Source organism: Pistacia vera, unplaced genomic scaffold (genome assembly GCF_008641045.1).
Source record: "Pistacia vera cultivar Batoury unplaced genomic scaffold, PisVer_v2 Contig338, whole genome shotgun sequence".
Lineage (NCBI taxonomy): Eukaryota > Viridiplantae > Streptophyta > Magnoliopsida > Sapindales > Anacardiaceae > Pistacia > Pistacia vera.
The window spans coordinates 1,538,406-1,610,494 of record NW_022196155.1 but is presented as its reverse complement, the minus strand read 5'-3'; the positions used below and the strand labels follow the sequence as shown (position 1 = coordinate 1,610,494).

The 72,089-nt window shown below is 36.1% G+C and overlaps 4 protein-coding genes and 1 pseudogene across 6 annotated transcripts; 2 read left to right on the top strand and 3 right to left on the bottom strand.

The window, feature by feature from the left end:
• The first annotated feature begins 19,886 nt into the window (after positions 1-19,886).
• Positions 19,887-27,014, top strand: LOC116138072 (RNA-binding protein 2-like). Of its 2 annotated transcripts, XM_031423790.1 has the most exons (7): positions 19,887-20,172; positions 23,274-23,395; positions 23,489-23,726; positions 23,813-23,874; positions 23,957-24,038; positions 25,399-25,519; positions 25,638-26,009. In XM_031423790.1, exons 1-6 carry the CDS (start codon positions 20,079-20,081, stop codon positions 25,500-25,502), a joined length of 702 nt encoding a protein of 233 aa, XP_031279650.1. In that variant the 5' UTR covers positions 19,887-20,078; the 3' UTR covers positions 25,503-25,519; positions 25,638-26,009. The 2 variants fall into 2 exon arrangements, with proteins under 2 accessions (XP_031279650.1, XP_031279651.1); XM_031423791.1 differs by lacking the exons at positions 25,399-25,519; positions 25,638-26,009 and adding an exon at positions 26,875-27,014.
• A 6,847-nt stretch (positions 27,015-33,861) lies between these two features.
• Positions 33,862-37,212, top strand: LOC116138109 (oligopeptide transporter 6-like). Of its 2 annotated transcripts, none has more exons than XM_031423846.1 (6): positions 33,862-34,497; positions 35,016-35,113; positions 35,207-35,776; positions 35,857-36,115; positions 36,236-36,418; positions 36,508-37,212. In XM_031423846.1, the coding sequence occupies exons 1-6, from the start codon at positions 34,012-34,014 to the stop codon at positions 37,123-37,125; spliced, it is 2,214 nt and encodes a 737-aa protein (XP_031279706.1). In that variant the 5' UTR covers positions 33,862-34,011; the 3' UTR covers positions 37,126-37,212. The 2 variants fall into 2 exon arrangements, with proteins under 2 accessions (XP_031279706.1, XP_031279707.1); XM_031423847.1 differs by having other exon boundaries at positions 34,440-34,497; positions 35,048-35,113.
• Positions 37,213-37,713: 501 nt separating this feature from the next.
• On the bottom strand, positions 37,714-39,294 carry LOC116138198 (U-box domain-containing protein 44-like). The gene is made up of 2 exons (XM_031423924.1): positions 39,187-39,294; positions 37,714-38,712 (listed from the first exon to the last, which is right to left on the bottom strand). The coding sequence occupies exons 1-2, from the start codon at positions 39,292-39,294 to the stop codon at positions 37,714-37,716; spliced, it is 1,107 nt and encodes a 368-aa protein (XP_031279784.1).
• A 1,477-nt stretch (positions 39,295-40,771) lies between these two features.
• On the bottom strand, positions 40,772-48,359 carry LOC116138197 (annotated as a pseudogene).
• A 916-nt stretch (positions 48,360-49,275) lies between these two features.
• On the bottom strand, positions 49,276-62,020 carry LOC116138195. The gene is given in 8 exon segments (XM_031423922.1): positions 49,276-50,611; positions 51,770-51,934; positions 52,083-52,954; positions 56,222-56,229; positions 59,378-60,462; positions 60,924-61,094; positions 61,166-61,210; positions 61,213-62,020. Coding segments are annotated over 8 exon segments (4,362 nt in total). The 3' UTR covers positions 49,276-49,403.
• Positions 62,021-72,089: the final 10,069 nt, after the last annotated feature.

Genomic DNA, 72,089 nt, shown 5'->3' with positions numbered 1-72,089 from the left:
TTAGGGACGGGCGTCCTTTAAATGGGGACGCCCGTCCCTTGTGTATGGACGCCCGTCCATATAATTATGACGGCGCATGTGAGTGAACGGCCGTTCAAATTGATGGACGGCCATTCACTAGAAAAAAATTGTAAAAAAATTCAGATGTGTTTATCGTAGGCCGGTACAAAATTTCGTGTGTAATTTTTTCGGTGTCCGTAGTATTATTGTTTTTACATTCATAACATAATTTTACAGTATATTTTATAGAACACGTCACCTTTCATATTCCCAAACATAATTTCGTAAACAATTTTCAACATATTGTTTATTGTGATGCGTTTTAGAAATCTAGTTTACTAACCTTGTTGTCGGCAACCAACGACGACATTAGCAACATAGTAACCCTGTAATCACGTAGATCACCAGAATCATAATCACGGAACGTGATTCAAAACAAAATATGACAAGTCATATTGGTCTAGTTCTATATTAAATATGAAATTACGCATTTTCCTTATTTTGTCACATTAATCTTTAACTCCTTAACTATTCTTCTTGCTAACCAAACTTGTCCGAATCCCATAAAAATTAAACCAAAAAAAAAAAAAAAAAAAAAATATCAATCTTTTGTGGTGATATGGCACTTGATTTGTGCTTACGTGGAAGTCAAACTTAATCTGTGTATGGTCAAAGGAATTTGACAAAAGAAAAGGGACATTACGGGAATTTCCTATTTGGATATTTGTTTGGTGACCTAAATTGGTTTTGACCTGAAATCTTCTATTCTCTTTCTCGATTGTTCTCTCTTGGTAATAGAGAGAGAGTTTGTTGCAAGATGATCGAGGTGGAAGCTTGAAAAGCATGAGATGGAATCAAACGGCATTGGTAAATCTTGTTGTTACAGATTTATTCCTTTCTTTCATGTATAAATCATATGTTAATTCCATTGTTTTGATGTTTGAAAGGTATAGATGCAAAAAATCTACCGTTGCGGAAATAGGGTCTGATCCCGTGACGTTGAGGCCACTGATAATCCGTTGGATCTGCACACATGAAAACACAAGCATGAAGCTTACAGAAAACACCAGGGTGGTGTTTGCCATCGGCACTCCAACACTCAAGTCAACAAGGCTAGAAGAGATGATTTAATAAGAATTAAGGAGAAAAAGGATTACCAAGAGTCTTGTTGGAGGCTAGGAATACGGCGGAGGCATCGGGTTCTTGGGAGCAAGAACTTAGGAGCAAATAGATGGTTTTGAGTTGTGTAGACTGACTATGGGAGATTCCTTCCTTTATGAGAGGGCAGACCTTCGTTTATACAGTGAACCCAAAGGGCTGGAATCCTAGTAGGACACTGAGTCCTATTTTGGAAGATAATCCCTATCAGGAAAGAAATATGATTTCTTGCCTTTATCAGATTAAGTCTAATAGTTTGAGGAAGATTCAAAATCTCAGTAGAAGGGGAAATAGAGTATGATTCTGATTTCCTATTTATAGACTATTGTAGCTAATGGGCCAGAACTCAGTTCAACTTAACTTGTAGGATAGCTAAACTCATAGAGTGGGCAATTCACAAGGTATTTTAAGCATAAGCCCAATCGGGATTGGGCTAAGGCCTTGGGCCGTGACATGTTTATTTTGTTATTGGGCCTTGTTAGGCCCAAGATGATTTTTTGCCCATACAGTTAGCCCCCCACTCTCTAAGTTAAAGGGTATTTAGCTTAGAGAGTATACTTAATTGAATGAGTGCAGATTCAGCGGATCAGTGCCAGCAGCTCGTTAGGTCGGATGGACCGTTGTTTGGAGAAAGTTTGCTCGACCACCTTGAGTTGGGAGAAGTTTGCTCGACCAACTTGAGTTGGGAGGTGAATGCATGACCAACTGAGGTTGGGAGAAATATAGAAGCTCAATCCCGACGCAAAGAGGGACACAACCAAGTGGTGAAAATTTCATGGCAACCATGGTCACAACACCGCCGATTGCATTGCCTTAAGATTGGAAGTAGCAGCGCTATTGAAGAGGGGACATCTCCATGACCTATTGACAAATAAAGGGAAGAATACAGTCAACTAGAGAAGCTCAGAAGAAGCATCTCCCCCTCCTCGGGAACCAACTCCGAAGGGCTTTTGCTCCATTATCTCCAGAGGGTCAGAAATTAGCAAAGTTAGTTATTCCTTGGCCAAGCGGCACGCTCGAGCTAGCCATCACCTAGAAGTCTGGTCTGTCCACCTATCTTCTCGGGCACATACCAACCAGATCATTCAGTTTGAAGACGATGAGCCAGCCACCTTAGCTACCCCTCATCATGATGCTCTAGTCATCTCCCTCTAGATTGCCAACATCCTCGTCAAGAGAATATTCGTAGATGGGGGATCCTCAACAAACATCCTCTTCCTTGAAGCGATGAAAGTCATAAGACTGGATGAGTCAAATATCAACAAACGCCCAACCATTCTGGTTAGGTTCATCTCTGAATAGAAGTACACCATCGGAGAAATCGCCCTGCCTGTCTATGCCAGCAGAGTTAACAAGCAAACTACATTCCTGGTGCTTGACTGCCCCTCACCCTACAATGTCATCTTGGGTCGACCTTGGATCCATGACATGCGAGTTGTCTCATCCACCTTCCATCAGACTATTAGGTTTCCAATGAAGTGGGGAGTAAGAGAAATTAAGGCGACCTTAAGCCCTCGAGAGACTGCTACAAAAACGTCTTCAAAGGAAAGAGTCACGCTTCATAGCAACAATAGAGCCATCCAACCCTTCTAATCGAGCCAGATCAACCATCAATGTAAGAGTTGGATGAAGTACAGATACACTCAGACTATCCCAACTGAAAGACCTAGATAGGTTTTGCCTCAAGCTCGAGATAAGAGAGCGACTTATAAACTTCCTTAAACAGAATCAGGATTGCTTCGCCTGGTCCCATGTTGACATGATAGGCGTCAACCCCGAAGCGATTGTCCACCACCTTCACGTAAATCCAGATCACCCTCAAGTGAAGCAGAAACGAAGGAAATTCACACCAGAACGTAACCAGGTCATCAATGAGGAAGTTAAAAAGCTGCTAAGTAACATATTGATCAGAAAAGTCCATTATCTCGACTGGCTAGCAAACATGGTGGTCGTGAAGAAAAAAAGCGAAAAATGGAGGGTCTGTATAGACTTTACAGATCTGAATAGGGCATGCCCCTAAGGATTCCTTCCAACTCCCACACATCGACATGATGGTCGACGTGACTGCTAGCCATAAGCTCCTAAGTTTTATGGATGCCTTCTCGGGGTACAACCAGATTTTAATGCACCTGGATGACCAAGAAAAGACAACTTTCATCACAAAGAGGGGAACCTATTGCTACAAAGTAATGTCCTTAGGAAATACAACATGAAGTTCAACCTAGCCAAGTGTTCATTCGGTGTCTTATCAGGTAAATTCTTGGGATACATGGTGACTCAACATGAGATAGAAGCCAATCCTAACCAGATTCAGGCAGTCATAAACATACCATCACCGACTTGCATCAAGGATGTCCAACGCCTTGCAGGACGGGTGGCTGCTTTGAGCCATTTCATCTCCAAATCCATCAACAAGTGCCACCTCTTCTTCGCCGCACTTAGGAAATCCAAGAAGTATGAGTGGACCTCCGCCTACAAAAAAGCCCTCCAGCAACTGAAGAGGTACCTGCCTTCTCCCCCATTTCTTTCCAAGCCTTTGGTTAGGGAAAAACTCTACTCCTATCTGTCAGCCTCGAAAACAGTCATCTCAGCAGTGTTAGTTCGAAAAGACAATGCAAAACAGCAACCAGTTTACTATATAAGTAAATCACTCGTTGATGCTGAGACGCGATACAGCTAGTTGGAGAAGCTAGCGCTCGCCCTTGTCCATGCATCAACGAAGCTTAGACCATATTTCCAATGTCACTTTATAGTCGTCCTCACCTTCTTCCCCCCCAAGAAGATACTTCATAAGCTAGAGTTGTCAGGTTGCCTCACCCAATGGAGAGTAGAGCTTAGTGAGTTTGATGTATCCTTCCAACCGCGCATCGCCATCAAATCCCAAGCATTGGCAGACTTCGTTGTAGATTTTGCCCCCAACACTACCGTCTAGGCAGAAAATGAGCTGTTGTACATGAACAGTAGGACATCCTCAAAGTGGACTCTCTCAGTGGACGGGTTAAGCAATGTGAATGAAAACGGGCTCGACATCATACTTATTACAGTAGAAGGGGATATCATCCAGTGGGCCATACAGTGTGGGTTCAAATGCACGAACAACGAAGCCGAATACGAAGCCTTGATCGCCGGACTCTCTCTTGCTAAACAGATTGGAGTAAGGAGGTTAGAGGTAAAATCCGATTCCCAACTTGTAGTCAACCAGCTGTAAGGGACTTACCAGACCCGAGATTCGAAGATAACAACTTACTTGTACTTAGTAAAAGAACTTCAGTTTGCCTTCGAGGAATTCTCTATCACCCAAGTGCCAAGAGTAGAGAACACCCATGCTGATGCACTTGCCAACCTAGGCTCAGCTCTTCAAGGCTTCTCCCAGTCATCCATCCCGCTACTATTCCTCCAATGGCCAGCTGACTGGAAAGAACATCCAACGAACGAGTCGCCCAACTTGAAAGTGCCTAAAGAGATAATGGATGTCGAACCAACCGACTCCTGGATGACCCCCATAATTAGATACTTGGAACATGATAAGCTTCCAGCTAACAAGAATGAAACATGCCACCTAAGAGCCAAAGCTGCAAGATTCACCATCTACGAGGGCCAACTCCTTAAGAAGTCATTCTCCGGCCCCTACCTCAAATGTATAAGCTCTGAGGAAGCCAAATATATCCTCGCTAAACTCCATGAAGGCGAATGTGGGAACCATGCAGGAGGACGAAACGTTGCCCACCGAGTGATCACTGTTGGCTACTATTAGCCAACTATGCTCACCGACTCAGCATCTTATGTGAAGAAATGTGATTGCTGCCAATGGTTCGCCCATGTCTCAAACCTCCCACCCTCGCGACTTAACTCCACCCTCACACCTTGGCCGTTCATGAAGTGGGGGATAGACATAGTTGAAAAACTTTCGACCGCACTCGGGCAATGAGTCTTCATGTTAGCGGTCACCGACTATTTTACTAAATGGATCGAAGCCGAAACACTCGCCCAAGGCTAAGACCGAGAGGTAAAAGTCTTCATCTAGAAACATGTCATCTGCAGATTCGGAATACCGAAGGAAATAGTCATCAACAATGGGTCCTAGTTCATAAGCTCAGGCTTCAGAGACTTTTACGACATGTGAGGGATCAAGCTCAGCTTCTCTACCTCTCGCAATCCCTAGTCGAATGGACAGGATGAATTATCAAATAAAACAATCATGTAGACTTTAAAGAAGCGCTTCTAGAAAGCCAAGGGTGTATGGGTGGATGAACTTCCAAGGGTGTTCTGGTCTTATCGAACAACAACGCCCTCATCTACCGATAAAACCCCTTTCTCCCTTACATATGGGTTCAAGGCAGTCATCCCAACCAAAGTGTCGGTCCCCTCAACTAGACTCCAATGGTCAGAGGAAGAAGCCAACAGCCAGAACCTTTGTCATAACTTGGACACAGTTGATGAACTATGTAAGCAAGCAAATATCCACAATACAACCTACCAGCAGCAGGCTGCTCAACATTAAAACCTTAGTGTTAGAATAAGAACTTTTAAAGAAGGCAACTGGGTCCTCCGCAAGGTATTTCAAAACACTAAGGAGATCAACTCTAGCAAGCTCGACCCTACTTGGGAGGGACCCTACAAGATCACCAAAAAAGTAAGAAATGGTGCCTACAAACTCCAAACCCCCGAGGGCAAGGACATCAGCAATAGTTGGAATGCAATCCACCTGAAACGTTACTATTTTTAGTAAGATTTACCCCCGTGTCAATTCTTTATTTTCGTTTATGTTTTAAAAAGGATGGATGGGCCTGTCCACCTCCTTCATCTTCGATCAGTGTCATGGCCGGGATCCAATAAAAGAACTATTCAGTGACATAGTTGCATTCACCTTTAGTTTACATTGATTCAGCCACACTGTAACTTAATTCACCATCTATTGGCCTCGTGGCCTAGATTCAATGAAAAACTCGACTTTCACCTTTGCTCAGCCTCATGGCCTGAACAAATAAATTATGATCTGCAAAATTACACCATCAGTTGGTTCAAACTGACACAGCTATATACTGGCTTACAACTTTAGTCGGCTTAAACTGACTCACAGGCTTATACCTTCAGTCAGCTCAGACTGACTCACTGGCCTACACCTTCAGTCGGCTTAGACCGACTCGCTAGCTTACACCTTCAGTCGACTCAGACCGACTCACTGGCTTACACCTTTAATCGGCTTAGACCGACCCACTGGTTTACACCTTCAGTCGACTCAAACTGACTCACTGGCTTACACCTTCAGTCGGCTCAAACTGACTTATTTATTCACACTTTCAGTCAGTTCAGATTGACTTATCAGTTCCCACCTTCAGTCTGCCCAGACAGACTTATTGGCTTACACCGTTAGCCGGTTCAAACCTTCACATCAATTCATAGACTTAAACATTTGATCGGTCCGCACCGACTTAATATTTCACACAAATATACACATCTGGTCGGCTTAGACCAACTCAACAATTCGACGGCTTGTAACTCCAATCAGCACATACCAACACGACGCTACAAAATCACACTCAAATGACACTAGGGACTCAGCTACTTGGCTTTGCCTATATCACACATCTGTAATCAACTAATCCATATATCCACATATCCACAAAGAATGTAGTAAACAGGAAACATAAGCAGAATCATAAAAGCCCCAAAAAAGGTTAAGCGTCTAATATAAAGAAAGACACATAAGCCATGAAGAGGCAACTCAGGCCCCAAAAATACATAGAGAAAAATAAACATAAGTCTAAGACACATCATGCCCCATACCATCAGTGCGAGTCATCTCACCCATCTCCAGCTCAGTCGCCTTGTCTCCAGACCCAACAGTCATCCCCGTAGCCTGGACACCGACATCATCTATAGTTGATTGCCCTGGCTGACTAGCGAGGTCAATATCTGATCATCGACCTGCTCATCCATATAATCTACCCTGCCCGTGGCCTCCTCCTCTATCTGCCGCAAGAGCTAGATGTCTTTATCTAGGTTTCAATGAGCAGTGTTCCTGGCCTTGTAATCCAACATCAGCTCCCCTCTAGCCCTAGTGATGGCATCGTCCGCAATGGTGAGACATTGCTCCCTAAGTGACTCAACCTCCGCGTTCTTCTTACCCAGCTCTTTCTTCAATCATTCCAATTCGGCCTCGACCTCCCTCACTCGTTGCTGGCTTTCCTGCTTGACCTTCTAGGCCGTCGCCTCTTTATGCTGTAGATTGGTGTTAGACTTAGAGATGTCCTGTATTTTCTTCTCCTACAACACGATGGACTTCCGGAGGTGTAAGCTACTTATGAAAGCTTGTATAAAATCATTCGGTCAATGTCAAATCACAACAAGTACCATAAGATAAGAGCCCAGTTTATACCTGAAAAGCGCGAGAAACCCCCCAATCAGCAGTTACGATAACGCCCATCTGATTCAGTCGGCTCTCATCCGCTAGAAACAGGAATGAATCGGCTAACTTGCTCATGGAAGCGGCGTCCGAATAAGTTGATGTAGAGGTTGGGATGCTAAAAGTAAGCATCTCGTTCTCCTCATCCAAGACCACCACCTTGGATGACCTAACCCCGAGTGTAGGTGGAGTCGTAACCACATCCTCCGCCCTCTTCTCCTCTCTAGTTAGAGAGTCTTTCTTTCTCTTTTCGCGACCCCTCACGATGTACTCAATCATGCTCGAAACGATTAACTTCTTCATAAGCCTCTTTGCAATCCTAAATTCCTCAATAGTTAGTGGGTTCAGGCTCGACTTACCAGACAAAATATGATTACAGTAACGAATGAGCAGTACACTCTAAGTCTGCTTCAGTGAAGAGAAGGGGATACCTTACTGAATCACACCAACTCCAACCCACAAGTGACTCGTCCTCAAATTTGTCTCTTCCAACACTACTCGCCAATCCTTCTACGCCCTAGGAATGGCAAGAACCTTTCTAGTTTGCACGTCTAAGCCGTCCCCACTCTGCCCAGCACGATTGAAATCAAGATCTGCAAAGAAAAAACAAAATAAGACTTTAGTAATCAAATCACGAATAAAGACCAAGTTCCTCACCAGTCGCTCACCAACTAAACAGGATCTTGCCCTAGCCTCTCTCTCCAAAGAGTGTTTCACCCTTCATGAAGAAGAAGCATTCCTTCTAGTTTTTGTCACTCGACCGGAGGTCAATCACAAGATGAGCACGGTCGTGCCTAAGCGTGATCGTGTACCGGCCCTTGTCCTTATCACTCTCCTTTAGGAAATATGAGTATAGTAACTCATGTAGCTCAAACATCACCTGATTTCGTACACAATGGTCCTCTAGAGCCATCAACAATCTCCACCCATTCGGCATAACCTGAGTCGACATAATCATAAAATAGTTCAGGATCTCCCAGACAAGACAGGGTATAAAAAGCCTTAGCCCATCATGGAACCACTTCTCGTAGGCACTCACCCAACATTTTGCCTCCCAGTCGACCCTTTCATACGACTTGGTCACCCTAATCTCGACAGACTCCAGAATGTGGTACATCGTCCTAATCTGCCACACATCGCTCTCTTTCAGTAAGGGCAGATAGTCCTTGTTCAATGTCCCACTACCAAGCTTACTCAATTCTTCCTCACAACCACTATTGGTGGAGGGTAAACTTTTGGAACCGTCGGTTTCATCGGAGTCTTCCCCACTCGTCCTTTGCCCATCTGAATCATCATTACTCGACGTAGAATCACTCGACCTAGGAGCAGTCACATTCACCCCCTTCGGTATGCCGATCGGAACGTCTCCACCCTCAAGCAACACTACCATCATTGGGGCCCCCTCGTATTCATTCCCAACTTTCATCTCTACCCCACTTGAGTCCCCTGACTCTGACTGTGACATTCGACCCCTTATCCACTCGACTCGTGCAATCGATCTTTACCTCTATGAAGTTGCTAGGTTCGGTTAAGACGATTGAATGCCTACAACCTTAGGTTTCCTCAACTCAAATCCTCCTCCACTCAGTCTGGGAGACCGAGTGGCTTACCTGACTTAACCCTCACTCAAAAACCAACTTCTCCTCACTCGAACCACCTCACTCATCTCGGTTAAGTAGACCGAGACGAGTCGAATGGGAATCCCACATAAACTGACTTCTTCTTTTGTCCTCCATAAACCCAGAAAACCCAAAACCTTTAAACTTAGACAAAAAAACTTTGTTCACTCCAAATCTCAAACCAAACACCAAGCAAACCACACCAAATAGACCCTAAACACGCAGAACCTCCCAAACACCAAACCAAAGAACCAAGTCACCATTGAATCTGCCACACTCAAAACAAATGAACACGACACCTCCTATATTTCAAACCCTTCTAAAAAATAAAAAAAATCTCTGCCAAACTCCACTCAAATCTCTCCAAAAATGCCACAAAAACAAAGAAAATAAGAAAGGACATGGAAAGTAACGCAAGGAACCAGTATTTACCGTGAAAATGGCAAAAATCCCCGAAAGTATCTCCACCACCACTGAAAAAAGTCAAAAAGGGGAAGAAAATGTGAAGACAGAGAATGGAATGCAAGAGCAAATTAAGATGAACAGTCGCCTCATCGATTTTATAGACAAAAGCTGGCAAATGATACACGTGGTGACCTTCCATTAGTGACGGGACAAACCAACTTTTCATTTTTCTGCCCAAACAGAGTGATCTCCACCGCACATGTGTTGCTAACTCACGTGCACCGGGAGAAAATGATTGGATGTACGCGTCTAACACAATCGTTCGGCCAACCAGACCGAGTAGGCATTCCTTACATATGAACTATTCATCTCCCATGGTCAAACAAACACCTTTATAACACTTCACATCCAGTTAGTTGGTCTTCCCGACCAAACAGAATGATCACCAGATGTATTATTTAACCCCAACCCTTCGGCCTTGTAGCAAACTCTGCCAGGAAATGACAGACCACCCAATCACTCGGTCAGCCCGATCGAGTGGGCCAACCACTTGCTAGGGAGTGCGCATGTGCCTACTCATTCGGATTCAACCAATCAGCCGAAGGCACCACCACCAGAATGACCTTAACGTATTCCACTTAGTTCGATACACCGAGTAAGGAAAAATTTATAGGATGATTCGCACATCCTTTTACTCAATTTGATACACCGAGTGAGGACACCTTCATGGGATTATTCGCACATCCTCTCACTCGGCTCGATACGCCAAGTGCTGACACCTGATGGGATGGTTCACACATCCTTTGACTTGGTTCGATACACCGATGAGGACACCTTCATGAGATGGTTCGCACACCCTCTCACTCGATTCGATACACTGAGTGAGGACACCTTCATTGGATTATTCGCACATCCTCTCACTTGGTTTGATACACCGAGTGTTGACATTTTCATGGGATGTTTCACACATCCTCTCACTCGGTTCGACATACCGAGTGAGGAAACCTCTAGTAGATTCTTTCATGCTTTCCCTTGGTCCGAAACACTGAGCAGGACCTACGCTTATTGCGTCTTTCACTCAGCTTAGTACGCCAAGCGAAAATAAACTAGACCTACACCTTATACTCAACGCCCAATCCAGCGCATTGAGTGAATCATTTATGATGGACTCCATTCTGTATGTGGCCCTATGAACCGAAGAACTGGTGTCTACATCAATATTTGCCAGGTTAAAAGGCCGACTATAAACACTTTCACGTGGCTATAACTACTCTCTAAGCCAAGTATTCCTTAACTTAGAGAGTGGGGGGCAAACTGTTAGGGCCAAAAAATGTTCTCAGCCTCAATAGGCCTAAGGGGACGACACCTTCAACAAAGCTCAGAGTCGTGGCCCAATCCCGTTTGGCCCATTACAGGGTTCACATATTAGGCCTGCTCATTACACCTACCATGTTGCTCACTGCTTGAGCCCAATCAATAAAAGGCCCCGATTCGTTTGGACCTTATCATCAACTTGTCTAGGTCCGGGCCCATCGATCCTAGACCACCTACTGACTTAGGGTCTACTTGGAGCCCAAGGTTGCCTACTTACTCCGGTGCTATCCAAACTCTACCAAAGAGATCTATTACTATCCAACTTCGTTTAAGATCCGTATATTAGACCTGCTAGGACTCTCTTTCCCACTAAGGTAAGGGAGTCAAAAGCTTTCCTTTTTTACTAAACCTCAACTCCCAAGGACTCACAGTCCTACTAGGACTCGAAGATCCTACAGCTGCTATTTAAACAAGAGGTCAGTCTTCTCACGGGCACGGAACATTACGCCTTCTAGCCCTATAGTTCTCACTCTTGAGAGCTTTACTTCGCTGCCGTAGCCTTTGTCTCTGACTAAATTTTTGGTAACCTTCTATTTCCTTAACCCTCTCTAAATTAGCCTCACCCAGCCTTGCTGACTTGAGCGTCGAAGTGCCTATGGCAAACACCACCTCGGTGCTTTTTGTAAGCTTCACGCTTGTTTTCTTGTGTGCGCAGGTGTAGCGGATTGCTGGTGGCCTCAACCTCACAAGATCAGACCCTATTTCTGTAACAGTAGATTTTTTGCATCTAGAAAAGGTGAGGCACTCTTGGGTCTTTTCGAGTGTAATTACATTGGGGTTTTCCTGGGAATCTATTTTGTAAGCAAGATCTGCAAGCTCTGTAAGGCTTTCTTTCATATAGTAAATAAATCCCTACTGCCTTGAAGAGTGGATGTAGGTAATCAACTGATTACCGAACCATTATAATTGTTGTGTGTTCTTTATTTTTATTTCTTCTCTTATTATTTTCTCTTCTAAATACTGTGAATACTGCTTGACTGAGAACTTAGGGTTTCTTGTTTCATAAAGTTTGAATACTCTTTAAGCTTAACAAGTGGTATCAGAGCCAGATTAGGTCTGGGAATTAGAGATTGTTTGAATTTGGGTTTGTCTAGGGTTAGATCCAAACTGTTTGGTTACGGGTTTCTTGATTTAGAGTTATCTAGATCTTTAACTTTTGGGGCTTTTCATCTCCTAGTAACTATAAGGATTGTAAGCCTAGAAATGTCTAAGTTTGAGGTAGAGAAGTTCATGGGTGATAATGATTATGGTTTGTGGAAGATGAAGATGAGGGCTATTTTAGTTAAGGATGGGTTATCAGCTACCTTAGAGAGTGAGGATATCTTACCAAAGTCTTTAACAGAAAAGGAGAAGAAAGATCTTCTAGATAAGGCTCACAGTACCTTAATTCTAGGGTTAGGAGACTAAGTTTTGAGAGAGGTAAAGAAAATGACCATACCAACAGGGGTTTGGGAAAAACTAGACTCGTTGTATCTGTCCAAGTCTTCTCCTAATAAGCTAGTTTTAAAACAAAAGTTTTTTGGTTTTAAAATGGATGAAAGTAAGTCTTTAGGAGAGAATATGAATGATTTCATGAAATTGGTTCAAGATTTAAAAGGTCTAAGTGTTAAGGTGGAGGATGAAGATCAAGTTGTCATCCTCATAAACTCTCTGCTAAAAATGTATGCTAATTTTGTCAATACCCTAAAATATGGTAGACAGACTCTTAAGCTAGATGAGGTTGTAGTTGCAATTACTGCAAAAGATGTTGAATTTAGGAAAGAGGGTAAACAGGGTGGTGAGGGGCTGTATGTGAGAGGTAGATTTGAAAAGAAAAGTCATAAGAAAGGGCAGTTTAGGGGTAGATCTAAGTCAAAGTCAAAATTTGTCAGAAAATGCTTTTATTGCCATAAGGAAGGTCATTTCAAAATGGACTGTCCTGATAGAAAGAAAAAATCAGGGGAAAAAGATGCTAGTGGAAGTGTAGACGTGGCTTCTAATGGGTATGAGAATTCTAATGTTTTAGTGGCTTCTGATAAAGAAACAGATTCTGAGTGGATTTTAGATTCTGGATGTACTTTTCATATGACTCCAAATAGGAGTTTCTTGATGAATTTTAAGAAATTTGAGTTTGGGAAGGTTCTAATAGGCAATAATGTTGTGTGTAGAGTTTTAGGTATTAGAGATGTTAGACTAACCTTACATGATGGTAAGCTGCTCACAGATGTTAGATTCATACCTGAGTTAAAAAGGAATTTAATTTCCTTAGGAAGTCTAGATTCAAATGGATATAGATACAAGGCTCAAGGTGGAGTCCTTAAGGTCACTAAAGGGTCTTTAGTTGTGATGAAGGGTGAGAAGAAGAATGGGTTGTATGTTTTAAATGGATCAACCATCACTAGAACAACATCAATATCTCTGTCTCAGAAGTCCAATATGACAACTTTATGGCATAAGAGGTTAAGACGTGTTAGTGAGAAAGGTTTAGTTAAGTTGAGCTGAGCAAGCGAAAGGTCTTAGGAGGGGACAATGTAGAGAAATTAGAGTTCTGTGATCGTTGTATTTAAAGAAAGATGAGCATAATTAGATTTAGTGTGGGGAAACACTGTTTTGAGTCCATCCTAGATTATATCAATTCTGATGTTTGAGGGACAACTAAATATCTATCCTTGGGGGGCTGTAGCTTTTTTATTAGCATCATAGATGACTATTCAAGGAGAGTGTGGATATATTTCTTGAAAAACAAAGGAGAAGCTTTTAGTAAATTCAGGGAATGGAAAATAATGATTGAGAACCAGATAGGGAAGAAAATCAAGTTGTTAAAAACTGATAATGGGTTAGAGTTCATAAATGACGAGTTTGATAAACTGTGCAAGAGTAGTGGAATTTTGAGGCATAGGACAATTAGGTATACACCCCAACAGAATGGGCTAGCTAAAAGGATGAATAGAATTATCCTGGAGAAGATTATGAGCCTATTGTCTTGTGCCAAACTCTCCGCCAAATTATGGGCAGAAGTTGCTCATACAGCAGTATTCTTAATCAATAGGATTCCTTCCCCAACTATTGAATTTAAGACACCCATCGAGAAATGGACTAGATATCCAACTGATTATAGTAGTTTGAGAGTCTTTGGATGTACTGCTTTTGTGCATGACAGATCTGATAAGTTACACCTTGGAGCCATTAGGTGTATTTTCATAGGATATCCTGATGGGGTAAAAGGATAAAAATGATGGGATGTTGCTGGGAAACGATGTATAGTCAGTAGAATGTTAAATTCAAGGAAGAGGAATTAGGTGGTCTCAATGATAAATCTAATGGGTTAATACTGAGGTTATTAGGTTTGAAATAGGTGATGAAGCTTCTGTTGATAATGCTGGTGAATTACAGCCAGATTATCATCAAGAAGCTTGTCAACCTCAAGGTGAGGAACCTGTTTTAGGAGAAAGTGAAGATGATTCAACTCATGATGAAAAGCATGAACTTTAGAATTATTAGTTAGCTAGAGATAGGCTGAGATGGGAGATTAGGTTACCTAAGAGGTATTCCCAGGCTGATATGGTTGCTTTTGCACTCCAAGTTGCTTAAGAAGTAGAAGATGAACCTAGAACTGTCAAAGAAGCTATGGAAAGTAGAGAATCTAAGCTGTGGAGATTAGTAATGCAAGATGAGTATGATTCATTGATGAAAAATAAGACTTGGATGCTTGTAAACAAACCTGAGGGCAGTAAAGTTGTCAAGTGTAAATGGGTGGTTAAAAAGGGAATTCCAAGGGTAGAAGCACCTAGGTTTAAAGCCAGGCTAGTTGCAAAGGGCTTTACACAGGTTGAGGTGGTAGATTACATTGAAATTTTTTCACCTGTGGTAAGGCACACTACCATTAGATTTCTTCTGTCTTTAGTAGCCATATTTGAACTTGAATTAGAGCAGCTTGATGTCAAAACAACATTCTTGAATGGTGATTTAGAGAAAGGATCTTAATGGAACAACCTGAAATGTTTGGAAAAGGCTCTAGAAACCAAGTGTGTCTTTTAAAGAAGTCTTTGTATAGGTTGAAGCAGTCACCTAGGCAATGGTATAGGAAGTTTGACAACTTTATGATCTATTCTGGTTTCAAAAGAAGTAATTTTGATAGCTGCCTTATTTCAAATGCTTATATGATAATTGTTACCTTTATTTGGCACTTTATGTTGACGATGTTGTTGGCTTGTAACGATGCAATTGAAATTGCTAAATTTAAGGTGGAAACGAACAAACAGTTTGAAATGAAAGACTTGGGGTAGGCTAGAAAGATTCTAGGAATGAATATTGAGAGATATAGAAAAGTAGGAAGGATTGTGCTATCTCAAAAGGAATATGCTGAGAAGATTATTAGAAGGTTTAATATGATTGAGTGTAAACCTGTTAGAACTCCAATGGGACAACATTTTAAGCTAAGCATAAATCAGTGTCCTAGTTCTGAAGATAAGGAAAGGGAAAGGGAAATGCTTAATGTTCCCTATGCAAATGCTGCAAGTAGTTTAATGTATCTTATGGTCAGTTCAAGACCAGATCTTGCTTTTGCAGTAAGCTATGTGAGTAGATTTATGAGTAATCTTGGAAAAACTCACTGGGAGGCAGTGAAATGGATTCTAAGATATGTTAGGGGAACAATGTCAACTGACATTGTGTATAGTAAGGGAAGAAACTTGCTAGATTTTATTATAGGATGTGTTGATACTGATTATGTTGGGAATCCTGATAACAGAAAATCAATGACTGGTTTTGTATTCTCTTTATGGAATAATCTAGTCTGGTGGAAAGCTAATTTGCAGGCTATTGTGACCCTATCGACTATAGAAGCTGAGTATGTGGCAATCATAGAAGTTGCCAAGGAAGCAATATGGCTTAGGGGAATGCTCAGTGAGCTGGGATTTAATCAAAGTCAAATCCCAATCAAAAGTGATAGCCAAAGTGCTATCTTCTTGTGTAAAAAACCAAGCTTTTCATGAGAGATCAAAGCACATTGATGTCAGATCGCACTTCATCAGAAATATGATTGAAGAGAAAGTCAACAAGGTGGAGAAGATTCTCGGGAAGGAAAATCTAGTAGATATGTTTACCAAAAGTTGTCACTTTGGATAAACTAGGGCTCTTCAAGAGCCTACTTCATATTGAGTAAAGTTGAAAGGTTCTCAGGGCAGTAGGGAATAAGGAAAATCAGATGCCAAGGTGGAGATTTGTGGTGATATGGCTCTTGATTTGTGACTATGTAGAAGTCAGACTTAATTTGTGTATGGTCAAAGGAATTTGACAAAAGAAAAGGGACATTACTAGAATTTCCTATTTGGATATTTGTTTGGCGACCTAAATTGGTTTTGACCTGAAATCTTCTATTCTCTTTCTCGATTGTTCTCTCTTGGTTATAGAGAGAGAAAGTTTGTTGTAAGATGATTGAGGTGGAAGCTTGAAAAGCATGAGATGGAATCAAACGGCGTTGGTAAGTCTGGTTGTTATAGATTTATTCCTTTCTTCCATGTATAAATTATATGTTAATTATGTTGTTTTGATGTATGAGAGGTGAGGCACTCTTGGGTCTTTTTCAGGTGTAATTACAGAGGGGTTTTCCTGGGAATCTATTTTGTAAGCAGGATCTACAAGCTCTATAAAGTTTTTCTTTCATATAGTAAATAAATCCCTACTACCTTGAAGAGTGGATGTAGATAATCCACTGATTACCGAACCACTATAATTGATGTGTGTTCTTTATTTTTATTTATGCTCTTATTGTTTTCTCTTCTAAACACTGTGAATACTGCTTGATTGAGAACTTAGGGTTTCTTGTTTCATAAAGTTCAAATACTCTTTAAGCTTAACAAACTTCATATAAAAATTTCAGAAATCAACTCTTGAAGAAAAACCTTTCATATTGCCTTTAACTTTTAACCACTCAGTTCTGTCTACAAAACTTTTATACTGAGTAAGCCTCCTTGTTTGACTTTTAACAAACTAATACATTGTCCAATTATTCTCAAATTTTTTCAGGTCCTATTAGACACATCCAGAATGTGACAATAAAAATTGAAAAATTTTCAGCGTTTGGAAAAACATTAAAATAAATATTTGTTTCACAGTATTCAATAATGTCCAATAAATTTCAGAATTGCAAGTCAACCTTTGAAAAAATACCATAATTTGTACAAAATGAATTTTTCAATGAAATCACTTGGATTTGAAAGATAATTGTGTTATTTTACAATACAAAAATCAGAATTTGAAAAAAAGGTCTCAGAAAATACAATTTTCATAAAACGTTCACTATTATGAAAAGGAAAACAAAATTTTCAGTTTTATATAGTGGGCTTAAAAAAATTCGCCAAAAGTAATTTATTTTGAAATTTTTTAGTGAAACAAATTTTAAAAAACTCCTTAACAAGTCTATTTTAACATATAAAAATATTAGACTTCAAACAATATTAAACTATATATATATAACTTATTCATCATAATCGAGAAGAAAATGAATCAATAAACTTTATTACTTAAAAAGAAATAAAGTTAGGCGTTACAATAAGTCAATAACCGTTAGATGAAGAGGATATTTCAAGCTCAAGGAAATAACTGAGAGTACTAAGATATTTCATCTCAAATTGCTTTGTAAGGAAGGCTTTAAGCTCTCGAATAACAACAGGATCATCTCTATCTCTAGTAATGATCATATCATTAACATATAACAAAAGAATAATACTGTTACGATTTATTTTCGAAGATTGATTGAAAACCCTATTGTCATAGTTGAACTAAGAAAACCTCGCCTAAAGAGCTTATTTAAGTTCTTAAAGTACTTTGTGTAACTTGCACATTTTTTTTTTTTAAGTAAATGGTCATAACTAAGATGTGGTTGCATATACATTTCTTCTCCCATGTTACCATTGAGAAAAAAAAAAATTATATCCATCTAGCAGAGTTTTCATCATTGTATAGCAACAAAACAATAAAAATTAACCAACAATTGGTTGTCTGAGTGGTAAAGGTTTGGGGTCAAAGGGTTTGCTCCCCCTGTGATCTTAGATTCAAATTATAAGAACGGTTAGTAATATTGTTGGCCACAGATCATAGGGTTTCCCCTATTTCGGAAGCCTTATTCGGGGTTGAGAGACTAGTCGAAATACGCATAAGTTGGTCTGGATATCTCCAATAAAAAAAAAAAAAAAAATAGCAACGAAAGTTCAAATTGTAGATAAATATGCAACAAGAAACAGAGTTTCTTCATAATCAATGATACCCTTGTGTAAACCCTTTAGCAACCAGACGAGTTTTGTATTACTCAATTGTGACATTTGACCAATTCTTGATTTTGTAAACTCATTTACAAGCTACTATAGATGTAATATCCAAATCGTTTGGGGTTTTACAAAAATATTATAGAAAGTGACATTGTGGGGCGGTGATCATGGGATTGTAGAGAGATTGTTATAGTAGTTTTTTTTTTACTTACAGTTAGATGTTACTCTTATTCCTTGGGAGAAATTTTTTGATAGTGCTAAAAGATTTGATGTTACTGTATATATCTAAGGTAGTATGTATATAGATTATGTCAATAAACGAAGTTGGGATTTTTTTTGTGAATGTTTTTGGCAAAAACCTTTTAATAAATTGCAAGCTTAAATAAATTAATACATTTCAATTAATTTGTAATGTCATTTATAAATAGAATCAGTCATTTTCAATAATATAAAAGAATGACATTATGTTTAATATTTGAATGTACTCAATTTAATGCAAACATAGTTCAAAGCTAAACAATTTTACAAAACATAACCATTTCGTACATATGAAAATATATGCATATTTACATTAAACATTTCACTTTATGCATATAAAAATACTTATATTATACCCTTTTCTTCGTCCAACTTTTCTTAATACAACAATTGATCAGTACAACCGGTAGAAGAAAATTGAACATCGTATCCTAAATTAGACAATTGACCAATAGATAACAAGTTCAATCAAAGATAGGAATGAGAATCAACTACTTAATAAATGACTTTATCATTTTAATTACGTTATTTTGTTTTATAATTTCTAATTCACTAATCTCTTCACTTTCTTAATAATTTCTGTTTTCAGAATTTATAATTTATAATATACAAAAATGTTTATTATGACACTTTTTTAAATTTATAAAGACTTTTAATTTTTAGAATTAAAAATAAAGTCTGGGAAGAGTTACCTTGATAACCTTTTAAATTATTAAAAGAATATATATAAAGCAAAACTTTTTTAAAAAATACGACATCTTTTAACATTTTAAATTAGCTTATTGAACAGGATAATTTTTAAACTTTAAATCACCTCAAAAAGGTTTATACAATCAAATCTTAATTTTGAGCTATGTAAAAATAATGTATTTAATTTAATCATCCTCTTTATTATTTTTTTTTTTTAGTTGTCATTGAATAATAAAAGAATAAAACTATGTGCATAAACCAATGTGTACTAATTCAAGTATTAACATTAAAAATTTGAAATTTTCTCTAAAAAAAATTTCAAATTTCCAATATTAATACTTGGATTAGTACACATTGATTAGTGCACATAACATTACTCATAATGAAAATGTAAACATCACCTTGTAGATATACAAACTAACCATACTTTATTTGTTACAAATAAAGTACTATTTTTATTTTTACTTTGTAAAATATGTAATATTAGTTCACTTTTTTAATTTTCGTTTCTAAAATTAGAAAACGGAGAAATAAATGGAGTGATATTTTACATATAAACTTTATATATTTTAATTTAAAATCAGATGATTATATTTTTATGAGTGAATTTGTATATTTCTTAGTATTATATAAATAATTTAAAAATTGAATGCGGTTTTATGTTTTTTATTTTATATATTATTTTAAAAGGATTGTTAACACTTAACAGTACCCAAATACATTTTTTTTTTTTGGTTTAAAGAAAAGAAAAGCCAGAACATGGGCGGATCTGCTGCACGCATACAGAGTTCTTCCTTTTATCGTCCAGAAACAAGAACCCAACTAAACCAATCTTTTTTATTTTTTTTTAATTAATACTTAGCTTTACTTAACCTTCCGTTTCTCTGTTTCTCAATCTCTTCAACCAAACCAAATTAACAAATGGCGGACGCTTATTGGCGCTACAGCGACTCTCGCCAACCCCCGCCCTCCACCGTCCCTTCTCTCGTGTCCAAACGACCTCGTTCCGACTACGGTTTCTATTTTCACTCACTCCTTTTAAATTTAGTTTCATTTTATTCTTCATATCTTTTATATTTCCTTTCTGGTCATGTCTTTTTTTTTTTTTTTTCTTTTTATTGTTCGGTGGAGTTTTTGAGTCTTTGAAGCCCTAACCTTTGTTAAATTTGTTATCTCATTCTTTCCCCTTTTCGAAATGGTAAATTTTCTCGGTAACCAAACATAATTTTATGGTAATTAAATTAGGTTTGTTTTGTTTTATCCTTAATTTAATTCAATTCACCAATTTTGTTTTTTGTTTCAAATAATTGTGTAAGTTTATTAGTTACTAAAGTTTATTTGGGGTTTGCAATATCTGCAATAATTGTTTGATGGATTTGTTTCAGAATTGTTGTTATGAACTGTGTGATTGGAATTAGAATATAAGCAACTGTTTGGGGTTCATGTGGCATGGTGTTTCATTTTTAGTTCATTGTATTAAGCTTTTGTTTTGAGTTATCAAGTACTACAGCCATGGATCAATAACAAAGTTTTTAAGCACAGGATGTTAGTGCTGTTTATCTTGAGTATGTTCATGATGAGAAGTGGTGAATCCCCTAGAATATTGGGGATTTGTAATTGCTTAAGTAATTACACGTAATTTTAGGCTACATGATGGTTGAGTTTATCTGCTGGATCAGTTTGGTGTCTTTTCTGTGGTTAAATAATCACCATCGTGTTCTATTTCATCTTGCACTGCGTATTGGTGGGTCTTGAGTTTTTCATCATCTTTTTTATCAGTTCTTTAGTTAAACGCCAAGGACCTGTTTTTATTTGTTCTTTGTCAGCTTTTGAGCGGCGAAAACTCCAACCACCACCCTTAGACTCACTGTCTACTCCCCTACAAAACCCCCAAAGTTCCTAAGCCGTTCCACCCACCAATTACCGACAATCAAAAGCTAGGGTTTCACCGTTCTTGGCCAAATTCCGGCGATTCCGGTGACTAAAACTTAATTGACAACACCTCCTGACTTACCGTGATCCACCCTTCAAAGCCCCCTAACCCAGATTCTTGTTTGATAGCTGAACACCAGCTGAAAGTTGTCGTGATTTGAAATTGGGATTCACTTGGTTTTCCCCCAAAATTGGTTGGACTGGCGGGTTGCTACAGTGACCCTGGTCCAATCACGGGTCATACTGGGTGAATTCACACCCCCGGTTTTAAGGCCGGCCCGACCCGGCTCAGTGGCCGTTTCCTAGTCGAACCGGTTCAATTGGTCAGGTGTGGCCGAGTTTTAAAACATTGACCCAACCACCTAGGCCCTTGACCCAAGGTTTAGGCTCATTCAATTAATATCAGAGCATGATTCTGCACCTATATGGAAGATTGACCTTGGTCCCGGGCTGTTATTCTGATGGAAAAGGACGTATTGGCCTGAGGAGGAAAAGGGGATCTACAAAGTCACCCAAGAGGTAAAGAGGTCGATGTGGACGTTGGCTGCAGAAGCGTGGTGGTGTTAGGTATCCCACATTAAAAAGGAATGGAGGGGTTAAGTGATTTATAAGGAGTTGGGCACTCTCCCTTGGCAAATTGGTTTTCCAAGGTGAGTTCTACCCAACCACCTAGTCATTGTTATTTGTTCATCAACTAAGTCTAAATTCTAAAGTAATTAAGGTTAGCAACATTAATACTCTTCCTCTATTTAACCACGTAGGGAACTATTTTGTAATTGTAGGCATATATTTTACCAAGAGATTCTGTTTCTCTATATCACTTCTTTTTCCTTTTTTTAACCCCAAGTTTTAGGTTTCTCTTATATCCTTTTAGGACTGATCTCTATGTTTTCCTTGGAAGAACCAGGTTGTATGTTTTGCTTTTGTTCTCAAGTTTTCACGTTGTGTATAAGAGTTTGTCTTGTGGAAAAGTATAGTTTTACCTTGAAGTTCTGCAAGGTACTGCCAGTCGCACCAACTTGGGATATTTCCTTGCTGCATGTGGTTTCCATTTAGTTTTTTCTCAAGCAATGGCAATGTGAAAGTCACTGCTCCTTCCTTGTGACTTTTAAAAAAGCTCAAATCCATGAAAGCTCGCCTTAACCATCCAGGAATATTTGACGAATTGTTTTGGAAACTGTTCACATGGCTGAAAGTGTTTTTATTTCTTTTTGGGTAAATTGCATTTTGCAAGCTTATTCCTGTTTCTTTATTATGTTCTGTGTTATTAATGACTTTCGTTGGGTTTTCAAGTTTGACTGTCTTTATTAAAAGGGGTTATTTTGTCTTATTAGAAGGGGTTATTTTGTTGTTCTATTGAGTTATTTCAATTTTGACAAGGCTACGGATTTGTCTAGTTTGGTCTGTTGAAATATTAGAATCCAGTGTAGATATCAGTTCAATCAGTCTATGATTGAAATAATAGATTAGTGATGTGTAATTTAGTTTCACTGTTTATAGAGGCTGTGAACTAAGATTGGTTGACGATCTGTTATTGATAATGGTGTAACTATATTCTTCAATGCTAAAGAGGCTATGAACTAATTTCATTATCTGCTTTGGGATCTCATCCATAACATTTGTGAAAAGTCTATGAATATGTTAACTGGTCTTTATAAATTTTGTTTGGCTTCTTGTTGAACAACCTTTGAAATATTGAAAAACATAATTGTAATAAAAGTACAATGCTACAATATCATGGTGATTGTGATCATAATAAAGAGTCGGTGTTATTGTGTTCTCATTGTGTTTCTGTCATGTTTTCAAAAGATTGGTTTGTATGTATGTCTGTGTTCATGCACTGTCATTGTCATTGGTATTATCAATACAATGTATGAACCAAGAGATTTGCTTTAGTTTTGCTATGTCTGGGAAAGCTGTGGAAAATTATTGTCCTTGTGTGGTTAAGCACTCTGTATATTAAAAATCTGGATTATTATTGTATGCTAAAACTCTAAATGCTCTAGCTCTAGCCTTTGATGAACATTATGATTGGTTGCAACAATTATCCCTGATATTTATGCATAAAGTTACAGGAATTTTTTGTCAAGCTTGTTTGCATCTTCTGAATTTAGAATCACTTGTAATTATGTTTCATCTTTCGTTGGTAGTTTTATTTGATGAAGTAGTCGTTTAATATTGTAGATATCCCTAGTGGCCATGAATTGCCTAGTTATTATTCCCGTGATGAAGATAGAGGAGCTATCCGTGTAATGAGAGATACTGACTCAATTGGAGCATCCTATGATCGTTATCTGCGTAGTGCGGTATTCTTTTTATTTTTGACTCCTTTAGACTTTGTTCCCAACTACTCTTTGTAAATTTGTGTTTAGGCGTAATGAATCAATAACATGTACCAGCAAATTCAATCTTATGGTGGGGGGCAGTCTGCAAGATCCATGAGTGGAGGAATGCCTGGCCGTTCTGTTGATGATCCACGTATCGGGGGTATTGGGGGCTTAGAACCTGGGGTAAGCGCAAAAGACAGAGCCTTGGGATTAGGAGGTGGAAGGGCTGAGATTCCTCTTCCACCTGATGCTTCCAGTACATTATTTGTGGAGGGGTTGCCTTCTGATTGTACACGACGGGAAGTTGCTCGTATCCTTTCATTGGTTACCATGGTAAATGATTGTCTAAGTTCCCGTCTTTCTCTACTGCATTTGTTCCTTCACATAGGTTGACAGATATATTTCGTCCTTTTGTTGGCTACAAAGAAGTTAGACTTGTAAGCAAGGAATCAAGACATGTAAGTATATAATTGTTTAGTTATAATACTTTTTCCTGATTTAGACTCAATACTATGTAGTTGATGAATTTTATCCTTGCAGCCTGGAGGAGATCCACTGATTCTTTGTTTTGTTGATTTTGCAAGTCCTGCCCATGCAGCCACTGCCATGGATGCCTTACAAGGTGACTTTTATTTTATTTGCAGTTTGCTTCAACTGTTAGGAATTTTAGTTTATGTATCTCTACCCATTAACATTGCTTCCACTTTTGGTGGGTTGCCTATATCAGCATATTTATGCCTGATGATATACATTAATTCATGCTTCCATAATAACTGACATTAGGTGTTATGTAATCTAGTTGTATATACCTAATTGAATGTTGATGGATATAGCAAGTTTTTTTCTCATGTATATTGGAGGTCAAGAGAATCCCCTAAAGTGATTGTATTTTGGACGATGTAAATATCGGAAATTTGTTGCCTTGATATGAGCTTGCATAGCTTGTGTGAAATAGTATAATGCAATAAGCTGTAATTAATAAAAATATTCGCCTAATGGAACACCTAGAAATAACAGGCAAAGGCTTATTATTGTCTCTGTAATATAAATACTTACAACAAAGAGTTCTGGTGTATCAGAGAAACATGTTCAAGTAAGACATGGTGTTTTACAGTGTTCATCAATAACTAAGGGCTAAACGATGATTAACCCACGTTTATCATCTTTGACTCCTTTACTGCATTCTATATATCTACTTTCAACTATCATTTAGGCACTATAAAATTTTACAATGAATGGAATGACTCACTTTCTTAGTCAATTTGACGAATCAAATTTTCTAGCTCTTTTATGTCTCCTTTATCAGGTCTTGACATTTCTCTAGCTTGATCAACTAGATTGATTGGCTAACTTGACTGGTGTGGACTGCCGAGTTTTCTGTTTTAGTAACCATGTTAAACAGGGTCAAGTACTTTGTCTAGTCAAGAAAGCCGTAAATATCACCATGTCATGTTGCTCTTGCCCTTTTTCTATTTTCTGCTGCGCTTGTGAAGCCACAGACATGCTGAGGCAACAAGTGGTTGGGGGCAAGGTATTTACCCAGCTTCGTGTATGTATTGATTTAGAGAACAAAAAGTCTGGTGAACGACACTTATCTTGGGAAGATATTAGGTTTTTTTCTTGCTTCTGCATTAGGGCATCTTGTTGGAGCCATGGGCTAGCTGAAGCAATGAATGGTTCAGGGAAAGTGATTTCACTTTGCTTCTGTATGTGTATGTTAGAGAGAGAACAGCCTAGTGAGTGGCCTTTTCCTTGGGAAGGGAGCTGGTTATTTTCACGTTCCGCCTCAAGATGCTTTATGGTCAACCTAGATATTGAGTATGTGATGCAGCCTGTGGCGGTACTTTCTATTAGGCAAAGTTTGAGTCTATGTACTTAGGTTGCGGTAATCATTGCACGTGTTATAACACCTCTCTATTGATGGCCTTATTAGCTACGTGTCATCATTGTGCTGCGTAAAATAGTTAAGCTCGATTTTGCAGGTTATAAATTTGATGAGCATGACCGTGACTCAGTTAAATTAAGGTTGCAATTTGCTCGCTATCCTGGTGCAAGGTCAGGTGGCGGGCATCGTGGAAAGCGTTGAATTATGCGATTTTTCAGGTGATGCTTACTCTTTTATCCGCTCGACCTTTTATTATTAATGGCCTTTAGATGCCGTCTAAGATATCATGAAAAAGCGCTAAACCCATCTAAATCTTTAAACAACAAATCTCTGTAGGAGCGTTTGTGCAAACTGGGGGAATTATGATAATGAGAGACAGTACAACAGCGTTGCAGTTTCGAGCATTATACCAATCTCTGATTGTGTGGTTCCAATAGGATGAACTTTAAATATGTAGTTTCGATAATTGCGAGGCGATTGCTCAAGTTGGAAGAGTGTTTTTCTATTAGATAACTGCAAACTCTATTTGCTTTTAATCTTCAAAGTATCTTGGCATGGGTTTTACCTAGACGCTGCTAAATTTGTTTCTGGTTGAGCATGTGAAAACCAACTTTTCTTTATATTTTGTCATTAGGAATCATCGTTGTGATGTAAAATTAGCAATGTAAGTGTGTTAGGTTGCATAGATTGAAATCATTTTTTTTTTTTATTATGAAGTCTCGTTTAAAACAAAAAATACGGAACAGGTTCCTGGCTTCCTGCTTATCATGTTTGCTAATTAGAATTTCTGATATAACTAGAGTATGCTTTATTTGTTTTATCTCATTATTTAATTTCCAAGGCTGTAACATAGTGCAAAAATAATTTCATCATAGACATTGAATTTGCTTTATGGGTTTAACATTTTACAGTCAAGTCTTTGAGGTCTTGAGTAGCTTAAACTTTTTAAATTGTAGTTTACACATGAACATAGGTCAGGCACCCGTTTTTGCCTGTTATTTTAGTTGATAAGGATTTTAAATTTTTATTTTGAAACATTGGAGTGTTAGATACGTTTAGTCTTGGTTATGTTGTTGAAAAAGTTATAACGGTGAACCAACCCTTCTGGCCTGATGGAGTGAAGGATGGATGGGGGAGTTAAAAGACCAAGGGGTTCAAGTTGTAGCAAGGGTAAGGGGTGGCCACCAATTACCATACCAAAAAAAAAAAAAAAAAAAGTTACAATGGTGCCTGTAAATTTAGTGTTATATTGCATAAAGTGTCACGAATGAGGTACTTGCTGATCTTACTAGCTTTGAGAATGATCTGTGTTTCAGTTAATTTCCATCATCGGGTGCCTAAGTTTTCTGACTAAGGTCTCGATAGTGCAATTCAAGTTCTGATTTGTGAGGACTACTTCAGTTTAGAAAAAGTTAACCCATCTGCTACCATGTCACTGAGCTTTGCCGTTGAACCAAATAGTTGCCATTCGTTTTGTCGATTCTCTGTTAGTTTAGTTTACTCTTCATCAATTGTTGCTCCATGATAATAGTAACTTGTGTTACTGTATTTTGTTATTGAAATCCATTTTTAGTATTCAATTTCTCCATTGAGGATTTTGTTGAGTATATCAAAGGATTTTCTACAAATCGGAGCGATGCCTTGTATATCACACACTAGTCATTTACATGAGCTTGAAAAACTAGTCTCTTAGGTAATGCTCGTTGTTGAACCTTCTAATTGTTGGTTGAGGTTTGGTTGGATTTAGTTCTGACCATCTGGAGATATTATCTCAGATTTGTGTTTGTAATTTTAAGAAGACCGCTATTGTGGATGATGATTGGTAATATTAGTGGATTGGTGTGATGGAGCCTGGAGGGAGTTTGGAACTGGGGAAGAATGAATATAATGTGCATAACTAAGGGTCTGTTTGGGAGATTTTTTTTTTCATTGGTTTTGAAGAGTTTTTAATTAGACTAGTTTTGAAGTGTTTTAAAATCATTACTTGTCAGATTTTTTATGCACTGGTTTTGATTGGCTCAAAAACCCCTCAAAACCAATGTAGTGTATTTTTAAGAGGTTCATAAAACACTCCAAATTCGTTGGTTTTAAAATTTTATTCCATAAATACTATATCCACTACAAAACTATTCTAATTATATAAAAAAAAAAAAAATTAACCATATTATGCGAGTCTCTAACCATATTAAATATAAAATAATTTTAAACAATCATAAAAAAAAAAAAAATAGTAAAATCTCATTTCTAGATGTTTTCTTGAAGAAGTAGAGTTATAATTTTTCAATCATTTTAGATGTTACAAAGAATGATGAAGAAGAATAAAGGGATTTTATCACATTTGAAGTTATAAAATACTAATAAGTAGAAAACAAATAAAGAATTTTTATCTTGTAATTGAAAAAATAAAATTCTCAAGTATTAGTTAAAGTTGGTGAAAATTTTATATACGTAAATTTATCATTTTAAAAAATGGTTAAAATCACTTCAAAATAAACTTTAAGGTGTTTTAAAAATTGCAATTGAAAACCGTTAAAAATTGTTACGGTGATTTACCTGTTACCATGAAATTTCCTAGCGGATCCTAAGGTAGGTGTGGGTTTTGATTTTAGAAAACTTTACTCAATAATTGAAGTAGAAAAAGAGGGGTGCTTTCTGAACTTATCGTCAGATGATAAGAATGAGTTGAAGTCATTGCAACAAATTGGTGACAAATATACAAACTTTTGGACTGTGAAAAGCGAAAGATAATTGAAGAAAGCGATTGTCATTCGGTGTTTTCTGATTTTAGAAAATTCGTTAAACAAGATTATCACTAAATCATAACACCAGCTTGACTGCTACGTTGTCGTTACATGATCTTGTTTCTTTAAAGTTTGTCAACTTTGCTTTAATGCGCGTGCACCCACTTTAATATTCTTTAACTGAAAAAAATAAAAATAATAAATGGATAAATTGTACCCGCTTGACTTAGAGTTTACCTAACTTTTATGACTTTAATTTATTATTTCTTCATTTATTGCTTTTAGTTTAGAAACATAGAACATGAAAAATATATTGTTACATGTATAATTATAATTAAAATCAATAATATTTTCTTGCATTTTTCTAATATTTTACATTAATTATAAGAAAATTAGATATTGTTTTTAGTTTTAAATATTTTAAACTTGATAAAATCAATTTCTTAGTTTGTTTCCACATAGAAATTGGTGGATATAATTCAATACAAGTTGGTCATTTTTGTTTGTCAAAGATTCCATGGATGGTATAAGATTTGAACAAGAGATCGCATCAATCCATCAAAGTGCCAATAAGACAAGATTGAAACAAAATATCCCACCAATTTATTAAATTATTTCTTATTTAATTATACCCATATACTATATTAATTGAAACTAAGAGGCCTCACTTTATCCTTTTTTTTCTTTACACTTTTCTCAGCAAACAAACAAATGAGATTGCACGTGAAAGAAAATAAAACCCTTCAACAAGAAAGACAAGCCTAGCCGTGTAACATATGAGTTAAATCTGTATTATGAGATTCCACTTGACCAAAATGTATTCAACTTTGTAATATATNGACATTATCTCAGATTTGTGTTTGTAATTTTAAGAAGACCGCTATTGTGGATGATGATTGGTAATATTAGTGGATTGGTGTGATGGAGCCTGGAGGGAGTTTGGAACTGGGGAAGAATGAATATAATGTGCATAACTAAGGGTCTGTTTGAGAGGTTTATTTATTTATTTTTTTCATTAGTTTGAGGGGTTTTTAATTAGACTAGTTTTGAAGTGTTTTAAAACTATTATTTGTCAGATTTTTTATGTATTGGTTTTGACCGGTTCAAAAACCCCTCAAAATCAGTGTAGTGTATTTTTGAGATGTTTATAAAACACCCCAAATTGAGATGTTTTTGTTGGTTTTAAAACTTTATTCCACAAATACTCTATACACTACAAAACTATTCTAATTATATATAAATAAAAAAAAATTAACCATATTATGTGGGTCTTTAACCATATTAAATATAAAATAATTTTAAACAATCATAAAAAAAATATATTAAAATCTCATTTCTGGATGTTTTCTTGAAAAAATAGAAATATAATTTTTCAATCATTTTAGATGCTGTAAAGAAGATTAAAGAGATTTTATCACATTTGAAGTTATAAAATACTAATAAGTAGAAAGTAAATAAAGAATTTTTACTTGTAATTGAAAAAATAAAATTTTCAAGTATTAGTTGAAGCGGTCAAAATTTTATAGGTATATATAAATATAAATTTATTATTTTAAAAAATTATTAAAATCACTTGAAAATAGGTGTTTTAAAAATTACAATTGAAAACCGTTGAAAATTGTTACGGTGATTTACTTGCTACCGTCAAATTTCCTAGCGGATCTAAGGTAGGTGTGGGTTTTGATTTTAGAAAACTTTACTCAATAGTTGAAGTAGAAAAAGAGGGGTGCTCTCTGAACTTATCGTCAGATGAGAAGAATGAGTTGAAGTCATTGCAATAAATTGGTGACAAATATACAAACTTTTGGAATGTGAAAAGCGAAAGATAATTGAAGAACAATAACACTACGGACATTGAAATATTAACACCGAATTTCTGTACTAGCTTACGTGTAACGCGTATTTCTATTTTTTTATAATTTTTTTTTAGTGAACGGTCGTCTATCAAATTTGGACGGTTGTTCACTCACATGGACGTTCATCCATATTCAAGGGACGGGCGTCCATATAATATGGACGTCCGTCCTTATTAAAATAAAATTAAAAAATTTGTAAAACCTTAGAGACGGCCGTCCATCCATTATGGACGGTCGTCCATTAATTTTGGACGGGCGTCCACAAATAATGGACGACTGTCCTTCACCCAAATATGAAAAAAAAAAAAAATTTCTTTGGGGTCGCCCGTCCACCAATTGTGGATGGCCGTCCCTTCGTTTTGGACGGTCGTTCATAATTTTTGGACGCCCGTCCATGCATTTGGCTTTTGTCTGTTCTTCATCATCTTTGCACTTCGTAAGTTTTATCTTCTCAGTCTTTCCGGTCTCTTCAGGTAACCAAATTTGTTGATCAACATAAAACTCTTCTATGAAACCGTAGTAGAAGAAATATACCGTAGGATAATTCCCAATCTTGTACTTCTTTGCCAACAGTTTTTCTTTTTTAGCATCCACTTTAGCAACCACCAGATTGCCCTTACGTTTCATGGCCGCTGCTGATAATTTTGGTGATAGTCTATTTCTCCGGACGTACTGTGACGAGTAAAAAACCACCATTACCTGCTGATTCTGAGTGATGAAGTTGCTGAAATTCTTCTCAGTCAATACCACCATTTTTTCTTCACTCACAAGCACCGGATGTGGCGATTGAATCTTGCGATTGAAGATTTGAGTTAAGCCCATAGCAGGATATACATCTTCATTGTTTCGTTTCGATGAGTAGAAGACGAGATTGAGATTTAGCAGAAGAATTATATTGGGTTGTTTGGGTGATACCATGTATTATAGGCACACTTTGTCAACCTCCTATATCAGTTCTTTGTGAAAGAAGAACAGAACCCAAAAAGATCCAGTCTCTATCCACAACTTTTATCCAAACTCTCAACTTCTATCGAGTCTTTAACAAGGAGCGTTCATGGGGGTTTAGTGCTAGTATTTGCAAAATAAAGGAAAAAGCACATTTAAAACTCACTTACTGCACACGTCAACATCCCTTCTCTAACTACTCACTTTCTTCCTTCAACTAATTACCAACAATTACATTCATCTCTACCCAAATAAGACTAACGTTTCCAAGCATTTGACAAGCAAAGCTTACCCAAAACTCGGCTCAGTTGACAACCTCTCAATAACCCAAATACACTTGCCAACCAAATTACCTTAACTCCCATCATTTTAAAACACCATTCAATCTATTATCACAAAGACATTCCAGCCGATTACATGTAATCAAGGTATCCAGCCACCAACACAATTTATTGAAACAACCAAATGCATGCAAGTTCAATTAGCAAGCAAATTACATTCCATTTTAAAACTCAAATCAACCACTCTAAAATATGTCCGAAAACATGCAGAGAAGGTAAATCAAGCAAGCTTCACATTTAGCTCAAACCTCATCAAAACACAAACATGGCATACCACAATTAACATGCAAGCGTAGATCTGAATTTTTTAAGGAAAGTTTTCATTAAATCCACTCACTATTCTAGCTCAGCCGCAACTCAAATGGACTGTCAAACACTCTTCTCTTCCATACTTACACCCAAAAACTCAAGATCAAACACCCACTCTCACAACAAAGAAGAAACAATTAAAGAAAAAGCTTCCTAACCCCATGCATGCACTACACTCTCACTACTCCTCTCTCACTTTACCTCTCGGTCTCCACTCTTCTTCTTTACTCTCCTTTCTCTTCTTTCTCTCCTTTGCCTCTTTTTTTCCTTTCTTCTCTTCTCCTCTCGTTTTCTCTTTTTTCTTTCTCTTTTTTTTTTTTCTTTTTCTACTCTGCTCTCGTTTTCTCCCTCTGCTCTCGTCTCCTTCTTCTTCATTTGGGCGAACAGCCCATTTCTTTCTTTTTTAAACAAAAATCTTTCTTTTCTTAAAACAGACAATGAGACAATGACATAATAATGGCAAAATCGTTTGTATAAAGATTGCAAATTTTGTAGTTGACAGTGTGCCTATATAATCTGCAGTTAATGTTGATGATTGCTTTCATGTTATGTTATGGATTATTTGCTGGAAGCGTAAAGTGGACAAGAAGAAGAGAGGTAATGGGGAATGAAGACAGAAGAAAAAGAGAGGAGATGGGGAATGAAAACGAAAAAGTTTACAATTTTTTTTTTTTTTTTTAAAGTATGGACGGGCGTCCCTTTATTGCGGACGCCCGTCCAAAATTAAGGGATGGTCGTCCACAATGGTGGACGGCCGTCCCCAAAGAAATTTTTTTTTTATATGTAGGTAAAGGACGCGCGTCCATTATTTGTGGACGCCCGTCCAAAATTAATGGACGGCTGTCCATAATGGATGGACGATAGTCTTTAAGGTTTTATAAATTTTTTAATTTTATTTTAATAGGGACGTATGGACGTCCGTCCCTCGAATATGGACGCTCGTCCATATAATATGGACGGGCGTCCATATGAGTGAACGGCCGTCCAAATTTGATGGACGATCGTTCACTAGAAAAAAATTATAAAAAAATGAAAAGACGTGTTACACATAAGTCGATATAAAAATTCGGTGATAATATTTCGGTGTACCTAGTATTATTGATTGAAGAAAGCGATTGTCAGTCGGTGTTTTCTGATTTTGGAAAATTCGTTAAACAAAATTATTACTAAACGATAACACCAGCTTGACTGCTACGTTGTCGTTTCATGATGCTTGTTTCTTTAAAGTTTGTCAACTTTGCTTTCATGCGCGTGCACCAACTTTAATATTCTTTAACTGAAAAAAATAAAAATAATAAATGGATAAATTGTACCCGCTTGACTTAGAGTTTGCCTAACTTTTATGACTTTAATTTATTATTTCTTCATTTATTGTTTTTAGTTTAGGAACATAGAACATGAAAAATATATTGTTACATGTATAGTTATAATTAAAATCAATAATATTTTCTTGCATTTTTCTAATATTTTACATTAATTATAAGAAAATTAGATATTGTTTTTAGTTTTAAATATTTTAAACTTGATAACATCAATTTCTTGGTTTGTTTCCACATAGAAATTGGTGGATATAATTCAATACAAGTTGGTCATTTTTGTTTGTCAAAGATTCCATGGATGGTATAAGATTTGAACAAGAGATCGCATCAATCTATCAAAGTGCCAATGAGACAAGATTGAAACAAAATATCCCACCAATTTATTAAATTATTTCTTATTTAATTATACCCATATCCTATATTAATTGAAACTAAGAGGCCTCACTTTATCCTTTTTTTTCTTTACACTTTTCTCAGTAAACAAACAAATGAGATTGCACGTGAAAGAAAATAAAACCCTTCAACAAGAAAGACAAGCCTAGCCGTGTAACATATGAGTTAAATTTGTATTATGAGATTCCACTTGACCAAAATGTATTCAACTTTGTAATATATATAATAATATTATACTTTCCATGATTTTTATACAAAGTGATATGATAAAAAATAAATAGAAGAGTAAAATAAAAAGTTAAATTTATTATATTCATAATTTTATTTATTTTTTGTTACATCATTTTGTAAGTGTTATGATTTTCATATAAAATGATATGATAAAAAATAAATAGAAAAGTGAAATAAAAAGTTAAATTTATTATATTTATCCTTTTACTTATTTTTTATCATATCATTTTGTAAATATTACGAAATACGAAGATGTTTGTAAGATTTTTTATTTTTTTAAATTTAACAATATCATAATATTGTATGATGAAAACCAAATGCACTTCTGACTTTTTCTCGGGACTTTCCTAATAACACACTAATCATTTTATTATTATTATTATTATTATTATTTATTTTCTCTCTTAATTTCTACACAAAGCACAGTAGAGGAATCTCTCAAGAATCCTACTCTTATCTCCAAAACTTTCCAACTGCCTATTTTCCAAATCTAAATCTTATTTAAAACCTCTCAAACTTCACTTCTCCTCTCTATCTTTCACTCTTTCTCCACGTAAAACTAAACATTATTCTTCATGGCTTCTGAAATATCCGAGGTTCATGCCATGGAGGTTGAGGGTAACAATAACTATGAAGTGTGTTGTGTAAAGCAAGTAGACTTAACAGTTCCCAAAACTGATGATCCTTCCATGCCTTGTGTCACTTTCAGAATGTGGGTTCTTGGAGTTCTTTCTTGTGTTATTCTCTCCTTTGTGAACCAGTTCTTTTGGTACCGAACTCAGCCATTGACGATCACTGCAATTTCTGCTCAGATTGCTGTTGTTCCTCTCGGTCATTTGATGGCTAGAATTCTCCCTCATCGTGTGTTTTTTAAGAGTTCTTTATTTGAGTTTAGTATGAATCCGGCGCCGTTTAATATTAAGGAACATGTTCTTATTACCATTTTTGCAAACTCTGGGGCTGGAACCGTTTATGCCACTCATATTTTGACTGCGGTTAAGCTCTTGTATAAGAGAAAACTCGCCTTTTTTCCAGCATTTCTTGTTATGCTCACCACTCAGGTACCCTTTCAATTTCATGTTCTTGTATAAGATTTTTTTTTTTATCTGAACTTTGAGTGTCAATTGTTCTATAGAAAAACTAGCCCGAATGGTAGTCATTTAACTAGAAGTAGAAGAGAAAGTTCTAATGATCTCGAAGTAACTCAAAAATATAGGCATTTGTGGATTCAATGTGAAAATTGTTATGGTATTTTGAAGTCGAAACTATGTGTTTAGATCAAAATGAATTGTTGGTACTTAAATGTTTTGAGAAAAAGGGAAATGAAATTTCAGTGTAATCAGGATTTCTTATTAAATTTTAGAGTGATTTGGGCAATTTTTTTTTCGCTAATTGTGAGGAATGTTAACTAGTTTTTGAAATTATTGGGGTGGATTTTGCAATTTTTACTCCAACGCTAATATTTTTTTTTTTGCTCCAAATTTCCTTTGTTTGAACTCACTGATGAAGAAAGGAATTTTCTTAAATGGTTTTAAATCGTGTTTAATCTTGCAATTTTTCTTTGACGTTTGAAATTTAGGTGTTAGGCTTTGGTTGGGCTGGTCTTTTCAGGAAATATCTGGTTGAGCCAGGGGAAATGTGGTGGCCAACTAATTTGGTTCAGGTCTCTCTGTTCAGGTATTATTGTTATTGTGAATTTCATTCATATTCAGCACAATAGGTGTTTTTTAAGTTCATGCGTAATCTATAACATTAATGGAAATGTTGCAGTGCTTTACATGAGAAAGAAAAAAGACCAAAAGGGGGAATGTCTCGCAATAAATTCTTTGTTCTTGTCTTGGCGAGCGGTTTTGCTTACTATGTCTTGCCTGGCTATTTGTTTACTATGTTGACATCAATATCATGGGTATGTTGGTTGGATCCCAAGTCTGTTCTAGTCCAACAATTGGGTTCAGGGATGAAAGGACTTGGAATTGGTTCCATTGGACTTGACTGGTCTACAATTTCTGCATATCTTGCGAGTCCTCTCGCTAGCCCCTGGTTTGCCACTGCCAATGTTGCTGTTGGTTACTGCCTTTTTATGTACGTGTTGATACCAATTGGCTATTGGTTCAATTTCTACAAAGCCAAGAACTTCCCCATATATTCTCAAGATCTTTTCATGGCAAACGGTGAAAAATATGATATTTTGAGCATTGTCGACTCGCACTTTCATCTTGATAGGGATGCTTATGCGAAGAATGGTTCTATACATCTTTGCTTCTTATTTGCTGTGACTTATGGTATCGGATTTGCCACACTATCTGCTACACTTGTCCATGTGATACTCTTTAATGGAAGGTAGGAAAGCACAAAATTTTGTTCATGGTTAAGTCTGTTATGGTTTTATTTTTTTTCTGATTTGTGGATACTTTATGCAGTGACCTATGGAGGCAAACCAGAAGTGCGTTTAGCGATGATAAGAAAATAGATATACACACAAAACTGATGAAGGTATATGATGCAGTGCCGATGTGGTGGTTTTGGGTTATCCTTGTGGTGAACATTGCTGCAATAATCTTTGCTTGCCAGTACTACAACGAGTCACTTCAGTTGCCTTGGTGGGGTGTGTTGCTAGCTTGTGGTATTGCTGTTACCTTCACTCTTCCAATTGGTATCATCTACGCCACCACAAACCAGGTAAAGAGATGGTGCAATGGATATGAATACATATCTTTCCTGCCATTTATTTTTAAGTTTCTTTTACAATTTGTGCCGTGAGAGTGTCTCTGATACTTATGCTCTCTCGCTGGTGAACAGCAACCAGGTTTGAACATAATTACAGAATATGTGATCGGGTATATCTACCCAGAGCGCCCTGTTGCTAACATGTGCTTCAAGGTATATGGATATATTAGCATGTCTCAAGCTCTATCCTTTCTTGCTGACTTCAAGCTTGGCCATTACATGAAAATTCCTCCAAGAGCAATGTTCATGGCTCAGGTCAGTTTAATCCTGTCTCAAATTTATGTCAAATAGCTGAGCACATAACTTGCATACATAATCAAAATCTAAATAAGATGGCATTACAGGTAGTTGGAACAGTGTTAGCAGTACTGGTATACACTGTAACTGCTTGGTGGTTAATGGCCGACATTCCAAATCTTTGTGATACCAATTTGCTTCCCAGTGACAGCCCTTGGACATGCCCTATGGATCGTGTATTCTTTGATGCCTCGGTCATATGGGGGCTTGTTGGCCCTCGAAGAATTTTCGGAGATCTTGGAGAATATGGGAAGGTGAATTGGTTCTTTCTTGGTGGAGCCATAGCACCTCTTCTAGTGTGGCTTGCCCACAAATTATTCCCTGGGCAGAAATGGATAAAGCACATCCACATGCCTGTCCTTTTGGGTTCCACAGCAATGATGCCTCCAGCTTCTGCAGTAAACTTCAACAGTTGGATCTTCCTTGGATTTATCTCTGGTTTCATAGTTTTTAGGTTTAGACCGGAATTGTGGAAGCGATACAATTACATTCTCTCCGGTGGCCTTGATGCCGGGACTTCGTTTATGACAGTGCTGTTGTTTCTTGCCCTGGGATCCAAGAATATTGGCCTTGAATGGTGGGGAAATAAAGGAGAAGGTTGTCCCTTAGCTTCTTGTCCAACTGCAAGAGGGGTTAAGGTTGATGGCTGCCCAGTTGTAAATTGACTTAATTTCCACTGTGTTCAGAACTATTATCAGTCCCTTTGTAAATTGTTTTCTTTTTATGAGATTATTTTGATATTTCAGATGATAGATTGTTTCTTGTTCAAATTTATATTGAGAACCACCTTCATTAATTGAGTTAGCTTTTCGCAATCTTGCTCACAGCCAGAATGTGAAAGCAAATAAGTGGATCTAAGTAAGCAAACATATAAATAAAGGTTTGCGATAACAACATTTTACACATTTGGGTCTCGGCGGGGACTCCGGTTTTGAACTCGGGCTTGCAAAGTAAGTGCAAGGGATTTCTGGGTTATTCAAAAGAGAAAAAAAAAAAGAACATTATATTTTTGGATGATTATGCACTCTGTTACCAGAAGCAACAGAAAATCTGTACAATGTATAAGCTTATCTCTAACAAAGCAGTTCAATTTTTGTAATAAAGAGACCTGATTTTTCATTGGGAACAAGAAACTGAGCTCAGCTTTGTGATTACTGAGTAAAGAGTCTAATTTTCTCATAAGAAAAGATTGAAACAATTGGAAATATCTTCACCTTATAAGAGAAATGAATTAGATTGAACATGATTGTGCCTTATCCAAAAAATGACGATTGTTCTTCGAGCAAATTCAACCGAACAAGTACTTTAGCAGCCAGGGATTTCATACTACTATTTCCCCTCTGAGTAATATCGACTAACGGTACCTGGGCAGATTTTCCATATTTTTGCTTCAACTCAACCAGTTGAAACAGTCTTTCTAGAGCCTTCAAAATCTTCTCCTGCAAACTGGCAGACGGTGAACATAATAATTTGATGATTGGAGCAATGGCATTTGCTTCATCTAGCACCTTACTACTGCTTTGCAGTCTTTCACCATCGATCAATGTCAAGAGTGCATCTAACGAAGCTTCACTAACACCAAGATTGGTCTCTCCAAGCATCCTCACTAGCGGTGGCAAAGCATTAGCTTCTACAATGCAGAAGGAAGACTCTACTGTGCAGATTCCCAAGTGGACAGGGCAGCCGGTGAGAGGTGCAGCCATGCAGCAAAAGAAAAGTCCACGCTTCCTCACTGGCTGGCTCAAAGCAGTTGAACTTTCGGAAAACTGTTTAAGTGAAATGGCTGCATTTTGTTTTGTCAAAGATGTTCCAGAAACTAGCAACTGTACAAGTACTGGTATAATGCCTACTTCAGCTGCTCTTTTCTGCCATTCCAGATTTGTTGAGATGGTGAAACAACAAAGAGCTCCGGTGGCATTCTCTACAACTGGCCTTTTGTATGATGCATTTCTATTTCCATCATTGAGACAAGTAAAGATAACTTCAAGAGCCCCGGCATCTAGAAGCCATTGAGTCATTTGTGTGTTCTTAGGTAGATTGCAGATAATACCCATTGCAGCTGCAATTTCTTCAACATCACAAGAAGTTTTGATGATCCCGAGCAAAGTCTCAATGCATCTCTGACCAACGTGCTCTAAGAAGGTTCTGCCATCTCCGTCTTCTGTCAAGCAACAGAACAGCTTCACAGCATTTGCACGTATGGTATGGTTATTCACTTCACATAACTGAACCAACACTTGAGCAGCCGAGAGCTGGCAATTATATAAAAATTAGAAATATGTAAAAAAAAAAAAAAAATTATCATGCAGTATATGTTTCTAGTAGATCTTGTAATTTGTAAGACTAATAAGGAACAGAACTTATGAATTTCAACAAGAAAACCTCAAAAAAACTGAAAAGAAAACAAAGTGACGATTTCCATCAGGAAATTTCCTGTTGCAATGAATTTTTGNTCGAAACTTGGGTAATTGGGTTCCTATTTATGTTATGGGTGGATCACTAATGGACTCGTTGAAATTACTGCTCAATGATAGAATTGGTCACCTCCCTTAATTATATCTAAAATTTGAGTTTGTATCATTTATAACTTCTTTTGTTAATTTGATTACTATCTCCGGGGCAGTAGTTAGTGTCAAATTTCAATTCTTACTTGTGAAGATGTTAATAAGCTAAATTTGTGGTCAATTTTTACCTCTAAAATGGCGTGGTCTCTGTGATAAGATTACTGAACAAAATGATGAGTTAAGGCAGTCCAACTTGTAATTTGAGTTTCCGTAGCTCATAATGACTATTTGGTCTACTTTTATCTTTCCCGCGTGAGCGCAGAGAACCATCTGTGTGGTGGAATGGGGCCTCTCCTCCTCTCTTCTCGAGACTGACTACGAGGATTCGGAGAAATTCTTTACATTTTGCCTCATGAAACGCAGGCAAAACCTCAAGAAATTGGAAAAAAAAAAAAAAATTCCAAGTCAAGAAGAAGGTGACCCTCGTTCATCTTGTGGTTATGGGTTGGCTTTATCCAGTTTCCTTGAGTTTTGTAGGCAGCTTCTTCTCCAAGAGAAACAGTCTTTGTAACAAGCGTGGGGTAGGAGCCGACCACTTGTTTAATCCTCATTCAACCACCGACCTTGCATGAGCAAAGGACTACTAAATATAAGAAGTCGATTGTTGCTGTTGCATATAGAGAAATTACAGAGGAAAAGTATCGTGGCATCCTGTGAACCCTCACGTATGTAACACTGCACATTTGGCATTGTCAAGACTCAACAACGGTATCTTATTTAACAAAAATGGCGATAAAAAATTTAGATTTTTGGGATGTATTATGATCATCCAATTAGAAGGTTTTAATTTTGTTTTCAAGGGTCTTTTTTATTTTCATAGCTAGCTTTTTTATTAGAATTATCGTTTTCACTACTATTTCTACTTTCGTCATAGATGTAATTATAAATGTAATTGTTATCTAAACGAAGTAATTTTTTCATTATTTTATCACATCAAAAGCCTCAAATGTAAATTTAATTAAGTCCTAATACTATCTATTATATCTAAATTTTTGTAGTATACCAAATTTATTTGCTATTAATTAAGGGTACAGTTCTATAAATCAAAAATTGATTTTATGAACAAAGAGCGGATGTATAAAAATATACCATTGAGAATTTTAAATTATTAATGAGATGTTACATCTAAAGTATTAAAGAAATTATTAATAAGATGTTATTAGTGAGAAATTGAGAATTTTAAGTAAAAGGTGGTCTAAATCTAAAGCAGTTGCTTTACTTAGTTGTCACGAGTTTGCTAATAAGAAAATAAATTATTATATGTTTTATAATATATAAAATTAAAACAGAGTTTTCACTATCCAATCATGTTCGAAGTCAACCATAATTATAATTCTATTATCCGGTAAGCGGACACAAGATAGATAATCCGCAATTCCCCTCGTTTACTATATATACTTTTGTCCAAACCTGTTTTTGCTTAAATTATAACATGAACTGTACATCAAGCAGTAATGGTAACGCAAATCAAAATATAACCCTTACTAAATTATTATGCAAATTATTCAAGTTATAATAGTAAGGCATATCCTTGATAGCTGCTTATTTATTGGGATAAATATATATACAACAGTTAACATTACAACAATGGGATAAGGTTGTCCCCTCACAAACCACCAATTTTGATCCAAGAGGTCTCGATCGATCCTTAGACCAAGATGAATTAATGGTGCCCTATGCTACATGGCAAGAGACACATAATAATAAACAACAAAATATCAAGGCACAAAGTAGCATCATCCAAAATTCATCTGGCATCAACATCAAATGCCACAGCCTGGGCTTTGATGCTGTCATACCCAGCAATTATAATTCTATCATCACCAGATCTACAAGCCCCAGACGTTCCAAAGAGAAAGGATTCTGTTTCTTCTGGAATCATTGCACTGTCCCACGGGTGTTTATGCATCATTCTCAATTCATGTAATTCCATGGCTACTTCCCTCATTCGAGGCCTCTCCTCCCCTTTCACGCTTAAGCACCTCTTCGCCAACTCCGCCACTTCCCTCAGCTGCTCCTTGTTCTCGTCGTTTACTATATGATTCTCAAGAATTTGAAATAAACGATTTTCTTCCATTGAAGAAAGGAAATACGTGACCAGACTTATCTGATCACCCTCAGACTTGTCAAATAAAACTGCCTTCTTTCCTGTCAGTAGCTCCACAAGCACAACCCCAAAGCTGTAGACATCACTTTTCTCTGTCAACTGCCCAGTCTGAAAGTATTCTGGGTCTAAGTACCCAAAAGTCCCTTGCACCATTGTGGATAATTGAGTTACATTCATCGGGACCAACTTTGAAGCTCCAAAATCAGACATTTTTGCATTGTATTCATCGTCTAATAGTATGTTGGCAGACTTCACATCTCTATGGATAATTGTAGTAGAAGCTGAGTGCAAATGAGAGAGCACTCCTGCCGTTTCTGATGCAATTTTCAAACGTCTTTCCCCAGAAAGGCTGGTAGCCTTGTCTTTATTGTGGATGTGTTCAGAGAGGGTACCATTGCTGATAAATTCATAAACAAGTAAAGGGACTTCAGTTTCTAAACAACAACCCAACAGTCTCACCACATTTATATGGTCGATTTGTGAAAGCACGGCTATTTCGTTGATAAATTGCTCGATTTGGCTCTGATCCACAATTTTGGACTTCTTTATGGCAACTGGATTGTCTTTCGTTAAAAATCCTTTATATACCGTGCCATAGCCTCCTCGGCCAACTATTCTATCTTCAGAAAAGTTGCTGGTGGCCTTCTTGAGTTCTTCTTCCGTAAAGATTTTAAATTTAGCTTTATCAAACGATCCAGTTCGTTTAGAGAGTTCTTTTTGTAAAAGAAAACCCCCATTTTGCTGGAAGAACTTTTCTTTAAGTTTGATGTGCTTTCTTTTCTTCAAGACCAAGTACAGCCAAGGAATACTCACAAACAGGACCAAAAAGCTTACGCCAACACCTATTTGTAAAAGTACTTGAATCTTTTAATTTCTTTATGCGCATTGGATATAACAAAATGAAATAATAAAGTATAAACCACAACTAAAATTTAAGTTTCAATAATGTTAAACTTAAATATTTTTAATGTTAAGTGCCTAGGTGAACGCAGCACTAACCTGAGGCATGTAATTGGAACTTCGGTCAAATTTTATACCTTGTAAGTTGAAACATGCACTTATCTCAACAAATTTGAGGAACTTGACTAAATGAAAAACTGAAGTGAGACTAAACGAAAATTTTTAATTAAAAGAAATCAAAATCTTCTCTTTGTTCTGAAGAATAGAAGCACAGATTCCCCTCAACTGCAAAGTTCACAAACAAAAATTATAGGGCATCAAAACTACAAAAGAGCATACTATACTTACTAAGAGCAACCTTAATCACTGGAAATTGATTGGGTACATTGGGCACACAACGTGGTCCATGTTTTCCTCCGTCCGTTAAGTGATACCCTTTGTAGCAACTGCATGTATAGCTCCCTTCTGTGTTATCACACTTTTGCTCACAGTTATTGAGATTGGGTTCGTTGCATTCATTTATGTCTGCAATTGAATTTAGGAAAAGTGTGAAGCACATTGTGAAAAACTGCAGCTTACAATTAGAAAGTATAAACATAGTAAATGTGTTTATTGAATTGCCTTGGCAAATAGGGTTTTTCTTAAAATTAAGTAGAAATATTGGACTACCTTCGCAACCATTAGAGAGGTATGGATTCCCTTGGTAACCCTTCTTGCACTTGCAAAGATACCCAGAACCGTTGTCAGGTTCGTAACACTCGCTGTTTTCTTTACATGCGTAATACGGTTTGCTGCTTGCTTCCGTACAGTTGCCTTCCCCAGTTACTGTCCATTCAAGCACAACAGGAAGCTCTTTCGGTAACGTATCAAGATAGCTCCGCTTGAATGTGAAGCTACTTTTGTCAACAACGAACGCATAGGTGCATGGATTGAAGTCGGATACATTTACATGGTTGTTAAAGCTATAAGCTGTGATGTTGATTTCCGATAACCCTCTAGGAATTTCTATCTGGCAACACCCAGAGCCGATGCAAGAGCCGTCTTTGACATACTTAGAACTGTCACATAAGGACATGCATCCGGAGCTGTATCTTTGGTCGTCTATGTAACCTTGAATGTAAGCATAACTGTCACAGCCAATGACTGTGAATACATTTTTGGTGCTAGAGATGGTTAAATCAGACAAAGTCAATGTGGGCTGATTTTGGTCCTCAGATTCGTTCTTTCTGAAGCAATCTCGTGCTACGAAGTTGGGGATCTGCAACTCACCGTCGATGCTTATATTGGTAAAATCGATATTTGAATCCCTCAAATATGGTTTGGGAGGATTGAAAGAGTTGTTACAAGTGATGCGGAAATTCTCATTTCGGAAACAGTCAGGGCTTGTACCGAATGGATATGGGATTGCAACGTTTCCACAGTAACCCGGGCAGCCAGACTTGGCAAGAGTTATTGCTAATGTTTTAGTAGCTACAGCTACTAGCACCGACGCCATTGCCGCCACCACAAAGTCTTTCAAGCCCATTGCTACTCATATGATGAGTGAAGCTAGTGCTTTACAATTAAATACTCTGATGATCTATTCGAGGCGTCAAACTCTTCCCTGTGGTGTTTCTTCTAGAGTCTAACTGTTTTTTCACATTAGAAAGTGACGGGCAACAATAATATACCTACACGTGTATCTCACATCAATACCAGCTAAAGATGTAGGCAAGCGAGGCGATTGCATCAAGATTTGGCTACGCTGTATTACACGCAGCGCCGGCCGAAGGGATTGGCTACTGTCTAGTGATCAATTGAAGTATGTCACAGACTCACAGTGTCACAAGCAGTGCCGGCTGAAATTGCCTTACGCCTCTCTTGAATCAATGTCCTGTTTAATAACATTAACATGTATTGTTTTGTTTGACGTTATTTAATTGGATATTTATTCTTTCCAATAAGGTTTCTCATTACATGAAGATTTTTATTTAATGAAACTTTAATATTTTCAATCTAATCTATTAAAAGTAAAATTTTATATTTACAAATTACACATCTAATGTTCGAACTTATAAATAAATTTAGTTAACCATTATTTTGTAAATTTTATTTCTTTTTCTCAAGACTCAAATTAAAAGTTAATTCATTATTTCAGTATTTTTCTTATTTACTCCCTTAACATTGATTCTTTTATTTTAATTTTTTGAATGTATGAAAAAACTATGAATTAGAAAAGGAAATTAGTTCAACCTCACTATCATGTTATGATTGAAAGTCCTTTAAAATTCAATATATTTTTTTTCTAATTACATGATAAGGAAGTTACAAGCCGAAACAAAAGAGTCAAAGACAAACTTAATATAACCTACATTATGTAACCCTTACTACATTATTATACAAACCATTCAAATTAAAATAGTAAGGCAATTCCTAGGTGGCTGCTTATTGTTTTGGTATAATATACTACAGCACATTAGCACAAGGATAAGGTTGACCCTTCACTAACCACCCTTCAAGTATGATCCAAGAGCTCTTGATCCATCCTTAGACCAAGATGCAATGGTGGTTAGCGAAGGCCCTATAGCACATGGCAAGAGTCACATAATAATTAAACAACACTATAAACATCATGCTACGATCATCTGCCATCAACATCAAAGGCCACAACCTGGCCTGTGATGCTGTCATACCCAGCAGTTATACTGCTATCATCACCTCATTTGTAAGCCTCAGAGGTTCCACAGAGCAAGGATCCTGTTTCTTCGGGATTCACAGCATTGTCCCACGGGTGTTTATGCATCATTCTCAATCCCTTTAATTCCATAGCTACTTCCCTCATTGGAGGCCTCTCCTCCCCTTTCACACTTAAGCACCTCCTCGCTAACTCAGCCATTTCCCTCAGTTGCTCCTTGTTCTCGTCGTTTACAATATGATTCTCAAGAATTTGAAATAAACGATTTTCTTCCATTGAAGAAAGGAAATACGTGACCAGACTTCTCTCGTCCTCCGGCCTGTCAAATAAAAGCGCCTTCTTTCCTGTCAGCAACACCACAAGCACAACCCCAAAGCTGTAGACATCACTTTTCTCTGTCAACTCCCCAGTCTGAAAGTATTCTGGGTCTAATTAAGTACCCAAAAGTCCCTTGCACCATTGTGTATAATTGAGTTACATTCATCGGAACCAACTTTGAAGCTCCAAAATCAGACATTTTTGCATTGTATTCATCGTCTAATAGTATGTTGTCAGACTTCACGTCTCTATGGATAATTGGAGTAGAAGCTGGCAAATGGAGATCACTTCTGCAGTTTCTGCTGCAATTTTCAGACGTCTTTCCCCAGAAAGGCGGGTGGCCCTGTCTTTATTGTGGATGTGTTCAGAGAGGGTACCATTGTTGATAAATTCATAAACAAGTAAAGGGACTTCAGTTTCTAAACAGCAACCCAACAGTCTCACCACATTTATATAGTCTATTTGTGAAAGCACGGCTATTTCGTTGATAAATTGCTCGATTTGGCTCTGATCCACAATTTTGAACTTCTTTATGGCAACTGGATTGTCTTTCGTTAAAAATCCTTTATATACTGTGCCATAGCCTCCTCGGCCAACTATTCTATCTTCAGAAAAGTTGCTGGTGGCCTTCTTGAGTTCTTCTTCCATAAAGATTTTAAATTTAGCTTTATCAAACGATCCAGTGATTCGTCTAGAGAGTTCTCGTTGCAAAAGAAAACCTCCATTTTGCTGGAAGAACTTTTCTTTACGTATGATGAGCTTTCTTTTCTTCAACACCAAGTACAGCCAAGAGATACTCACAAGCAGAGCCACAAAGCTTATGCCAACACCTATTTGTAAAAGCATTTCANAAAAAAATATAAAGATTGCATTGGATAGAAGTTCAGGATATATAAAATTGATAAGGATGGGAGCACGGAGAATGACCTTATGGGCCAAGTCAGAGTAGTCCCTTTCCTCGTAGTTAGCAATTATTTATTTATTTATTTTTTGTTAACCGGGTATCGGGTCAGCTAACCTTATACAGCAAGCCAAGCCAGAGTAGTCACTAGTCACTTTCCTCGTACTTAGCAATTATTTATTTATTTATTTATTTTTGATAATTAATTTTCGTAAAATTTAATTAATTTTCAAAATTTATTAAAAATTTTATAAATTCAAATAATCAGATAAACTAATATTATTATAATAAATAACTCAAAGTTTGATCCCAAAAACTTAAAAAAAAAAAAAAAACAAACCCCCAACTCCTCGGCGTTAGCCGCTCCGTGGGGGTTAGCAATTATTTTCTGTTTTATATGTTTCTTGAAGGCCAACATGTACAGTTAACTATCAAATTAATTGCAGGTTAACCTGTGAAATGAAAATGAAAGAACAATGAACAGCACATTGACTGGAATTTACACGATTTTTGTTTTAAAATTTTGGATTCTAAAGTAGAGACAGCTATGACCTGTTCAAGCATCTCATTTTAATACTATCATGCATGCAACTATGTATTAATTAATAATTCTTTGAAGTATTACTTTTGTCATCTGAGACTGGAATTTCCAATTTCCAAAATGAGTAATTTGGAGGAAGTTTCACATCAACTTTAGGCTTCACAAAGAGTTTGGTAAACTGAACCCCAACACCTATAGAAGGAAATATGAGTAGAAGCCAATCGGGTGAAAATGGAAGAAGCCGCCTTGTTGAATTGGACCTTAAAAGGTTTGAAGATGGCGGAAAGCATGATCTATGAAAGTCTACACATTTGACATTACTGCAACACGACTGATTCAATTTTAGCGGGGCAGTTTATTAAAAGGTCATTTCAAGTTTGTATTTAATTAAAAGGCTATCAAGTTTTAAAGTGTTAACTAAATAGTCATATTATTGATTAAGGGTAATTAGTACTTAATTAGGATTAATAAAGTATTATGTAATCTTTTCAAAATTATACTATATTCCCACAAACCCGAAATTATTGCAAACAAACCCAAACACCTTCCCGCCATTAACGCATCTCTACCTCTACCTCTGCATCTTCTTCTCTTCTTCTTAGATTCGTCTACATCTTCTTCTTCCTCTGCATCTTCTTCTTCTTCCTCCTTCCTCTGCATCTTCTTCTTCTTCCTCCTTCCTCTACATCTTCTTGTTCCTCCGCCATTAACACTTTCTTCTTCCTCCACCATTAACATCTTCTCCGGCAAAGATCCCCCTCCTCCTCCTTCTGACATTTCGTGTAAATATGTGTATATCCTTTTTACATTTTATATTTAGATTTACAAAGATTTAATAATGGATAGGGTTTGGGTTATGATTTTGATTTAGTTGTTTAGGTTGTTGGATTGTGTTTGATGTAATGCAAGTTGAAAGGAGTGAAATTTGTTGAAAATTTGTTCTGTGTATGATGGATCGATTATAGGTGGAGATACTGAAAATGTATTCTGGGTACGATGCGTATATGTTTATTTGTTCTTGAAGGTAGTGAATAGCTAAAGTACCTTGACAACCATTAGAGAGGTATGGATTTCTTCGTAACCAGTTTTGCACCTGCACGATATCCGGAATCGCCCTCGTCAGGATCATAACACTCGGAGTTTTCCTTACATGCGTAACTCAATGGCGCCGTTCTGCTTGCATTTTCACAGCTGCCATTCCCAGAGTTGTCCAATCAATCACGCAGGAAACTTCTCTGATTATTCAAAAGTAATTGGAGGAAAAACTGAATTGGCTTTGTTCAACAATAAACGCAAAGGTGCAGGATTGAAGTCAGAAACGTTTGTGTGATTGCTTGGCTATACGGAGTGAAAGTGATTCGTTTAAGCCCTTTAGGAATATCCACCTGGCAGCATCGATACCGCGCAAGTTCCGTTTTGGACATAGTCGATGTTCTCACATAAAGACATGCAGCCGGTTCTGTAAGTTTGATTTCCTAAGTCACCTCGAATGTAGCATAACTATCGCAACCATGAACTGTGACTTGTTTTCGGTGTTGGAGATGGAGAAATCGGATAGAGAGAAGGCGAGTCCTGCTCACAGATACCCGCTTGCCCCCTTCGTAGCAGTCTCGTCCTGCGGTGCTATGACATGCAGCCTCCCATCGATGGTTATGTTTGTGACAGGGATTTTTGATTTTCGTAGAAATGGCTGGGGAGGATTGAAAGAGTTGTTGCAAGTGATTAAGAAATCATCATTTAGGAAACAACCAGTGGTCGTACCGAAAGGATAAGGAATTCGAGGCCTCCACAGCGATCCTCGCAGCCAGGCTTGGCTAGAGGAATGTAGAGCAGCTGCTGTTCTCAATAGAATCTGCAGTAGCACGAATTGGAGAGGCACTCCACGCAAACCCATTTTACTGCTTAACAAAATTAATTTCACTTGCACAGGAGTGCCTCCTCTTATAATTTCTTCAGAGGACCAATTCACCTTCTCCAAGTCACCGTGTGGTCTTATATAGTTTATAGTATTACTTTATTTTTTTTCCTCTTTGTACTGCCATCTCATTTCAAATTAAGTCTCAGTCCAGAGTGAGCCGAAGCGCGTGTTGGGAATTTTTAAGTATATAAAGACCAATTACATAATTGGTTATTTGGTACGTGTGTAATTGAGGAACGAACTTATTCAATTTTTCACGTTCATGAGAGTCACACATGGTCCAGGCTTGGGTTTTCTTGAAGCTATGATACACTTCGTATCAGTATTTGATATTAGTGCGAATGTACTGATTAACACCTAAGAAACTGCATATCTTTTTTAAATTACTTATTTTGTGGTTGTTCAATATGTACATATCGTCAAATAGAAACGTGCTGATTTTACGTCCAGAACTGAAAAAAAAATATATATATGTTTCATATTCTATTTAATCGGCATTTTGACCCTGTGTGATAATAAGGTGGAAGATAATTTAATAATCATTTGGCCAATATGTTAGTAGCTAGCTGTACAAGACAACTTAATCAACGTTCCACCAATATGTTTTAGTCGTGAAGATAAATTAATCACCATTTGGCCAATATGTAATAGTTTATTTGGAATAAGATAAGTTTTAATTACCATCAATTTACTTTTTAATTAAATCGTTTAAAACCCAAAACCAAATGTTGTTTAGTCACAAGGTTCTGTATAAGTTTGAATAGTTAAAAATAAATCATTAGATTCATGACTCACAATTTCTTTCTTTTTTTTTTTTTTTTTTTTTTTTTTTTTTTTTTGTTTTTGACTAAGATTATGACATTAATTTCATTTGGATTATCGGAAAAACATGTTTTGTACATGAAGCTATTGCTAAATCATTTCATAATAAGTTCTAATAGAAGGTAATTTGCCAATTCCTACTTGTGTTCTGTGATGATCAAGTCCTTAATAGAACATCATAAAATCATGCAGCAATAATCATCTCCCATTATTAAATGCAGCGGCCACTATCTGGTCTCTGATGCTGTCGTACCCAGCAGTTGCCGTTGAGGTGCTACCATCACCGTATTTATTAACATCGGGCGTATCACAGAGCAAGTACTTTGTCTCTTCTGAAATCAATTCAGCATTATCCCATGCATGTTTAGGCATCACTTTTAATCCATCTAAGGCCATTGCTACTTCCCTCATTGTAGGCCTCTCCTCTCCTCTCACTCTTAAGCACATTTTTGCTACCTCAGCCACTTCTTTCAGCTGCTCTTTGTTCTCATCATTTACTGTATCACTCTCAAGAATTTCAAATAGGCTTCCCTCTTTCAACGAAGTAAGAAAATACATAACAAGACTTCTCTGCTCCTCTGGCTTGTCAAACAGAAGTGCCTTCTTTCCTGTCATTAGCTCCACGAGGACAACTCCAAAACTGTAGACATCACTTTTCTCAGTCAATTGGCTAGTATGCAAGTATTCTGGGTCCAGGTACCCAAGAGTTCCTTGCACCATTGTGGATAATTCAGTTTCATCAATTGGGACCAACTTTGAAGCTCCAAAATCAGACACTTTCGCTGTATAATTATTGTCCAAGAGTATATTGGTAGACTTGATATCTCTATGTATAATTGGAGTGGTAGCTGCAGAGTGCAAATAGGAAAGCACTCCCGCAGTTTCTGATGCTATTCTTAGACGAGTTTCCCAAGAAATAGTCTCTGCCTTGTCTTTATTATGGATGTGCTCAAAGAGGGTGCCATTGTTGACAAATTCATAAACTAATAAAGGAACTTCAGTCTCTAAACAACAACCCAAAAGTCTGACCACATTTCTGTGGTTGATTTGTGACAGCACGACTACCTCATTGACAAATTGCTCAATTTGGCTTTGATCTACTATTTTAGACTTTTTTATGGCAATTGGGCCATTGTCTGCTAAAAATCCTTTATACACTGTGCCATAGCCTCCTCGGCCAATGATTCTAGCATCAGCGTAGTTGTTGGTAGCCTTCTTCAGTTCTTCTGCCGTAAATATTTTAGTAGCATCAGAAGATCCACTTCGTTTGGAGAGTTGCTGCTGTAAAAGAAAACCACCATTTTGCTGGAAGAACTTTTCCTTGAGTTTGATGAGCTTTCTTTTCTTCAGCACCAAGTAGAGCCAAGAGCTACTCACAAGCAAAATCAGTATGGATATGCCAACACCTATATGTTAAGCATGTGAAAACCATGATTCAGTATTTGAAATGATAACAGACTGAAATAGAAATAGAATTGAAATGACAATAAGAATTCAATATTAGACAAGTTTACTTCTCAGTTTTTGGTTAGTCAAAACACTTGTCCTAAAAGTTTAGTTATTAGACAATAAGAACTCGATATTGATATTTGAATCTAATTACCACTTGATTCTGTCTTGTTATCATTATTTTCTCCTCCTCTGGAGACATTAATTGCAAAATTTCGCAAGCCACTTAACACAGGGTATAAAAACTATAAAAGGGCCAAAAAAACACTAAATATACTGACCTAGAGTGACCTTAACCACTGAAAATTGATTGGGTATACAACCGTCTCCGTCTTTTCTTCCATCACCGTGGTACCCTTTTCTGCATTGGCATGTATAGCTCCCTTCTTGGTTATCACATATGTGTTCACAGTTATGGAGACTTGAGTCATTGCATTCATCAATGTCTGCAAAAATCAATTAATTGCATATGTAAAGTACATATATATAGTGAATTTTCAATAAATATAGTAGAATTAATTGAGGAAAAGATAAAAAGTAATATCTTAGNTAGCCTCCTCGGCCAATGATTCTAGCATCAGCGTAGTTGTTGGTAGCCTTCTTCAGTTCTTCTGCCGTAAATATTTTAGTAGCATCAGAAGATCCACTTCGTTTGGAGAGTTGCTGCTGTAAAAGAAAACCACCATTTTGCTGGAAGAACTTTTCCTTGAGTTTGATGAGCTTTCTTTTCTTCAGAACCAAGTAGAGCCAAGAGCTACTCACAAGCAAAACCACTATGGATATGCCAACGCCTATATGTTAAGCATGTGAAAACCATGATTCAGTATTTGAAATGATAACAGACTGAAATAGAAATAGAATTTAAATGACAATAAGAATTCAATATTAGACAAGTTTACTTCTCAGTTTTTGGTTAGTCAAAACACTTGTCCTAAAAGTTTAGTTATTAGACAATAAGAACTCGATATTGATATTTGAATCTAATTACCACTTGATTCTGTCTTGTTATCTTTATTTTCTCCTCCTCTGGTGACATTAATTGCAAAATTTCGCAAGCCACTTAACACAGGGTATAAAAACTATAAAAGGGCCAAAAAAACACTAAATATACTGACCTAGAGTGACCTTAACCACTGAAAATTGATTGGGTATACAACCGTCTCCGTCTTTTCTTCCATCACCGTGGTACCCTTTTCTGCATTGGCATGTATAGCTCCCTTCTTGGTTATCACATATGTGTTCACAGTTATGGAGACTTGAGTCATTGCATTCATCAATGTCTGCAAAAATCAATTAATTGCATATGTAAAGTACATATATATAGTGAATTTTCAATAAATATAGTAGAATTAATTGAGGAAAAGATAAAAAGTAATATCTTAGTATATGTTTAATTTGTTCTTGAAGGTAGTGAATAGACTAAAGTACCTTGACAACCATTAGAGAGGTATGGATTTCCTTCGTAACCAGTTTTGCACCTGCAACGATATCCGGAATCGCCCTCGTCAGGATCATAACACTCGGAGTTTTCCTTACATGCGTAACTCAATGGCGCCGTTCTGCTTGCATTTTCACAGCTGCCATTCCCAGAGATTGTCCAATCAATCACCGTAGGAAACTTCTCTGATATATTCAAAAGATAATTGGAGGAAAAACTGAATTGGCTTTGTTCAACAATAAACGCAAAGGTGCATGGATTGAAGTCAGAAACATTTGTGTGATTGCTCTGGCTATACGGAGTGAAAGTGATTTGTTTAAGCCCTTTAGGAATATCCACCTGGCAGCATCCCATACCGGCGCAAGTTCCGTTTTGGACATAGTCGATGTTCTCACATAAAGACATGCAGCCGGTTCTGTAAGTTTGATTTCCTAAGTCACCTCGAATGTAAGCATAACTATCGCAACCAATGACTGTGAACTTGTTTTCGGTGTTGGAGATGGAGAAATCGGATAGAGAGAACTGGCGAGTCCTGCTCACAGATACCCGCTTGCCCCCTTCGTAGCAGTCTCGTCCTGCGGTGCTCATGACATGCAGCCTCCCATCGATGGTTATGTTTGTGACAGGGATTTTTGATTTCCGTAGAAATGGCTGGGGAGGATTGAAAGAGTTGTTGCAAGTGATTAAGAAATCGTCATTTAGGAAACAACCAGTGGTCGTACCGAAAGGATAAGGAATTTCGAGGCCTCCACAGCGATCCTCGCAGCCAGGCTTGGCTAGAGGAATTGTAGCAGCAGCTGCTGTTCTCAATAGAATCTGCAGTAGCACGAATTGGAGAGGCACTCCACGCAAACCCATTTTACTGCTTTAACAAAATTGATTTCACTTGCACGGGAGTGCCTCTTATAATTTCTTCAGAGGACCAATTCACCTTCTCAAAGTCACCGTGTGGTCTTCTATATGGTTTATAGTATCACTTTTATTTTTTTTCCTCTTTGTACTGCCATCTCAATTTCTAAATTAAGTCTCCAGAGTGAGCCGAAGCACGTGTAGAGACAGCTATGACCTGTTCAAACATCTCAATTTAATACTATCATGCATGCAACTATATAATAATTAATAATTATTTGAAGAATAACTTTTGTCATCTGAGACTGGAATTTCCAAATTCCAAAATGAGTAATTTGGAGGAAGTTTCACATCAACTTTAGGCTTCACAAAGAGTTTCGTAAACTGAACCCCAACACCTAGGAGGAAATATGAGCAGAAGCGAAGCTGGTGAAAATGGAAGAAGTCACCTTGTTGAATTGGACCTTAAGAGGTTTGAAGATGGCGGAAAGCATGATCTATGAAAGTCTACACATTTGACACTACTGCAACACGACTGATTCAATTTTAGCCTTATATATATATATATATATATATACCTAAAAGGCGAATCTCATGGAGGTGTTAGGGAGTTTCATCGGCACCGAAACTTGCCGGAATCAAGAAGGAAGTCTGACGGTCTTGTGAACTATAGGTGGACGGCGAGCGACGAAGGCTAGACGACGGCCACTAAAAATGGTTGGGTTTTGTTGTAGAGATGTCATTGAGTCTAATGATTGTGTTTTTTCCCTTGAACGATGCTGGCATCCGGCGAGATTGAGTTACGATTGAACCTCAATTAATTCAACACTATTCCGACGGTCCAACCACGGCTCAATCCAGTTTGATTGAAAATGTCGGTTTTCAGAGGATACCGGACCGGAGATGCCATTGGCTACTGGTCGAATCGGTCTGACCAAATGATCCGGTCCGGTTTTTAGAACATTAATTAACACCATAATAAAATGCATATCTTTTTAAATTACTTATTTTGTGGTTGTTCAAATATGTACATATGGTCAAATAAGAACGTGCTGATTTTACATCCAGAACTGAAAATATATATATATATTCTATTTAATCGGCATTTTGACCCGTGTGATAATAATGGTGGAAGATAATTTAATAATCATTTGGCCAATATATTAGTAGCTAGCTAGCTGTACAAGACAACTTAATCAACATTCCACCAATATGTTTGTAGTCGCTGAAGATAAATTAATCACCATTTGGCCAATATGTAATAGTTTATTTGGAATAAGATAAGTTTTAATTACCATCAATTTACTTTTTAATTAAATCGTTTAAAACCCAAAACCAAATGCTGTTTATGCATAAGGTTCTGTATAAGTTTGAATAATTAAAAATAAATCATTAGATTCATGACTCAAATTTTCTTTTTCTTTTTTTTTTTTTGAAATAAGATTATGACATTAATTTCATTTTGGATTATTCGGAAAAAAATAGATTGCATTAGATAGAGGTTCAGGATATATAAAATTGATAAGGCTAGGAGCACGGAGAATGACCTTATGGGCCAAGTCAGAGTAGTCCCTTTCCTCGTAGTTAGCAATTATTTATTTATTTATTTATTTATTTGCTTGGTAACCGGGTATTGGGTCAGCTAACCTTATACATATACCTGGCAAAACAGGCGGGTGGGTTGGGTACAGGTGGGGTCATTACGGGTACGGGTCTAATACAGGTTGATATATACGGGTCTAAAATATTAGACCCGTGCCCTACCCTATACGGGTAAGGGTGGACCCGCGGATGCCCTTTTTTCTCTCTCCAGGTTTCTGTTTTTACAGTTTCACCCCTAATTATTTTCAATTATAACAATTACACCCCCAAAATTCTTGCAGTTATGAAAATTGTACAGGACATTGGAAATAATTCATCACAGAATTCTAAATTTGAACCATAGCTCCAATTTTGTAGCATATGCATAACACATTTATAGAATTCTACTTGTGAAAATAGGCAAACAGCTTCATTTCAAAACCATATTTACAGGGACAGTCGGACAACTATTACTCTAAAAACAGTGCCTGAAAATCTGCAATTCACTAACTCTAAGCACAAAAATCCTCATCATTTACTGTTCATACTTCATACAGACAGAGATTTCACGAATCAGCTAAACTATACAAATCTTGAAACCCAACTCACGGATCTTAAAAACAGATCTTGAAACCCAAACATCAAACAAGCTGCAGCTTTTCTGGAAGATATAATAAAAGCAGATCTTGAAACCCAACTCACGGATCTTGAAAACAGATCTTGAAACCCAAACATCAAACAAGCTGCAGCTTTTTTGGAAGATACAATAAAAACAGATCTTGAAACCCAACTCACGGATCTGCTACAATGGTGGGGAAAAGAGTCGCGAGTCTTGCGACGGAGAGAGAGAGGAGATGACGAGCTGACGCCCAAGTCCCGATGACATGAGAGAGAGGAGATGACCAGAGTGAGGGCTACCGTCGACGGTGGTACTAGGAATGGGAATCATAGACTGGATGAGAGATTAAGAGTTTACAGAATGAATAAATAAGGTTCAGGTGAGGACCGTGAGGTATACTAATGATGAATGAGTGACGAGTGATGCAGTGATGAGAGATCGAGAGGCGGGACTGCGGGAGAGAATTGTTATGTTGAAGATGAAGATTTGTTTTAAAGTTTGAGTTAGGGACTTAGCCACTTTAGGGATTTGCAAAAACGGGTACCCGCGGGTGCCCGCGGGTTTACCCATATAACCCCTCAACTATACGGGTTGGGCCGGGTATGGGTAAAAACGAAACGGGTCTAATAAATTGGACCCATTCCCTATATTTTTTACCCGGGTACGGACCGACCCGCGGGTCTGTACCCATTTTGTCAGGTCTACTTATACACCAAGCCAAGCCAGAGTAGTCACTTTCTTATGGTTAGCAATTATTTATTTGTTGATGATTAGTATGTTTAAACTAATTTACATATAATTTAATTAATTTTTAGAATTTATTAAATATCTTATAAATTTAAAAAATCAGATAAACTAATATTATTATAATAAATAACTTAAAATTTAAACCAAAAAACAGAACAAACCTCCGCTCGGGGTTAGCAACTCCTTGGGTTAGCAATTATTTTCTGTTTTATATGTTTCTTGAAGGCGAACAGGTACAGTTAACTATAAAAGTTGCCTTGGGGTTAGCAATTATTTTCTGTTTTATATGTTTCTTGAAGGCCAACATGTACAGTTAATTATCAAATTAATTGCAGGTTAACCTGTGAAAATGAAAATGAAAGAACAATGAACAGCACATTGACTGGAATTTACACGATTTTGTTTTAAAATTTTGGATTCTAAGGTAGAGACAGCTATGACCTGTTCAAACATCTCATTTTAATACTATCATATAGGGGTGAACGGTTCTAGGTACCCTGTATTTTTTTTAGAAAATCGGAATCAGAACCGTACAGTGCAGGTTCCCAAAAAAAGGAATCAGAACCGAAACCGCATAGTACAGGTTCTTTAATTCAAGGAACCGGAACCTAAAATGCAGGTTCCGGTTCCTTTCCAGGATACTCTGTAAAAAATCAATTACCCCCCTATTAGTTTAAAAAATAACAAAAACACCTTATAAGTTTACAAATACACCCAAAACAAATTTTCATTATTCATTCATTTGTATCCAATGTAACTCATAACCTGTAATCTCTAAGCAACACTTGAATTGTTAATCATTTAACTAAACATTGTAATATTGTTTATAATAGAATGTTATAATTAATTAAATAATCATACCATAAATTTATAATATAATGTTATAATTAATAAAATTATAATAATTTGATTAAGTATTATGTAAATTAGTAAATTACTAATGTTTATAATATAATGTCATAATCAATTAAGTAATCATTTAATTATGTAATGTTATAATTAATTATATAATCATACTATAATGTAATGTTATAGTGAATTAACTATTAAGTAATCATACTATAAATTTTTAATGTAATATTATAATTAATTAAATTTTTAATCATTTAATTAAGTTTGTACTAATGTTTATAATAAAATGTTATAATTGATTAAGTAATTATACTATAAATCTATAACGTAATGCTATAATTAATTAAATTTCTAATTATAAGTCAATTAATTAACTATTTAATTATGTTATAACTTATAAGTCAATTAATTAAGTAGTAATCAATTAATGTAATGCTATAATTAATTATACTATAAATCAATTAAGTAATGTTATAAAATTATAATTAATTAAGTAATCATTTAACTATAATGTAATGTTATAATTGATTAAGTATGATATTTAACTAGTAATTAAATTTATTAATGTTTATCAATTTATCATATATAATTAATTAATTACTAATTTATTATAGATATACTTAGAACTTGATAATTGAAGTAAATAACTAAATATATTATTACTCAATCAAATATACTATTTTATTCAAAAATAATTCTTTTAATAACATTAAAAATGTAAAACACTTTTAATTGGATCATAATTCCAATTATTCACTTAATTGATCAAAACTTTAATATTAATGTATTATAATATATTAACGCTTTTAATATGGTGTAATTTATATGTAATAAGTATAATTGTATTCGTATATTTATTTAATTAGGTTATTCAAAAATTTAACTTTTTCTATTTTAAATTTTTTTATATGTAAAATAATAGAAACTCCCCCATTATTTACATTTCACAAATATTTCATTATAGTCCAGGTTCCAAAATAGGTTATAAATAGGTTCTAAAAACAGGTTCCAAAGCAGGTTCCAAAACAGGTTCCAAACAGGTTCCAAAACAGGTTCCAAACTGGGTACCCCCTACAGGTTCCAAACAAGGTACCCTTTTTACAGGTTCCAGTTCCGGTTCCGGTTCCTCCACATGCAAGAACTGGAACCGGAACCGCACAGTAGCGGTTCCAAAAAATTGGAACCGGAACCTACCCGCACAGTGCAGGTTCTGGGTAGGTTCCGATTTCGGTTCCGGTTCTACCCGCTACCCGTGCTCACCCCGGGTATCATGCCTGCAACTATATATTAATTAATAATTCTTTGAAGTATTACTTTTGTCATCTGAGACTGGAATTTCCAAATTCCAAAATAAGTAATTTGGAGGAAGTTTTACATCAACTTTAGGCTTCACAAAGAGTTTGGTAAACTGAACCCCAACACCCAGGAGGAAATATGAGCAGAAGCGAAGCTGGTGAAAATGGAAGAAGTCACCTTGTTGAATTGGACATTAAGAGGTTTGAAGATGGCGGAAAGCATGATCTATGAAAGTCTACACATTTTACATTACTGCAACACGACTGATTCAATTTTAGCCTTTTAGGTTAGGAAACTATTGAGCCCTTAGCGACCTTTCATTAAACAAGTATAGAAAGGATATGAATTTGTCTTTAATACCGTTTACCACAATATTAAAGTTTAATCTAAAAATAATGGAGTGGTTTGGTCATCCTTATAAAACTCTTTAACCACTCTTAAGGACCATGAATCTTATATATATATATATATAATTTAAACTTAAAGTATATAAATATTATTTGATTACACAAATACATCAATAGACTGACAGTTATTCAGTCTTCGCATGGTGCGAAGTTTAATTCATTTAAAGGTACTCTTAACGAAAACACCAATGTTAAAACTCAAATTCAAGGGAGAGCTCACTCAAAAAACCGGTTTGATGGGTGGAAGAACCACTAAACTTAAATACTAAAATTAATGGGTATAAAATCCTGATGTGAGATCCTAACAATATGAAATTGTTTATTTTAAGACAGTTTCCTATATAAGAACTCATTATAAATATCATGCAAAATTAATATTTTATTGCTGTTGTTATAAATTTAGGGTTTTAATTTGTCTTCCTTGAAATATGTTATTATAGTAATCTAAATTAAGTTAAATGAACTTGCATGCCCCATCAACTTGAGCGATAACTCGGTTAAGAGAATTCCTACACGCAATGTTCAATAAGCAAGCGTACATATATCCCATTTTCACATTCGTCAGAAGTTTTGATGGCGTTGTATACATTTTGCCATTCAACAAATCCATGTCTCTACTCCTTAAACGTGGATAGACTATTGAAATATATGGATTAATAATTTTGTAAGGTTAAGTTACAAAGCAAACAAAGCGAAAGTAAGATGAGGTATTAATATAATTTGGAGCACAAGGCTACAGAATATGGATAAAAGTTATGAATAAATGGCAATCCGTGCGTGTCTCATTAAGATAAAAGTGTCTTTAGAATAAGATATATCTAAAGAACCAAACAAACACTAAAGAGGTTTGAGCTCTTCGATATTGTCATGCCCATCAACTACCTTGCTGCTATCATTACAATTATCAACAATATCGAGTGGTTTATTTACTCACTGCAGCTCTCAATTCAACATTATCCTGCAAGTTGTGGCCATGCATCATTTTCAATCTTTCTAATTCAATTGCTACTTCCCTCATTGTTGGTCTCTCCTCTCTATTCAAACTTGCACACATTGTTGCTAGCTCGGCCACTGCCTCCAGCTTCTTCTTGTTCCCATCGTTCACTATATTACTGTCAATAATTTCAAATAAGCAACCCTCTTTCAATAACAAATGAAAATACACAACCAGATTTCTCTCTTCCTCAGGCCTGTCAAACAAGATTGGCTTCTTTCCTGTCATTAGCTCCATAAGGACTACTCCAAAGCTGTAAACATCACTTTTCTCAGTTAATTGGCTAGTGTGCATGTATTCTGGATCCAAATACCCAAGAGTTCCCTGTACCATTGTGGACAATTGAGTTACATCCATTGGAACTAACTTTGAAGCTCCAAAATCACACACTTTTGCGTTGTAATTATCGTCTAAGAGTATATTGGAAGACTTGACATCTCTATGGATAATTGGAGTAGAAGCATCAGAGTGCAAATAGGAAAGTACTTCTGCTGTTTCTGCTGCTATCCTAAGACGTGTTTCCCAGGAAATAGTGGACGTCTTATCTCTACTATGGATGTGTTCAAAAAGGGTTCCATTGCTCACAAACTCATAAACCAGTAAAGGAACTTCCGTCTCCAAACAACAGCCCAATAGCTTGACTACATGCCTATGGTTGATTTGAGAGAGCACAACCACCTCATTAATGAATTGGTCCATTTGACTTTTGTCCACTACTTTGGACTTCTTTATGGCAACTGGGCTATTGTCATTGTCTGTTAAGAATCCTTTATACACTGTGCCAAATCCTCCTCGGCCAATGATTCTATCACAAGAATAGTTGTTGGTTGCCTTCTCGAGTTCTTTAGCAGTGAAAATTTTGGCAGAATCAGAAGATCCAGAGCGTTTTGCAAGTTGCTCTTGTAAAAGAAAACCACCATTTTGCTGAAAGTACTTTTCTTTGAGCTTGACGAGCTTTCTTTTCTTCCACATCAAGTAGAGCCATGAGCTACTGCAGAGAAGAACCAGAAAGAGTATCCCAGTACCTATTCGTAAAACAATTTAAAACTTTTATTCGTATTTAGACTACAACATCTGGAAGTAAAAAAAATGAAATAAATTTTAATGAAATATGACAATATTAAACTTCTGTTCTCCTCAGTTTGGCTTATCATTGTCCATAATAATTTTTTTGAAATGATCTATATAATTTTCATTTTATTTATGATTTATGAGGAAACAGGGTGAGTAACAATAAAATGAAAACCAAAGCGACTCAGATCGAGAAAGATGTCTCTCTATTAAATTTTTCTTTAATTCACAAATTTGGATTATCGGACAACTACTAGTGTCACTGTCATCCCTATATTCTTGAATTCAGAAATCAGAATTATGTACCCAAATGATAACAAGTGAAAACCCATATCAAATAGAGAACAACAGAGTTCCCCATCAGTTGAAAATTTCACAATTACAAAAAATTATATTACATTAGGTATAGCCTTACCAAGAACGATCACAGTCACTGAAAATGGATTAGAAAAACAACCTTCTCCACCTCTTCTTCCATCCCCGTGGTACCCCTTCCGGCACCTGCATCTATAACTCCCTTCTGTGTTTTCACATATATGACCATATACACAATCATTGAGTGTCGAATTCTCGCATTCATTAATGTCTGCAATTTCAAAACAAAACACACAGTGAAAATCAGAGGCACATAATTGAAATGAAATTGAATAGTAATACCTAGGCAACCATGAGAGAGGTATGGGTTCCCTTGGTACCCATCCTTGCACACCGATAACCAGATCTCTGCTGATCCTTAGGCACATAACACACTGCGTTTTCATTGCACGCGTTATCTGACTTGTTGCTTCTTTCCGTACAGTTGCCATCCCCAGTTATTGTCCAGTCAAGCACTATAGGAAACTTATCATCCGGTAAATTATTAAGGTAATTGGAGGAGAAACTGAACTTGCTTTTTGCAACAACGAAAGCATAAGTGCATCTACCATTATTGAACTTGGATACATTGTCCTCATCGTCATAGCTATGAACCGTAAAATGTATATGTTGTAGACCTCGAGGAATATCTATCTGGCAACAGCCAGCGCCGGTACAAGATCCGTTTTCCACATCTTCAATGTCATCACATAAAGAAATGCAGCCAGTTAAGAACGAATGACCAGATTTCCGACCCTCAATGGTAGCGTAGCTGTTACAGCCAATAACTGTGAACTTGTTGTCGTTGTTAGAGATGCTGAATTTTTTCAAATCAAACTTGCTTTCCAAGTTCCCGGACGTGACTCCTCCTCCATTGCAGTCTTTTGCTACAGTGCTCAACACCTGCAACTGACCGTCGACGCTTATGTGGGTAACAGGATTAAGTGTTTTCCGTAAAAATGGTTTGGGAGGATTATAGGTTTGGTTGCAAGTGATGAGGAAATCTTCGTTTAGGTAACAAGCAGGAGTTGTTCCGAATGGAAATGGGATTTCGTAGTCTCCACACTGATGTTGGCAGCCATCCTTGGCTTGAGGTGTTGCAGTTGCTGCTGTGATTAGTAGCATCTCCACCACCAGTAATTGAGAAACCAACTCCATTGAATCTGTAAATTTTTCAACTCTCTCCCTCAATTTCATCTTCAAATTCCTTTTACACTCTGCTTAATGTCTGTTTAGTAGTAAAAGATCATTAATTATAAATGAATCATAGCCATAAATTGATAAATGGTCCTTATTCATCATATACATAGTACCCTACTAATCTACTATGTAGATTGAAATTGAACCCCCTTTTCTTATGTATTATTTATTATATCTTTAAAATAAAATGTAAATATAAAATTATTGCATGAAATGTCATAAATGATTTGTTTGGTCCCTGTTTTCAGATGATGAACAACCTAATTTAATTTGTTTTCCAAGATCGGAAAAACATAGTTACATATGGATGAGTTAAAAATCAACAAAAGAAGAAAAAAAATATCTCATTCTCAACAATAAAATTGATCATTATCAAATTGGTACGAAATTTACTATTGAATTTGACGGCATTGATCTGATGGCACATGGCAGTCTGGCAGATATGTTACTGTTACCAAAAAAAGTCATCGAATTCGGAATTTACGCACACCGTCTGCTTTTCTTAAAAAAAAAAAAAAATTCATCATAACGGTGTCACATCTGCTGAATTGATATATTTTTTTTTTAATTTTCCTTTTTTAATTCAACAAAGAAAGCCCACGTCTCACCCTCACAAACTCTCTCCCTCGACGATGTGACAGCTCTGAATCTTTGCTAATGAATTTTGAATTTTGTGAAATTTTAGAAAATTCAAAAGCGAAAATTAGGAGCTGTCAATTAGAGCCGGTCAGCCGGGCAAAAAGCCCGAGCCTAAGGACCAATCTAGGCCTTGGATCGGGTCTAGTTAATTTCACAATAATAATATTTTACTTATAAAGGTTTTGTACGGAACAAAAATATTATACTTACAAATATTTTCGTCAAAATAAGGTAGTAAAAGATAAACAAAAATAATAGAGTCATCGAAGATTATGTATCTAATTTATGCATCGAATAACGTGATAAAATTCTAACCGTTGATTAATATTAACTGATAATAAATAAACAGTCAGAGTTTTACCAAGTCATTCGGTATACAATCTTCGGTGGTTGTAGCATTACTCAAAAATAAATTAAAGAGTTTCGCTCAAAATAAAGTAGTAAAAAATAAAATAAAGAGTAAAATAAAATATCAAACTCATTATATTCACTATTCCCTTTATTTTTTATCACGTCACTTTATATATAAATCTTTGTAAAAATTCTTTTGTAAGTGAAACATTATTCATCTCAAAATACCTTATACCAAATAACCAAAACCCATTCACATAAATTTATTTTATTTCAATTACACAACTAAAATTATAGCAGCAAACCAGTAACTATTAACTAGACATAATCCCATCACATGTGTTTCACATGAAAATAATAATAATAATATTATTATTATTATACTTACAAAGATTTTTATACAAGTGAGATGGAAAAAAAAAATGAATAGAAAAGTCAAACTTATTGGCTTCGTTTGATTCAAAATTTGGGGGTTTTGGGAAAAGTTTTTTGAAAAAAGTAAAAAAAAAGTTGAATTGGACAGGTATTACGATGTAGGATTTATAAATTATAAAATACCCCTTTTTTTTTTTTACAAAATACCCCCTATAATAAAACATTAAAAGTTGACAAAAACACCCCTAACCCACCCTCAAACACCCCCAGTCGGCCACCACCACCGGAGGTGGCCGGAGTCGCCTTATCGGCGCATGACCGGTTGGATCTTGCCGGTCATGCACCGATATGGCCTTTTCCGGCCAGATCCATGGTGGATCTGGCCATATTTGTTCTCAACGACGGCCAACAAACGCCAACAAACGGTCGTCGTTGATGGTCAACGACGACCGTTTGTTGGCCATCGTGACCGACTATTACAGCCAAAGATCTGGCCTTTTCCGGCCAGATCCACCGTGGATCTGGCCAGAAAAGGCTTGATCGGCGCACTACCGGCCAGATTCAGCTGGTAGTGTGCCATCCTACCAGATTTCAGCCATTTTCCAGCGGTGGTGACCGGAATCTGGTAAATGTGGATTGTTGGGGTGTTTTTATAATTTAAAAAAAAATATTTAGGGTTATTTAATTAAATTAATAAATTTAGAGGGTTTAAACAAAATTGAATAATATTGAAAAAAGTATTCCCAAAAATGAGAGTTTTTGGATATTTTACTGTTTAACTTTTTTGGGAATACTAAGAGTAGTATTCCCAATCTTGAACCAAACGAAGCCATTATATTCACTCTTCTATTCATTTTTTTTGCCACTATCACTTTGTAAGATTTCTTTGTAAATATAATTAACAACTTTCAATTAACATGTGTCTAATTATGGAATCAATAATTTAACACTTTAATTAAAGTTATTCCATCACATGGCTCTATATGAAATACTTGACTGAGGATAGTAAAAGTTAATTCAATTTTCGACTAAAATTTTCAAAATTATTATGAGAATACTCTTAGAAATATCTAGTTTATTTATGTTTCAAAAATAATATTAACATAGTATTTATCACATAATCAGGTGAATCATACGATAGTTGTAGATCAAAATTGCAATAATTAAGATATGCACACATTGAAATTAAGACTTAAAAATGCAAAATATTATTTATATTTCAATAAGTATCAACATTATTACTCTACGCCTATAGGCATGATTATGAAAATAAAAATAATAAATAAAGATTGGTTACTTCTCGCAACTTTCTTGCACAAATGTTGACGTGACAGTTCGCATTTAGCTAGACGATACCTATTGTGAGCTGACCAATTATGAACCGACACATCGTGTTTGTGAGAAAAAATTAGTAAGAAGAATTTATGAATATATTATTACTTTTCTTTATTTTGTTGTCTAAGATTGGACCAGCTTAAATTAGTTGAACATCCCGGAAAAGAATAAAAAGATCTAATAATTGAAGCACCCGAATTCACATGCATATTGTTTTCAATGTTCATATAAGAATTTGCTAAGGTTTCACATTATGCAAATTAAATTAGGATTCTCTTCTTCTAAACGCTTTTAAAAGGATATAATGAATAACCACTTTGATTATTAGGGTGAGTTTGTTNCGATGAATCTTTGCTAATGAATTTTGAATTTTGTGAATTTTAGAAAATTCAAAAGCGAAAAATTAGGAGTTGTCAATTATAGCCGTGCAAAAAGCCCGAGCCTAGGGACCAATCTAGGCCTTGGATTGGGCTAGTTAATTCAACGACAACAATATTATACTTTCAAAGATTTTCGTTTAAAATAGAATAGTAAAAAATAAATTAAAAAGTAAAATAAAATATCAAAAAATTAAAGAGTAAAACAAAATATCAAACTTATTATATTTATTATTCTCTTTATTTTTTATCACATTATTTTATATGAAAATTTTTGTAAATATTCTTTGTAAGTGAAACATTATTCATTTCAAAATATCTTTTACCAAATAACCAAAACTCATTCACATAAATTTATTTTATTTCAATTACAAAACAAAAATTATAACAGCAAACCAGTAACTATTAACTAGACATAGTCCCATCACCAATAACACTACGGACACCGAAAAAGTTACACCGAAATTCTGTACTGGCCTACATGTAACGCACATCTGAATATTTTTACAATTTTTTTCTAGTGAACGGCCGTCCATCAAATTTGGACGGCCATTCACTCACATAGACGCCCGTCCATATTATATGGACGGGCGTCCATATACAAGGAACGGGCGTCCCCATTTAAAGGACGCTCGTCCATAAATAAAATACAATAAAAAAATTTGTAAAACATTATGGATGGCCGTTCATAGGTTGTGGACGGCCGTCCCTTAATTTTGGACGAGCGTCCGCAAATACGGGACGCCCGTCCAAACTTAATTTGTTTTAAAAAATAAAATAAAAAATTTGGACGCCCGTCCATAAATTGTGGACGGGCGTCCCTTAAGTTTGGACGGCCGTCCATTATTCTTTCTCTCTTTTTCTATTCTAGTTCATTCTTCTTCTTCTTGTTTTGCTTGAGTTTCATTGCTGAAACTATTTACATTTGCAGATTTTTAGGACTGTGTGTTAATGGCTTTGGGATCATTGGTGCAATTATTCATGGGTTTCAGTTCCTGTTTTCTTTATATATTTCAGGAAGATGATCAATATTATTGGATTGGCTTATCTTGCCCCCAGAATAGCTTCTCACAAAATTGCGAAGGTATCCAAAATTCTTCAAGAATCTGTAAATTACTTCATTTTAACTTTCTAACTTATTCTTCAAGACAACCCCAGCTGGGTATTTTCCCTTTTCTATTCCATCTTTGAAAATTTAAAATTCATCCAATCTCTTCCATCTTTACTATCTCAACAACACTACTCCTTAACTCAGTCACAATGGCAACCCAAGAAGTGGAGAAGAAATCACAAGACACATTCTGAAGAGTTTCCTCAGCTGGCTGGGAAACTTAGGAAAGATGAAGAGGGAGCACACCTTCAGGTTCTACCATAATAGTGGAGGACATGGGCCGCATGCTTCATCCAAGCTACATGGCGCTCTTATTTCAATAGAAAGAAAATGGACATTTACGAAAGGAAGAAGAAGAAGCAGAATTTATTTTTTTTTTTTTTTTTTTTTTTTAAATAGGATGGGCTCCATTACAAATGATGCCCGTCCAAAAGTAATGGAGGGCCGTCCATAACAGATGGACGGCCGTCCCCAATTATTATAATTTTTTTTATTATATTTTATTTTGGACGGCGTCCTTTAAATGACTTTCGCCCTTGTATAGGACGCCCGTCCTATATATGGACGGGCGTCCATGTGAGTGAATGCCGTCCAATTGATGGACGGTCGTTCACTAGAAAAAAATTGTAAATATTCAGATGTGCGTTCACTTAGCCGGTACAATATTTCGGTATAAAATCCCGGTGTCCGTAGCATTATTGTCTCATCAATTGTATCACATGAAAAAAAATATATATATATACTTACAAAGGGAGATGAAAAAAAAAAATAAGAAAAAGTAAAACTTATTATATCACTCTTCTATTTATTTTTGTCGCATCACTTTGTAAGATTTCTTATAAGTGTAACATACTTAGGAAAAAAAAAAAAAAACACAGTTATTAACGTTATTCCTTCACATGGCTATATATGAAATACTTGACTAAGGATAGTAAAAGTTAATTCAATTTTTGATTAAAATTTTAAAAATTATTATGAGAATACTCTTAGAAATATCTACTTTAAAAGATGCATAATTTTATTTATATTTCAATAAGTATCAACGTTATTACTCTACGTCTACAGACATGATTATGAAAATAAAAATCATAAATAAAGATAGGTTGACAAACACTTCTCACAACTTTTTTGGACAAATGTTGACGTGACAGGTCGCATTTGGTTAAGCGAAATCTATTGTGAGCTGACCAATTAGGAACCGACACATCGTATTTGTGAGAAAAAATTAGTAAGAAGAATTTATGAATATAGTATTACTTTTCTTTATTTTGCTGTCAAAGATTGGACCAGCTTAAATTAGTTGAACATCCCAGAAAAGAATAAAAATATCTAATAATCGAAGCACCCGAATTCACATGCATATTGTTTTCAATGTTCATATAAGAATTTGCTAAGGTTTCACATTATGCAAATTAAATTAGGATCCCCTTCTTCTAAACGCTTTTAAAAGGATATAATGAATAAACACTTTGATTATTAGGGTGCGTTTGTTTTGGGGAATTCTTTATTACTAAAAAAATAAGATTACCATTGAGATATAATGAATGAATATGGTCGCATCCTTGGCCATTTGGCTATTTCTAGCCTTCGATCTAGCCGAAAATGGCTAGATTGGCCAGTCGTACGTCGTTCTGACAATTGCCAGCAGTGATGGCCGACAGCCAACAATTGTCTTAGGTAACTAAAGGTATTTTGAGTATTATCTATGTAAATAGTGAGGGAATTTTTGTCTAAAAAAATATATATGAAGTTAAAGAAGTCATTTCACATATTTGGGTTAATTGTTATTTAGTACACATATGAGAGCATTTGTGTCCAAAATGTTTATTAATTAAGAGTAAAATTGGTATAAACAGTTAATTACCCTGGTAATAGAAAAATAACACCCTTCCAGATAGTAATTGAATTACTCTCGTTTTTATCTATAATAACCATTATTGATATTAAAAGTTTATCGTAATCTTTCATTACTTGACACTCAAACATAGTAATTTTCAGAAAATAAGATAGATTATCGATGTTATTTTTTATGTCCCAAAACAAACGTACCTTTAGAGTAATTCTCTAATCAGTACAAATAAAGTAAATCTATTCAATATAATTTCCAGCACACCAGAGCTAAGTTTAGACAGAGGTCGGAGGAAATCTATCAACTAAACCACATCTTTTAAGTATATATAATAAGTTTATCTCCGGAATATTTATTTTATGTTGAGTTAAAAGGAGAAAAAGCTAGAGTCCTTATACACTGGCAGAGAGAGTATATGGTATAATGATAAATGAAACCACCAGCTTTCAAAATCTTTCGGCCCTTGTCAATAGTCCATAGATTTTGGACCCAAACTTTGGCCCAATAGCTCATCCAGACTTGTATATTACCGGGTCAATCCAATCCTTTTGGGGCGCTATTTGTCTCGTAATTGCTCAGGCCTCTAATAAATCACGACATATGATATTACCGAGTAACAATTTACGAAGGTCGTTGCTAGGAAAAATACATATCAATCACCAAAGATTGCCAAAAAAAAAAGGAAAAACATCTGAAAGGATGAATTAAATTATACTGACACAGAAAGGGGTAGGCAACTTAGCACAAATGGCTTTATTTAAAGGGTTTCTGTAACTAAGTAAAGCATCAATTAATTAAACATGCAAATATGCTACTACTGGCATCTTCTTCTGTTCATAATCATGTACTCATCAATTGCGTTTTAATTCTTTTTTGACCCTAGTTTCGACAAAATCAAAAGCAATCGATAAACATGTGAATTTGCAACATATCCAATGTTAATGTAATTTATTTCAACGAGGGTGACTGAAACTATCGAGTTTTTCATAGAGGATATAGCTGAGATGTTCAAATATTAATTAGTAAACAAAAATTCTGAACTTCTATGGAGCTCAACTCTTGTTGATAAGCTTCCAACGGGAGTATTAATGCAGCACGAACAAGAAGGAAAGTTAAAGCTCTAAAAACCAAGAACAGGAGGAAAGGAATAAAAATTTACATGAATTGAATCGTAATACACAGATCCCCTGAAAGTTTTCTTTCGGTATAAATTATCTCTTAATCTTGTCTTTCTACAATGATAGTGATATTCATATTACAAATCACAGACATGTTAATGTTGAAGTAATCAATATATAGGGCTTCCAAGCATTTCCTTTATGCAGTTTTAATCAAAGTTTTTTGTCCTAATTTGCTAATTAAACTAAGCAGTTAATAGGATATATTCATCCGTAATGAAGTAAGAAATCTAATCATTTTGCCAGTGCTGTTTCTACAAGATTTACAGAAATTGATCACAATTCTAACCATACAGGGCCAGAAAGAAAATGAAGACTGAATATACTATGGTGAGTTTCATTAATTATTGAGAGGGAAAATACAAATTAGCTATAGAAGAGATGACATGACATGAAGAATTTACTATAATTATCACCAGAGAAGGTTATTAATCTGCTAATTACGTGAGCTTGGTGGTCACTTATCAATCTTTGCCTCTGAAATATACCTTCCATCTCGAGATTAGCCTCCATTAAATTCAGCTCTGTAAGTGATGAATACATATCTACCTCAGTTATCTTTACAATAGTATAGGAAGACCAAGCTGATCAAGAAATCTACAAGAGTGCATATATATATATATGTATGAAGACTAGTTTACAAAACTCTGTATGCCTTCTTCCGACCAGTGCGGTCTAAGGAATATTCCATATTCTACAGTTAAAGAATATTCCGATTAGCTAGCTAGACTTTTCCGTCCGATGAAGGGAGAGTTGTATCAGCTTTTACGGCTGTAGAAGAAGATGTTGATACAGAATTTGTGCCCTTAGAAGGAGTTGATGAAGGAGTTGGAAGCTTTTTGGGAAGCATTTGTTCCCAACTGCCTTTAGGCAATCTTGATGCTTCTGAGAGAAGAATGACAGTAAAGAGAGTGAAGAGCAAGCACTTGTGCTTCCAAGAACCTAACATTTTGATCAATAGTGATCAGGATTCGATGCACAGAACCCTTCTTTAAGTTTGAAAGATAGTTGCTGCATCTTTAGAGAGTTTGTTGCAGGAGACATGTTGAGTGATGTATGGAGACTGCCAACTTGCTTGTTTGAGGAAAGATGTGTCAATGGCAGACAATGGGGTATTTGATAATTCTAAACTGTTGAGTAGCTCATGCTGTTTCTTTCATTTGTCTAATAGAAATAGAATCTCAGTGTGAGGGATTGAGGAATTTGAGGACATTTTTTATTCAGTTGGACCACCCTTTATTTGGGGTATAATTTATGTATTTGTTTATTCTTGTACTTCTGCTAACATTTATATTTGTTTAATCTTGATACTTCTGGTAACAAATCTTTCCTGTCAGGACATGTTTAAGACTTCAGAGTGATATAATTGGTAATGCCTCTTTTAAGATGGTTTATATATGTAAAAACATCCAAAAATTATCTTCTTAATTACTACTAAATTGTTATTATTAGTATAAGTTAACCATTTTTAACAATTAGAGAATCTTTTGGACAGAAATTTGATCAAGTCAGATGATGCTAATCATTATAATTAAACATTGCATAAACTTAATGTAAGCACGGGTGCATTCTAAAAGGCAAGAATCTGAGCTCTTTTATGAACTGAATGAAGCATGTGTTATTAATAAAACAAATTGCCAGTAAAGCTCTCTAATTAAGCCTGTGGTTGAAGTCCTAAAACCTAAAATTATATATCATAATCATTCCTTAATTTCAATCATGCAAACATGAGGAGAGTGCTCTTTTCATTAGTTTCAGATAGCTCAGAAGCCAAACAAAGACATTTTAAAAGAAGTCCAAAAGAAGCATCTTTGACACTTTTGTACGCTACTTTGCCAACAAAGAGAAAAAATTTAACAATAAAAGATGTTAGTTATCACTATGTCACTTCAATATCCATATTTTTATATGAATTCCTAGTAGTAAAGGCACCCCATGTCTTGTAAATTGTAATCCTAAAGATTCAACCAAAGAAAATTACTGAAATGGACATTCACCCCTCTAAATAATTTTTTTATATACAGTATTGTGTTCCGTCAAGCCGTACAATCTTTGAGAAACAGGAAACAATGATTTATACCTTATAAGAGAAAACTAAAAACCTAAATTTTTAGTTAAACGTTGCGAAATGAGTTTTCTGAAAAATTCATCAAGTAAGACCTTGATTTACTTTTAGCATGAACATGTTTGTATTTTAACCGGACCTAACTTGAATGGTGGAGCCTATATTCCTGGTTTATCACGGCCCTTGGCAAGCGGGAAGTGGTGAGTGCATAAAAAGATTGGACCCCTTTGAGAAATAAAAAAATGTTTCAAGTTGAAAGAATGTCGGGTGAAAGATAAATCTTATGTTTGTGCAGGTTTAAATGAAACAAGAGGAGTTGGAAGAAGGTGGACATTCCGCCACTTCCTTTTAAGTGGTAGGGTCCTTCAGTTCTTACTTCACTCATTGTGGTCTGTGTCTCTGTCTGTCTTATTGACATTTTGTTTCTTAATCAAATGCTTTTTGTTTATAAAATTATACATTTTAATATGGAGGTTTGAGAAACTTTGCTTATCTTACCTGTCATATTACATACTACCGCAAACCTTTGACATCCAGACTATCATTATTCAGCTTCCTGGAAACATTCCTTCAAATTTTTTAACCTTTTTTTCCTTTTTTTTTCTTTTTCAATATCAAAAGATGAAGCTATTACATCTCACTAAGATGAGTTTAGACTAGTTTATAGACTTTGATTCTCTGCACCAAATAAATGCATTTTAGATGACAAACGTTTGTGTTGTTCATAAAGGTGAGCAATGTCTAAAA

Excerpts from the sequence above, each read along its gene's own strand:
- LOC116138072 (XM_031423790.1), top strand. The coding sequence starts at position 20,079 with ATGGCGGACGCTTATTGGCGCTACAGCGACTCTCGCCAACCCCCGCCC. Across the intron at positions 23,727-23,812 it reads TACACGACGGGAAGTTGCTC|ATATATTTCGTCCTTTTGTT; the intron begins GTATCCTTTCAT and ends ATAGGTTGACAG. Across the intron at positions 24,039-25,398 it reads TGCCATGGATGCCTTACAAG|GTTATAAATTTGATGAGCAT; the intron begins GTGACTTTTATT and ends TCGATTTTGCAG.
- LOC116138109 (XM_031423846.1), top strand. The coding sequence starts at position 34,012 with ATGGCTTCTGAAATATCCGAGGTTCATGCCATGGAGGTTGAGGGTAAC. Across the intron at positions 35,114-35,206 it reads GTTCAGGTCTCTCTGTTCAG|TGCTTTACATGAGAAAGAAA; the intron begins GTATTATTGTTA and ends GAAATGTTGCAG. Across the intron at positions 36,116-36,235 it reads TCTACGCCACCACAAACCAG|CAACCAGGTTTGAACATAAT; the intron begins GTAAAGAGATGG and ends GCTGGTGAACAG.
- LOC116138198 (XM_031423924.1), bottom strand. The coding sequence starts at position 39,294 with ATGGTTCTCTGCGCTCACGCGGGAAAGATAAAAGTAGACCAAATAGTC. Across the intron at positions 38,713-39,186 it reads TTAACTCATCATTTTGTTCA|CTCTCGGCTGCTCAAGTGTT; the intron begins GTAATCTTATCA and ends TATAATTGCCAG.